The following is a 70,712-nucleotide window of genomic DNA, read 5'->3' on the forward strand; positions in this document are numbered from 1 at the left end:
TCCAGGGTGCGGACAAGTGCTGGCATGTTTCTTAGAAGAGGACAAGACGAAATCATCCGAACAATTGAGAAAAGAATAGCAAACTTTTCCTTCATACCGATGGGTGTGTATTTAGTATGTTATATGAACTGAAGAATTATGCCTGTTGGTTTATAGTATTTCAGGATGTGTTAGATTCTGGTTTATACAAAATTATTTTTCTGTGTTGCTATCTGCAAACGCTGACATATATCAGACCTTTGCTCCTCTTAATTTGTCAATATTATGTGAATTATAACTAGACTTCAAAAATAACTAGTTATCATGACTATTTATTGCAATTTGGTATCTTCTTACACCTTGACTCTGCATTCATCTGTGTATTTACTGGTTACATAGTATTTCTGAATTCACACTTTTTCCTGAACATACTCACAACTTTACTCTCTTAGCTTGATTTTAATTTTTTTTTAAAATGTATTTCAATTTTTGGGTCATTCATTCAATTTTCTTCTAGTAAATTTCTTGAAGAATGCTGGGTTTCCATCAGTTTCAATTTGCTGAACTTTGCACCCTCTATGTTGGTTATATGAATATCTTACTAATATAGTCAGTCATCATGCCACTATTCTCCCATCAAAGATGAATTACACATCTATTCTAGTGCCAGTTTTTCGTCAGTCTATTCTGTAGATGTTTTTACACAGCTAAGATTTGGTTTTGTTCCTTAATTCAGAGCATGGAGAGGGTCTTCAGGTTCTTCATTACGAAGTTGGTCAGAAATATGAACCTCACTTTGATTACTTCATGGATGACTTCAACACTAAGAATGGCGGTCAGCGAATAGCTACACTTCTCATGTACCTGTAAGAATCACCCTATATTGCTTTAGGAGGCTGGTCATTTTTTTTCAAAGAGTAACATCTTTTGTGACCTTAATGTTGCAATTTTTCTTGATCAGTTCTGATGTAGAGGAAGGTGGTGAAACTGTGTTTCCTTCTGCAAAATTCAACAGAAGTTCTTCACCGGAGTTATCGGAATGTGCAAAGAAAGGCCTTTCTGTTAAACCAAAGATGGGCAATGCTTTACTCTTCTGGAGTATGAAGCCGGATGCCTCCCTGGATCCATCTAGTTTACATGGTATATTTTCTATTTTTTTTTTTGTGATACACATACAGCCACTAAAATAATTATTTCCATTGTATCTGTTTGCACAAAAATCAACATCTTACCTACTGACTGAACTCATTGCAGGTGGATGCGCTGTTATTAAAGGAAATAAATGGTCTGCTACGAAATGGATGCGTGTTCATGAATATAGAACGTAGTTACTTTGCTGAGAAGGTACTTTAATTCCTTATCCTCCTTGGCTTGAGAAATGCTACTGTGGCCTTCTGAAAGCAACATAATCATCATCTTTTATTCTATTAGGAAGATAAAAAGGCTGAGCAGAAATGCAGTTTTATGACTTAACGCTGGCATAACTGTGACAGTTAATTACAGTTTGGCCAATTAGATGGATGGGTAAAATCAAGCAAGCTACATACTGCATATGCCTTATGCTGGCATTATTTTGAGGTCCTTGTGACATTTTGGCCACAGTTAATCACAATTCCACCAATTAGATGGATGCATAAATGATCAACTGAATATTTACGATAGAGACCTATCTATACATAAACTCTGTTCTCTAATCTGTATTCTTGTGAATGTTATGCTAGGTAACCTAATTAATATGGTAGAATCAGAACTTCATGCTGTAAAGTTGCTCGTTCTTCCAACTGCTGAACATATCTATATAACCTAGATGATGAATGTAGCATTTAATTTTAAATTAGAAGAGACGCCTTTTGTTGATAATAAAAGATCACGAGGTTGCATCTCTTCTTGAAAGATAAACGGAAAGTTATGAGGAAACCACTTACTCATTTTTATCAAAAAAGCTTGCAGTTACTCTGCTGATTTTTAACTTTGCTTACCTTTGTTGTAGAAAAATTTGCTTTCCAATCTTTTACTGAATGATGCCAAGCAGTTTCTACTTCATACTTCATGTTTAGCATCGAGAGAGATCAATTTAGCATCGAATAGAGATCGGCACGTATGTTGACAGTTGGAGTTCATGGAAACATAATTCAGTTCTTTTCTCCATTTCTCCCTCATTTTTGTAAGTCATGTCAAACTACACATTCAATACCGTGTAGATGTTATGAGTCGAACTTGATAGTGTTCAGTTTTCCAACAATATTTTGACAATATGATCTGCCGCTTCAAGCTTCTAAGTTGGATTGGTTGGGCATGGGATTGCTCAAATCCATAAAACTTGTCAACAATAGAATTCGTTGATTTGATTATTTCTTTAATAAATTTTTATCATAATTCGTTGCATTGGTGATAAGTTATTGTTTGCACAATAACCTAGCTTGGTCTGGTGGTGTTTAAACCCAATTTGATGGTCAGTGCATACATTTTCAAATTATATTCGGCTACCCTGTACTTTTTGACATTGAGAATTCAAATGAAACACCGACTCCATTTTATAAATTTTATTTGTCATATTTCGTGAGCCGAAACCACCGCAAAAGTCCAGTACCCATATCACCATGGGAAACAAGACTACCTCCCTCCCTTGAAAAGAGACCATGTGCTTGTGAAGAAAACATAAACTGCATGAGTCAGTCCCCTACTTTCCTCACATCTGCTGCAATGTGCCAGGAAAGTAGGCAAGAATATAACAGCATGCACGTGATCCCAATTTGCTTAGCCAATGGAGTCGCAGCTGCAATCTATATAGTCAACCAGTTTAACTATTGTCAGAATTTATTACACTTAGCATTCATTCTTGGACCCCATCCATTTCTTCATGTTGGGATCCTACAATTATAATGGGCACACAAAGGTAAATAAGGCGCTCACTCTTCCCTTTGGAGAGGGCTACAACATTTACACGCTCAGAACTTGCTCCAACAACTCATTACAGTAAAGAAACATCCATCAAAAGTTGAGACCAGAAGTGTAGGTGGCCTTGGGAGACCAGTTCCTTGGGATCACATCTCTTGCTGAGAGGGTGTTTTGAGAGGTCAGTGTGGTGAGCTTTACCGAGAAGGGGCCCTGCAGAGGCCCCCCAGTGATGCACCAAGTTGCTCCCCACACGTGCTGCATCTCTTGCCACTCCACAGAATTTGCCTGCGAGATTTGCTAGTTGTTGAAATCCATATTACAAACTGAGTTCTTTACTAAAAGTTTAACCTTTTGAATTAAATGACCAATCAATCACTACACTGATATGCCATATTCTTCGCATATATCAGGAGTTTCCTGCGAGATTTTAGGCATGATGAAGGGTTTAGGCATTTTAGTTTGGTCTTTGACAAAGACTTTGAAGTATCTACTTTAAGAACCCAAAAAGGGACTAATCTTCCATAAAGAGTTCTAGGATTAGGTAGCTAGTAAACAAGAGAACTTTAATTAATGTTAGGTAGCAACAAGAGCACACGTGACTAAAATCCATGAGTAAAATACCAAATGTTTGTTAAAGCAACATGAAGAGCTTTGATGTGGACAGAATAGGAAATGATTCTTTAATGAACAGTCATTGATGGATCGCTAAGAACAAAGATAGGTTTTTAAGGCAAATCAAAGCTGACAGTATCTATTCTATATTCATATGGAAGAAAAGAAGCCGAGTTGCACACAAAAAGAAACAGTAGGCAATGTGCAGCATTGAGAAGCGAGATTTTATTTGAGAAGGGAAAGTTTACTTGTTTGATTTGCATGGATCCAATATCTCCATCAGCATCCTCAAACTCCACAAGAAGAGATAGCCAATAGTTTGTGGAACCTTCATTTACATGGAAGGTAATGTTCTTCCCAGGATACTTGCATGGGGTCCTGTAAAAATCAACTCTTCCCAGTTAAATATTTGTTCTAATTGAGAATCAAACCAAAGGATTGTCTACTTTTCATGGCATAGAAGAGGATGTAATTTGTGAAATGTGCATAATGATTACCTTCGGAAGATGACAGAGATCTCGCCGCGGTTGCGTAGCTGGGCGGCCTCGCCGGAGACGGCCATGCGGCCGAAGGCGGCGCCGCTGAGGTCGAAGTGGATGTGACCGGAGGCGCAGTAACCGCCGGGACACTCGTCGGTGACGATGACGGTGACGGGGCGGAGGGAGCAGATGGCGGCGTCGAGGCAGCGTACCTTGTAACAGGCGCCGCACCCCTCGCCGCCCTTGAAAAGCACCGGGCTCACCGCTCCCACCCGCGCTCGCAGCGGCCGCACGTCGACCAGCGTCCCGTACCCACACGCCCCGCCTGCCGTTAATTTACAACCCTAATTTTAACACTTTAAATCATTATAACTAACGTTTGCGCATACGAGGAAAATTTCAATTTGCCCATTTAAAGTTTTTTAATAAACTTTAATTCATCTCTTTCTTTCAGGAATATTAAACTACTAGAGATGAAATGCAAATTTTACAAAATTGTCGGGCGGCAAACTGAGATTTTCCACTCCCGCACTCTTCCCTGTTCCAGGAACATGGCAACGGCCACAACTCTACAGAACTCGTATATAACGACCCACTCTAGCCGTCCGATCTCAATCCGACGGGCATCAGAGGGAATCACCCCCGCCGGCTGAGCTCGGTGGCGATCTAGCTATCCGGCGAGCTATCAGAGGGAAAGCACAACTCTTTCTGCAATTTATGTAACGCTAGCTGGTAGAGGGAACCGAGGGGAGGGGCTCACCGTCACTACCGTCGCCGTCCGGATTGCCGTACCAAGTCGCGGTTGCAGGGTGCCAATGCGGGTCGAACGCAGCGCCGCCGTCGAGACGGCGGAGCAAACCCAACCACGAGAGCACGAGGAAGGAATAGAAGAAGGAAGAAGAAGCCATCGATTGTTAACGTATTTTCTCCTTCCGCTCGCTGCTTCTCTTTCTCTCTCTTTCTCGTTAATTGTTATATAGACCAAATAAAGGGGCAAATGTGGAACTAAATTTTTCTCGTTAAATTAATCGTATTATTATCCTCTTTACTTACTCTTCTGATACGAAATTACCGGCTTGCCCTTTTATTTTAAATTTGTTAACTGTATGGAAAATCCTATAAAAACATAATAAAAAGGAAAATCGATCACTGAGGCCATTTCGGTCATTTAAATACGCCACCAGAAAGGACACCGAACACCAACGTTACTCATTTTAATAAACGCCCACGAGAATGCCCTCGGAGTCGCAGTAAATGAACTGTCACATGGGTAGAGTAACACTGTCGCGAGAGCCGCAACGGAACTAACGTCGGGCTTCCGCGATCCGACGGCATGGCACCGCCGCGGCGAAATTAGACGGCCAAGATGAGACGATCATGGTACCGTTGGAATCGAATCCAGCGGACAAAGGAGCCATCGCCTTCTCGTGATTCGGGCGATTCAATAATGAATAATAACGCTCTTGTTTTGTCTGCGCCATTAATAATGGACCAATGCTTGCAGTCAAAACCATAATTTTATTAAAATTCTTTTTAAAAAATAAAATAATAATAATTATTATTATTGTTGTTGTTGTGGAGTTTGACGCAGATGAAACGGAAAGAAGGAAGAATGGGCCTGGGAAGGAGAGATTGGCAGTCACTGCATTCAGACTTGCCTCTGGTCTTTTGTACCGTGAAGTCTTTGTTTGTTCTGTTTAATGATGAATAAATGAGTGATCGCCGTAAAAACTCCCTCCATTTCCACACTGAACTCGAGCCGTATCGAATAAGAGCTTGGAAAGGACAAAATCTGATTGGCAAGATCGAACAGATGGTGGAGATCATTCTGGTCAAAAGAACAGTCATAATATCTATTATATTTCAGGACCTTTTAATTTTCAGAAACTAAGTAAGATGTATCTGACTGCTGATTTAGTTTATAAAAAATGTTTGTTGATTCATTGCATTCTGCTTCCTTAAACTATAGCAACACTGTATTGAGATTCTAGTACTTGTTCAGTTATTTTATACCAACGGCATGTATGAGTTGTTTTATCTTTAGAACGATCAATCTGTGATCTAGGCTCTTGGCTTGTAGCAATGGGCTTGGTTACTTAGACTTAGGTACGAGTCATAGTTATAAAATTTATTGGAAAGCTAATTGATTGGCCAAACCGGATGTCCACCTGAACATTTGCTCGACTAGATCCACTAGTTTTATCGCAAATTTATTAATTTTGTTCATGAACAAGTCACTCAAGGTATTATAGGCCATTAAGGCCTATATATAGGGCTCCTATTTAATAGGTCCTACCAAATTATATATAATCAAATATGAATATTAATCTAAAAATATATAAAGTTGGATATTAAATATTTAAATTATGGCTAAAATAAGTTTTAGTCTAGATTTATTTTTATTGCTAATTTTATTTTTTTACTAGCTAAAATAAATTTTACCATTGTTTTTAAATTTTTTAGATTTGACCAATAATTTTTAATATTTTATAGATTAAAGTTAAATATGATTGTTTTTATTTTTTTACTCATCACAGTTAGATTTAACTAATAATTTTAATTTTTTACTATTATGATAATTTATTTTTATTTTTTATTAAAATTTGATTCATAATTTTTTATTGATAAAAATTTAATTTACTAATCAAAATTAAATTTGGTTAATAAATTAAAAATATTTATTAGTTATAGGTATTAGTAATTGATATTTTTTTATAAAAAAACTTTTAAAAGTTAAAAGCATATTTAATATTATACTATTATTTCTCTTTAAATTTTATTTTTTTTTTATTTTTTTTTCTCCTTTGTTATCATTTTTGCACCCTTATTATTGTGTCATTGCTGCTCCACACATTATTATGCGCTCTTTTTTTTTAATAATTAGTGTCATTATTTACTAGCTAAATATGTTTGGTTAAATAAATTTATTTGATAATTTATCTAAGTTAAAATTGATTAAAAAATAGCTTGGTTCACAAAGTTCCCGTCAACAAAGGATCCTGAGAAAGGGTTTATTGTACGTAGTGACAATATATATTTACTATTTGAATCTGTCACCTCTAGGTCACATAACAAAAATTTTACCGTTGCATCAAAACTTTTCTATAAATATCCCGTGATAGTTTTGATGTGATCAACCAAGTCAAGTTAGGTCCTGTTGTGTTTGATATCCTTATGTCTAAGTGTGTAGAAACTTAGGAGTACAAGAAGTCGAGTGAAAGACACAGTTAGCGAGAAGGACGGCACGGGAAAGAGCCGACAGGCTCGGTGCATCTGAAAGACGAGGCGCTACGAAATAGTACGTAGCGGACAAAAAAAGAGGCGCGCGGTATTTCCAAGCGATGAGAAGCTGAAGTGGAAGGTTGCTCGAGAAGGCTAGAAGATAGGTTCGGGTGAGCACTATTCCAGATGGCAAAAATCACTCAAACGAGCTGAACCGGAACAAGAATCTGGACCAAAAAGTCAATAGGATGTTGACTCGTGATCTGGGCACCTGAATCACCTGGGCGTCCCAGGGGCGCATGGATCACCTAGGTGCCCCCGGGGCGCCTTGTCCCGGGGGGTTGTATCGGCAATGTCCGAGCACCCAGAATAGATATTTTATTGAAACACGCACTGTCACGATCCAGTGCGACGTGGATAAAATTCTATTCACGTCCAGACACCTGAAAGGGTTCTAGGCACCCCGATCAGGACTGTAAATACAGTCCTGATCCTAGAAACTAAAAACAGCACTTGTAAACGATTCCATTTGAGTTTAGTTTTGTAATTGTGAGCTTTGACTGCTGTAAGAGGCTTATCCGCCTAAAAAAGACTTTAGTGGACTTTTCAACATCTTGAATTAGCAATCATCTTATTACAAACCAGGTAACTCCTTTTGTGCCTCTATCTTTAGGGTACTACTTATTACTTTTTATGCAAGTGTTTATCAAGCTATAAAGTTCGAGAAAGGTTTTGTTTCTTTTATATTTGTGCAGGATAATTCACCACCTCTTACCGACCGACAAGGAACCAACAATTAATATCAGAGTTTGGATACATCAGAAGGACTAACCGCCAACCAAAGCACAAAAGATGGTCGAACTGAGTATCTATCCACCGATGTTCGAGGGGGAATTCGCAAATTGGAAAGAAAAAGATGGAGGTATTCTTTAAGACAGATTTTGATTTATTACTAATTATGAAATTTAGTTTTATAGCACCATATGACAAAGAAGAATACCAATGGACAAAAAAAGGAGCAAGTTGACTTCATGACAAATGGCAAAGCAGAGTTTCATCTGCTTAGCGTTTTACCACCTCAAGAAATCAACTAGATCGGAACCTATGAGTTAGCCAAGGAGTTCTGGGAGAAATTTCTGGAATTATATGAAGAAACCTATGAGGCAAAACTAGCTAGACGAGATCTACTCCGAAACGAGATCAGCAAGAATTAAAGGTTAAATCTATGAAGTACCCCGTGATAGTTTTGATGTGATCAATCAAGTCAAGTTAGGTCCTATTGTGTTTTGATATATTTGTGTCTAAGTGTGTAGAAACTTAGGAGCACAGAAAATCGAGTGAAAGACACAACTAGCGAGAAGGACGGTACGGGAAATAGTTGGCGGACTCGGTGCGTCCTAGGGGCTAGGCACTGCAAAAGAGTATACTGGCGGACGAGAAGGGAGCGCCGGTGTTTCTGAGGGACGAGAAATCGAAACGAAAGGTTGCTCGAGAAGGCCGAAAGATGAGTTCAGGTGAGCCCTATTTCGGATGGCCAAAATCACCCAAATGAGTGGAACCAAAGTAAGAGCCTGTATTGAAAAGTCAATGGGATGTTGACTCATGGTCCGAGCGCCTAGACCAGGCCCAGCGCCTTGCCCCGGAGGACTGTATCGGCACCGTTCGGGCACCCGGAACCATTCCTAACGCTCGAAATAGAAAGTGTATCAAAAGACGCGTTGTCGCGATCCGGTGCAATGTAGATAAAATTCTATCCACGTCCAAGCGCTGGGAACCCTTCTAGGCGCCCCGATCAGCTAAAAACAACACTTGTAAACGATTCCATTTGAGTTTAGTTTTGTAATTGTGAGTTTTGACTACTGTAAGAGGCTTCTCCGTCTGAAGAAGATTTTAGTGGACTTTTCAACGTCTTTGATTAGCAATCATCTAATTACAAATTAAGTAACTCCTTTTGTGTTTTTATCTTTAGTGTACTACTTATTACTTTTTATGCAAGTGTTTATCAAGCGGTAAAGTTTGAGAAATATTTTGTTTCTTGTCACACCCCGGGAGAGTCACTGTCTGAAGAAATTTCGGCAGCATCTCCCCTGTACGGCGGACAATCTGAAACTTTCTACATCACCATATACCTCAGTCACATGCGGCTGGAATAACAACAATAATAAATAGACAACAACACAGACAACCACGCAGTTAAATAGATAACAAACTAGAACAGGAATAATATGACTCAAAAACAACCCTACTTCACTACACCCATAAAGCATAAATCCGACGATAAAATCAATTTACCTCTTCTGCCGTCTAGGTAGGGATGTAGTAAAACATATCGAATAAAAATCCATCGACAAGTACAATCCATACAGGCTCCAATGTATCCAAAACATAACAAGTCCAAACATAGTCTAGAAAAGAACATCAAAAGACGAATAACCATCCTCGTGGACTGCAGGGGACTAGCGACTGGAACTCCTCCTGACAGCATCAACCTGAAAATAATAACGGAGGCGGGGGTGAGTCCAACGCTCAGTAGGTACAACTGATATGCATAATAAAGAATATAACAACTAGCACTAATCATGCGTACAGTCTCCTGACACAAGAAAGGTAAATGCAACTGAGGAATACAGGAGAAAACTGTACTAACCAGGACCAAGGTATAATGATAGCAGGTCGTCAGACCGAAAGTGTCATAATCCTATATGCATGTCAATCATATGCATCCATATAAATGCAGCAAGTAAATGCAGCAAACACAAACAATAAATGCATCATGCATATGATGTCAATGACATAGTCACCCTTGACGCCAGTCAGCCATTTCACACACAATGGTGAGTCCGAGTGGGTAGGGCTGTGACAACCGTGCACTCTGACATAACTGCCCCTAATGAGTGACCGAGTGGACGAGATGCTGTCGAAGTACACACATACTCCTACCCCCAATCATAAATGGGGGAGCGCAATGCTCTCATCTCCCGGTACACGATGACGGGGAGGAATCTCTGCCGGCTACCACGTTGCGTCACACTACCCATGAGCGGACCAATGGAGCCAAATAGAGTCCAACTGCCTGCCGGCTACCACGCTGCTACACTAAACCAACGGAGTCAAACAGAGCGGAACTGTCTGCTGGCTACCACGCTGAGTCACTAGACCAACGGAGTCAAACAGCAGAACTGTCACACACCTGTCAGATATACCACTAACCCATGAGTGGTGGTGTGTACAGATACATGTAACTGGCGATGTGCTCAACAATAATGGAGCAGACAATCGCACAGCATGCAATCATGCAAGATGATGCATGACACTAAACATGGCAATATCATGAACAGCATAACAATAACCATATAAATAAATACAAAGTGTGTACCACAGGACAATGTATCAAATGGAAGGTACACCGATCAGATAAGAAATCAAATAAACCCTAGGTCCTGAACATAATGTATAATATGGTTGTGTCACTACCTCTAAAAGCAAGTATGATCAGGTAAGTACTAACATGCAGTGCATAATAAGTAAACAAGCAAGCATGAATCAGATCATGTAGTGACCAACCAAAACAAATGGAAAACACAATCATTGCTATATGTTAAAAACATTATTATGCATATCAAAAGACATAAGTCAAAGTACCCGCCTCCAAATCGAAAAGGTCCAATCCGATAATCGAGATACTCGTCGATATACCGTCTCAAATCAAAGTCCTGTAATAGCCACATTTAATTTAGCTACATATATATCACATAGCTAAAGAAATTCCTTATTTACCAAAACCCTAATTCATTCCACTATACAATTTGATTTAGGTCTAAACCTAAATCAACTTGAACTCTTCCAAATACGAACCTAATACCAAAACAAATTATACACCTTACCTCTACCTCTCCTTCAGCCGTCTGTGATGGCAACAAACCCGATCCACAATGGAAAGGTCGGAATCGAGGAAAGCCACAACTTATAATGTGATTAGATCCACCAGAAGAGCAAATAGATGGCCCAGCAGAACCTGCGAATCAACTAGCTCAATAAATTCCTTCGTCCACAGGGTTCACAGACCCAAGAAGATTACCTCCGACGATGACCGGTTGAAAGCAGTACCTGGTGAACAACAACCGGCGCTGGCTTGATCAGTGGTCGTGTAGAAATAGAAAACTCGCCGATGGAAATCTAGGGCACGGTTATACCTCAGACACTGGCAACGATCCAGGCAAAGGAAGGGTGGCGACTGCTCTAGGGCAGAGGAAACGATCAGCGCTAGGGTTCTTTGGATCGGCGGCGCTGGGTTGCCACTGTTTCGTGCGGTGCCGGCTGTGGTAGCGGCACGAAAAGAGAAGACTAGGGCACGGTGAGGAGTGGCTGGCGATCGACGGTGGCAGACCATCGTCGACGCTTGGGAAAGAGGAGGGGGTCTCGGCGAAGAGGAGGAGGCGGCCGGTGAAGAAAGGAAATCGCGGGTCACCCAGGGCTAGGGCTCAGTGTTGACTGTGATCGGAGGTCGGCGCGGCAGAGAAGAAATCCATTGAGAGGAGAAGAAGAAACCGCCCGGCGCCTGTTAGGGCAAGGGGAAGAGGGCTTCGGGCGCGCGAGGGGAGGAAGAAATGGCGAAGAGGGAATTAAAGAAGAAAGAAAAAGAAAAAGGAAATATAAAATAAACATTTCCTCGCTTATATAGGTAGCCTAAACAGGCTTTTCCCGGACCCCGTTCTTATCCCCGTTAACTCGTCCGTACGAGCTCCGAAAAATTCCCGAAAATTTTTCAAAAATTCCAAAAAATTCCCTTATTAATATTCACCTATTTTCGATATTTTACATTTTATATTTGTGCAAGACAATTCACCCGGCCCCCTCTTGTTAGCCAATAAGGGATCAATATTTTTTCCATCAAAGTTAAAATTGATCGATAATTTTTTTAATAGTAATTAAAATATATATTAATAGTATTATAGTAATTTAAAATTAGTTAATATTTTTAATATTTTATTGACAAAATTTAAATTTATTTAATTAATTAAAAATATTCATTTATACAAATATATTATTTTTTTAATAAATTATGTTTGAAAATTAACAGAGAATATTTTTTATTTTTAAAATTTTACAAACAAAGAAATGAGATTTGACAAAGATAAAATTATATATATTGCTACGGTGATGTTTTTAATTGCATAAATAATCTTTTGCACCCTTTTAAATTTTACTAATAAAATTAAATATCTCTAATAATATTTTTAATATTTATTTTTAAAAATATATTAAGGCCTTAAGTTTATTTTCTGCCTAGGGCCTCAAGATTATTGAGACGACCTGTTGAGAAGAAGATGAAATTCCTGCTTGGATATTGTTGATGAGACTATAATTTCTTAGCTGCCGCAGTGACGTTATTGTCGTAATACAAATGAACCATTCATGATGAAAGCCACGAAACTATCAAGAAATGATTGAAGCACAAGCAATGCACTCACTCCTCACTTCTCTTCTTCTGTACCATTTCAGAAGCATTCTATGCAAGAAACAAAAAACCTTCAGCCTTTTCCATCTACATCATATCATCATCATCTTATACAGAGTAAGAACTAAGAACAACAAGAAGAAAGAAAAAAAATATACACTTTTTAACTTGTTTCTGATCAGGAATTTTACTCCTTTCACTTGTTATCAGCTCACATGGATATGAATTAGACTCCGTATAATCACTAAGAACTCAACTGCATCTTTGAGGGTCTGTAATCTGTATCTGCTGCAACATGGATATGTAGAACAAGATCAATTGTGTAGTGGATTTGGACCCTGAGGCACCATTCTCTTGGAAGCTCCATAAATTGAGCTGAAATCATCAACAGGCTCTGGAGATGGAGAAATCCTTGGAAAATGATTCATGTATGTCTTCACAGTATGCTTGCTGCTCTTCCATCTCCCCACCTCTCTGCTCAAGCTTCTGGCATGGCTGAGGCCTGTAAGCGTCAGAGAAACTACAAGTAGCAAGAGAAAGAAAACCAGAGACTTTAGTAACTTCATGGTCGCAGAGGAAGGATGGAGAGGGAAGATTGAACTGAAAGTCAGGTAGTGCAGTGTATTAATAGCGACTACATGTACTTTCTCTAACACTGTATTATGGACGGCATCTTCACTGTTCTCCGTTTGGCATTTCTCGGGTATGGACAGGTGAAAATAGAAGTTATTGGTACAACTAGAAATAAATTGATTGACATATCCTCCCCCCTAATCCTGGATCACTTCTGTGATTAATATACCAGTCATGTCCAGACTGGCTTACGTCTGGGCCTTAGCTTGTATGACCTAGACATCTTTGAAACATGTAAAGAGGCATCCGATGTGCCACTTGAAGACAGAGCAGAACAGGAAGACTTGAGTGGCATTATGTCATTGCCATGTATTCATATGAAGGTGATTAGGTTATGATTTTGTGTGGTTTGTGCCATCCTTTAGTGTTCAGGGTGCATTGTGCTTAGGGTGGTAAATGAACTAAATATTTATGAGCAAGTTTGGTAAAAAATTATTTATATTTGTTCAATGCATATAAAGCCAATTAAATGAATAAAGTTTGAATAACTCATTAAACTAAATAAATAATTTTGAATACATACGCATTCAGTTCGTTAATATTCATGAATAAAGATTATAAATTATTTATGAACAATGTTAACAAATAATAGTATCTAACTTAATAACCTCTTTCAGTGCCCCATTAGCGTTGGTCCTTGAGATAAGGTGAAGACTTGGCTTCACCTACAACATGAGATGAGTACTTCTTCAAAATGAATACTGGAGGTCTTTCTGCAGAGATACCGTCGTAATAGCCACTTGACTAGAGTTAGATACCTAGGGCATGTTGTGCACGGTATTTTTGTTATGGTAGGTGCGTAATCACTGTCAATTTGAGAGATATATTCCTAATGTTGAGAGAATATTTCGTATGATTTAGGCGTACATCTATCACTCCGTCTATCACTTAGTATGCATATGATATGTAACTTCTCATTTGATATATAAACTATTTACCTTTCTAAAAAAACTTAATAACCAATCAAATAAGTTTAAAATTAAAAAAATTAAAATAATCAAATAAGCTTGGACTAAAAGTTCAATAACATAAGTTTAAATCAAACTCAAGATCATGAAAAAAAATCAAACCGAATTTAAACAACCATTTCTGCTCATTTTAGACTTAACTTAGTTCGAGTACCTTATCAAACGGGGCTTAAACACTACAAATTTAACTCAATCTAACTCCCTAAGTAAGCTAAGAAAGATGAAGCTTCCGCTGTGATTGGTTTGGTACCTACTTTTGCTAAACAGCTTGCGTTGTGTTATGAATTGAGAGAGATGGATATCTAATTACTAGAAAATTAAGACTATTAATGTCCTTAGAAAAAGGTTTAGGATTGCATTCAGTCCAAACAGTTTAAATTTGTCCAAATTTATAGTTGGAGCAAATGGAGCAGGCCTATGCTAGCCAATATACGAGTGGTGGATTGACAGGCTTTTAATCTATCGGTCCCCGTGTTTGGAATCCACCTTCCAGAGCCGTGTCGTATAAAGAAGTGCCTTAATGGATATGTACAGCACAACTATTTCACATTAATGTTGGCATTAATTTGATTTGAGGTTCCAGCTCTCAACATTTAAAACGACACTTCCAAACCCCTTCTTCAATGGGACTAATTTCCTTTTAGATTTCTCCTCTAAAAGACACTGAAAGTAGACATAAATCAACAATAAAACTGTAAAACATGCTGTTTATAGCATTCCTGCACAGACGAGCTTGGGCAACAGTGTATACAATGGCTTCACCCTGGTGGAACATCATCCCTAAGGTTGATCCTGAAATAAAACTCTACAAACATTTACATTGTCCGCAGGAGAAAAAATTTTATGCACTCGAACCAAAATAAGCTGGTTTGAGTTGCTAAAATGGGCAAGTCAGGAGTGCATGGATCTCAAAAGTTGAAGAGCTAGGGCTTCCTGTGCAGCTAAAGTGGCTGAGTCCTTGTTCAAGCATGCTGACTTTTCTGCCGTTATCTCATTATCAACAACATTGTCTTCGTCATCGTCATTAAAGTATATTTTGTTTCTTTTAGGAATTCTTTCTTCATTTTCATCTGATCCAGATTGGTCATCTCCTGTGCCTTCTTCCTCTTTCAGTCTCTTCAGCTTTTGCTTCTCTTTTATTCGTTTTTCACGTAGGCGCTTGTAGTGCAGAAGCTTGTCCTCTTTGTCTCGCATAGCCATCTCTTCTCGTAGCTTATTGTACCGTTCTTTAACTGTAAATGTGATTTGAAAAGTTAATAAGAAACATCATACCGTGCCAAGACGAAGGTTACACAATTAATGCCTTTGAGACCACAAAGCAATCCTAGCAAAACAAATATAGAGTTTGTAATAGATATCAGAGGAACTGACCAGCATCAAGGTGAACAGAGCTGTCAACTGTCTGCGTGTCAGCTAAGGCAGCTAATGGAGGCATAACATTCCCATCATCATCAAATTTAACTCTGGTTCCAGTAGGCCGGTGCAGATTAATCTTCAACTTCTTTTTATTCATCACCCAGGTTCCTAATCTGCAATGAGCCAGTTGGAAAATGACCTTAAGAGCAGGAAACTAAATGACAAACTGTCTTCAGTCTGGAAAAACATGGAGGGAAAATTCAACACGTACTCTGTTTTACCGCTTCCCATATCAAAAGAGGATGATTCCTTGGGTATGAGTACTTTGTCTTCTACATCATCTGACCAAGCATTTACTTGTAACTTTCTGTTATCAACTATAGATTTAGCATCGTGTGGACCCTTTTCGCCATGAGTAGCTTCAGTGGGTGCCAAATTTACACCCAATTTGCGTTTCAAGAATCTCATCTTAGGGGTTACTGAGAGACCAAGGGATGCTGCAAAATCTTCTATAGGAAGATTGGTTACATCAAATACCTCTTTATCTTTCTTATGATATATGGACCTCAAATATGTGACAAATGCTCTCTGTGCTAACTGCTGCATAGAAGGATATTTAACCTGTAGAGATGCCAATAATGCAGAAATGGATACTGGTTCTTTTGCCTGAAAAAGTGTTCACCATAAAAGAAAAATATGACTTGGAAGTAGTTATGCTTCACTTCAATTAACGGCAAAAAACAATAAAAGAGAAGAAACCAATAATGGTTCCTTTGCCTAACATAGTATTCACCATAACCAAAATAAAATAAAAGTAGTTAAACTACTTTTAACTAAATCACCATGAAAAGCGGACCCATATTAAACCATATGCCACAGGCACATCAAAGAATTTAGCCACAAACACATGCACAATAATTAGAACATTACCAAAGTGTTCTCATGAGCCTCAACAACAAGATTAACTATGAAAAAATAAAACTAATAGGTAAAGCATGAGACACAAAGGATGAAGAGAGGTGCCAAACGGGTTATCAAAGTTTGTATTTTCTATATCCTAATCAATTATTGACTGGTGCAGTAGTCTAGGAACCTAGGGCAACTAAGCAGTAAACAGATGATAATTGCTTACCTTCCTCAACTTAATTGGAATTTTAGGTTCAACTGCACGTAGTCTTGTGAGCATCTCCATCTCAGATGGCATTAGAAACAACAACGACTTCCCTGTATTTTTGAAGCGAGCAGTGCGGCCAACTCTATGAATGTAAGTTGCAATATCTTCTGGACAGTCAGCCTGAAAAGGTGGAACAAGTAAACATTAGATCTTTTGCAGCAAAACTAGCTAGTAAAATTGTTTAATCACCTGGACCACCCAGTCCACAGCAGAAAAATCGAGTCCGCGAGAGGCCACATCAGTTGAAAAGAGAACAGATGTTTCCTCACAAAATTGTAAATATGTAAGCATCCTAGCATTTTGCTTCATCCGACCATGCAAACATTTCAAAGGAATTCCCGGTCTAAGTTTCCTGAATGCCTCAAAAACAAACTTAACCTGCATGACGAGTTAAAGTTTGACAACAAAATCAGATATGAAATAAGCAACTCAATAAAGATTAGAAAGAAACAAAGTTTGAAAACCCGCTGATGCATATTTTATATTACTCGATCTAATTGAGATAAATGAAATCAAAATACTAGGATTAAAGAAAGCTTTGATGTAGGTGCTACATTTTCATTGTTGTGTGTGTTTATGGATAACTTAAGGAATTACAATATAACCATGCATGTGTACATCATGGTTGAAGAGTCTAACAAACCTTATTCTAGCCATATCTGTAATGCAAAATTGTCACAATGCTCATATTCATGGGTACAACGAATCATTCATAATGTGAAAATACCTTCCACTGTCATTTGCATGTATACAGTAATTCAAGTAATGAAAAGATTAGTCATAAGAGAAAACAAAAACAAAAGGATAAAATCATATTTCAGAACCTATACAATCATTGCATGTAAACAGTAATTCAAGTAATAAAAATAATAGTCGACGTCAGAAAACACAAAACAAGATAAAATCAGATTTCAGAATCCACAAACAGTATGTATGCAGGATGAGCTAGAAAAATTGGCCACAAACACTTAATTGTAAATTGAAACTATAGTGTAGTTCAGCAATTTTTTTGTTTTATGCCAATAAAAATCTTTCAGTATGACATGAGTTATTTCTATGGCAATAGAAGGTTTAGTGTGGGTTCACGTAGTTCTAGCTAACAGTGAGTTGGGCACAATATCTGACAGCCTATTTGAACTATGAAATAGAATGATTAAATCAACCAATTGGAAGACAGTTATATTTGTAAGTCTTCAGTTATTAGATATTGCAACTGTTATCCTTTGAATAAGGCTGCAAATTATAATTCTATATATGCACAGCAAGTTTAGCTCTCCACAGTTGAATCACCACGAAATTGTAAACACCGGCATAATACCTGCTTGCAACTCGTAAGAAAAACAAGAATCTTCGACTTAAGATTTGCTTTGATGAAGCTCCACAACATACTCAATTTCTGGTCAAGTGGAACAATAACGGTGAATTGAGTTAGCTGCTCAGGGGTGGCTGTTACTGATTTATCATGCACACTAATGTACTCAGGGTTCTTCAAGCTTAGCCTAGCCAGATCCTTAACTGACTTTGTTTGTGTTGCAGAGAATAGCAGGGTCTGCCTTTGCCTGGGAAGATAAGAGATGATGGCATCCAGCTCTTCCCTAAAACCAGCATCGAGAATCCGATCAGCCTCGTCAAGAACTAAGATCTGTCCCCATAAGAAAAATCAAACTTAGTTTATAGAAACATCACTAAAAATCTCACCAAAATTTTGAATTTATCACTCACTTGGAGCTGTGAACAATCAAAGTTTGGATTCTCTAACATGTGTTGGAGGAGTCGACCCGGCGTGCATATCAAAATATTGAGATTATTGACACGTTCCTTCTCTGCATTAACATCTTTACATCCTCCAATCAGAAGGCCGATAATCAGACTGTGGTGTTTACCTACTATTTTCAACTCATCAAACAATTGTCCAGCTAATTCCTTGGTAGGGGAGATTATAATGCCGCCAATACCATCTTCTGAAACCCATCTTGCTCTATACAATTTCTCTATGACCTGGAAAACAAAAGGTGCTCAGTTTCCTTAGATCGCTGAGAATGGCATGCCAAAAACTATCTAAAATTGATGAACAAAACAGACATTAGAAGACTAATGTGTGAGAATATATAGAAATTCTAACTCAAAAATGGTAAATTTTTCTAATGGATATCTGAAAACACGAGTGAGATAAGTTTTCCTATTCATATGTTATACAAGAATAATCCGAACACTTAACACCATTCAATAGATAATAGTGAACCACAAAAAAATATATATATATTTTGGAAGGCAGTTGTCTAACAAGAGTGGCATACGCACGGGAATGATGAAAGCAAGGGTTTTTCCCGACCCTGTCTTGGCAGCGCCGAGGATGTCGCGACCACAAAGGGAGTGGGGCAGCGTGGCACGCTGAATCTCGCTCATCTCCACGTACTTGGGCGCAAGTCCGTCCTTGGACTTCTTAGATATGGGAAGCTGCCGGAAGAACCGGACGCCGGCATAAGGTGAAAAGCCACCGTCTTTGGTGCGACCAGCAGGGGCGTCGGGCGGAGGAGGGGTTGCCGCAAGGGGATTGGTACCGGAATCCGGCTGACAGGCCTCGATCCACGAGTCAAGAAGTTTCATTTCCTGCTCCTCCGAGAACCGCCGCTGCTTGCGGAAAGCATGGCTCTTAGTATTGGGGCGGCGCATGGTGGTTCGCTTTGGGATAAGGATTCCAGCCAAGGTTTCGGCAGCTCGGAAAAAGAAGGCGACGGCGGCGCGAAGGGTTTTTCCAACAACTTTATCGATGTAGCCTACAACATTTGTGTATTTAACCTTGACGGCATCTCGTGTCAATCCAGGCCCAGGCCAAGGCCCATCATAGAAAAAGTATTTTTAAAAATCAGAAAAGATTTGTCGTTAAAAAAATATTAATAGATGACTGATTTAAAAAGGTAAACTATATATTTAATTTTAGAAATGAGATTGTAACGGCAAAATAAAATTTTTTACAGGTGCTTTAATATTAATAAATAGTCGGTGCATTTTGAAAGTTGTCTGGTTCTCGTAATTTTCTTTTTTTTTTCAGGGATCGTGAGCACCCTTTCCCTCGTCTTCTCCAGACTACACTCGCCCACGCGGTTCCCTAGACCGCGCGCGAGCGGAGCAGGCCGCTGCGCTTCTTGGAGATCATCCTTCTCGCCAGCAGCCCCTTTTTTGCCTTCGCGTTTGACGGACGGATACCATTTCAGTGAGGTGGAGAAAGTTCCTGGCGTTATATTGCCCCTGGGAAAACCCTTGTTTTTATAGAGATAACATAGGATAGTGGGTGAAAACATTCAGATGGTAGGATGGTAGTTATGGTTAGAAATGAAAACAAAATTTCTTCCGCAGCATGAATTTCCACTGATGTTCACATAAGAAAAATTATCGCCTTTTTTTCTGTCACATCTTTCTCCTTGTTTTTGTTGTTGCATTGGTCTGATTGCATTTGGGTTGGCAATTTTAGAATGGATGAGGTTGCACAAGCTGTTGCAAAACTAAAGGAGGAGTGGGATCAATCGGTTGTCCAGATTCAAGATCATATCAGGTTGATAGAAAGTTGCGCAACTTCTGGAAAAGGGACAGAGGAAGCAAATTCACTTCCCTCGGTTAAAAGGTGCTGCACAAGATGGACTTTGCAGTGCTTAGGACATTGCAGTTTAAACTTGATTTATTTGTTCAGCAGCTTTCAACTGAAGAGGAAACTCAATCTGCGCAGCTTACCTTAGAATTTTGGAAGGAACACTATTAAAGGTATGTTTCTGACTAAATGCTTATCGTGACGCTCTGAAGATAATGTTTCTGTAATTTTATGCGTTCAACTCCCAAGTATTTACTGTATTCACTGAAATTAAATATTGTCTCTTTCTTGACTTGTTTTGTATCCATTTATTTAGTCTGCATAATAAGAGTTTGAGGGATGCCAACTTGCAAGCCAAAAACAACAGTCGAAAAGCAGCTCAAGAAGAGGTGACCATTATTTACTTGAATTTCTTGTGATGGTTAAAGTTCTTCTTCAAGTTCCTAAGTAATATACCAAAACACTACCTATTATATATGTTTTGCAACTCATAAGGTGAATATATATTGCGCACAAAACTTACTACTTTATTTTGTTCTCTTTAACTTTCTCTTTATTGGGTTTTAGTTGTTTGTTGTCTCTAATATTGAATTTTTACCGTCCAGAGAGAGCTTCTTCTAGGAGGCGAAGAAGAGTCAACCATCCGTAGACGTAATCTGCAATATGTTATCCATCTTGCTACATTTATGCTGGAAACAATGATCCTGGGCTGTATACGCTGACTGGTTTTGTGGTCGATCAGTTATATACTGAAAATTATACTGTAGCAACGGGGAATGGTATCTTGTATGCTTGACACGTTAAGGCCGGTTGGATTTGCTTTGTGCATTTTGTCAATGAGTGAAGCTACAAATCCTTGTAATTTGACCAACTTTAGGGCTAACCAACCAAATGTCTAGAGTTGTGCTCTGAGAATAGGAAGATAGATCCCCCAAATCCGGCCTAATATAAGCACGATCGGCGTTATCGTAGACCGGCCTTATGTTAAATGCAATTAATTTATAATTGATCGGATATATATTAGATGTCTTAGTACAGAGTAAAAGAACTAAGTACCTCTAGTCCAACCGGCCCTTGGGCCGATTGTCAACTACGCTTTAAGGACTTGCTAGGGTCTCTGTAAATGTCTTTTGGTATAGTAGATGTTTAGGCATAAGGGAACTACCCCAGTTCTTGATTGATTTTCCCAAATATGTCACATGGTGTCGAAGGCTGTGGATTGAACCTTCAAGTTAAACTTGTGGGAAATTTTATATTTCGATCTATGATATAGATAAATTGGGTTTATACTGACTTAAACACAAATGGTTATTATCCTATCAAATCTTTAGCACTCATTATTCTGGTTTTTATTCTTGTGCTTGGTTATATATCATCAGTGGCAATGGATTGACAATGATTATCGATTTTCTTGTTGTTCTTGTTTATACTTATATGAAGACTGTTTTCGAGTTTTGCTGTTGTTTTTTTTTTAAAAAAAAAAAAAGTTTGGATGTGAATGTGGCCCTAATTCTCCTACCTCTGGAATGTACCATGCACCGGAATCAACTGGCGTTTTGAGACGAGCAGAAAGTGAATACAAGGGACACCGGCCTCTGCTAAGGCGCACACGTAACTTGCTATCCACAATGCGTCGGCGAGATGTTCTTGACAGGTATAGATGTTGGATCGACAGTCATGTGAGAGAGGTGAATCTGTAATTTTCAAAATTTTATTTTTTAGTTTTGTAATCAAAATAAATAAGTGGAAAACTAAGAGAGTGAAGTAGAAAAATAAGTAAAAGAATACGTATTCGATTTTATTTAGTTCGGAGTTTTCGTTGACTCCTATTTCAAAATCTAAATTCTGCGGACCTATTGATGGATAATTCACTAAATCTTCTTCTAGAATCGTCGGAAGAGTAATCGAATACAAAGAAAATCGGAGAAATGTAACACGCTACACTTCCTATTTATTGAAAGTAAGTATAGTAAATTAAATTAAGTTACCAAACACTTCCATTGACGATCTGTTTTGAGCTCAGAATTTAATCAAGATCTCAATTTAAGTTTTCGAAATTGATCTAAATTGGATCAATGCCTACCGTCCCTTCGAACGAAGATGCTTCCTCACTTAGTCATTCTCCTCTACTGACTTACCTCTACTTACTAGGTTAGTGTTACCTCCGGAATCACACATCCGAACTTCAGAAATCGCATATCTCGACTTACCGGAATCGCATATCCGGTCTTCTCCAATCAGGAATCACACATCCTGACCTATCGAAATTGCACATCTAATCTTCTCCAATCGGGAATCGCACATCCCATGTTGGAAATGGGGATAGTGGGGAACGTGGCTCATGTTCCCCACTACACATAATGGAAAAGTTCATTATGCCCCTAGTATATTTTCCTATATAAAGGGGGTCCGTCCAAGGCTCAGGTGTGTGAAATTGGGCGTTGGAGACGAGAGTAAGAGGAGAACATCCAAGGTGGCGGGATTTGGTTTGTGGAATTGCGGAGGGCTTTCCGATCTTGTGATCGCTCTTCCGATAGCAAGTTTCGTCATTGCCGATTGCGGATCTGCGGGAGATCGCTGTAAGTTTTTATCGCATTTAATTAATTCGTCTATCATGCATTTAGAACATATTTTCTACATTGGTATCAGAGCGCGTAGTTCGTTCTAAATGCATGATAAATCCTAAAACCTTACCTCTTCATTGAATTAAAATTATGGTTTGGTTCTGTTCGTTTTTGCTGGGTGAAATCATGACTGAATCGTGATCAGCGATTATTATCGCTGCCCTGAATGGAGTTTGTCTCCGTCTAGTTTTACCGTAGCAGAGTGAAATTGTGACGCCGTATGTCTCGAGGAACATCCACGGAGTTTGTCTCCGATGGTGGATGGCCGGCGGAGTGCTCATGGACACCTCTGTAATTCGTGTTCGTCGCGGATAAGGTGGCGTGCGTGCATGATGTGCGCAACGTGCGTGCAAAAGATCGAGGTGGCATCTTGCAGTTTCTGCCCAGCATTTGTCGCTGTGAGGCTGGCTACAACGGCGTGGTCGGCATGCAATCTGCAGCATGCAGCGTGAAACATGGAAAAAACGGAAAGTTTCTGTTTTTGACTTTTTCAAATAAAAAACGAACTGTGATATATTCACAGAATATCACACAATAAGGTGGAAGGAAATAGGATTAAATTGCATTAAATAATTTAAAATTTCACATTAATTCATGTATGATTTAAATGTGTACATGCATGTTTAGTTAATTTTATTTAATGCAATTAAATCTGTTTGCATGCGTCAATTAATTAAAATTGAGTTCAATTAATTCACTATTTATGATCAAGAGTAATTTTGGTTCACTTATATCTGGTTCAGATTTAAATCATTAGTTGGTTTAATTGAACCAATTTGATCCAAACCCGAAATTAATTTAGGTTAAATAATTGGACTTGGACCAAATATGATCAAATGACCAGATTTGTTCTAATTGGTCAGACTTAAACCAATGGGCATTGATTTGATCAAACGGACCTGAGTTTGATCAATAAGTCTGAAATTGGTAGAAATGGACCTAGAAAAAAAGTAACAGAACATAGGCATAAAAATCCTTATCCAATTAGATTAGTTCTAATTAAGGACAAAGGAGCAAGCTTAGGATCTGGATCCCTGATCAACCGATCCAATGGGTCTGACCAATTAGATTAGTTCTAATTGTCGACTTGAACTCCTGAAAATCGAGAAGATTTGTTTTTCTTGATTTATTATGTTGGTACTATGCCTGTATAAATTGAAATAAGCCGATTTTGTACTGGTTAGTCGGTTTTGTACTGACTTATTTATTTTCAATTTTTCAGATGGCACGGACGATTACCACATTGACTCGTTGCGAAGTGCGACGAAATCAGCTCAGGGAGGAGATTCAGGAGATAGAGTACAACTCTGCTTATGGAGTCGACGGACACATTGGACGGCTTGATGATCTGTTTTGGAAACTTGAGCGAGAAGAGTTTCCAGTCCTGGACAGTTATAGGATTTGGGCTTTGATGCAATCATTGCCAGAAAATCCTAGGATGATAGCAGACTATATTTGGGGGCGTCATCAAGGACGCGTCACATATTCTGTATTATGTGAGGAGTTGCTTCATCATATGACTGAAGAGGATCCGGAAGAGTTCGAAGAGGACCCGGAAATGATTGAGGAGGAACCAGAAGAGGATCCAATTATGGATCCAATAGAGAACCTTGAAGCTGTCCTGCTTGTGATTACCCCAAATGAGTCCAGGCTGAGAGGAATTATTTTGGCCACTGCACTAGTGTCTGTCCTAGTGGGAGTGGTAGTTGCCTATCTAGTTTATTAGAGTTCTGTTATTTTTATTGTCGTTTTGTATGAACAATAGTTAGTCCATTTCATTCATGTCAGTTAGTTATATGTTAACAATTTGCAGCATAATTTTATATTAATGATATGTTCATTTCGTTATGCTGTTTGCTTGACATGATGCATGATTAGTTCATGATGTATTAAATGATTAGTTCATTTAATTAAAAAAAAACATGATATATTAAATGATTAGTTCATTTAATTAATGAATTCATGATATTATAAATGATTAGTTCATTTGTTGGGATGTATGTAATAGAATTGATTAATATTAATTTGATTGGTCATACGGATGATAAGTGAAAACATAGTTGTCACTTGATTTTGTAAACCAACTCAAAGTAATATTAAGTCAATCATAAATTGCATACATATGATATACACTGAATACTAAATAATTTGTTTATTTATGATAGATTATGACAACCAAAAACATAATAGCTGAACTCAACAAAGGTGAAAAACTTAATGGGGATAACTATAAAATCTGGCACCTCAGGATACAATATGTACTTGAGGAACAAGAAGTTCTAGAGGCTGTAAATCAGGTTATGGAAGTACCTGTAGATGGTCTCACTGCACAACACAGACGAGATCTTGATGCCTATAAGGCATGGAAGAAAAAGGACTCCACGGCAAAGGGTATATTGATTAGTTCAATGGTAGACGACCTAGCTTTTGAGTATGAGTCATATCTTACGGCTCATGAAGTCTGGGTAGTCCTTAAAGAAAAATATAGTAGAGTAAGTCTGAGCAAGCTTCGACAGCTGACAATTAAATTTGACAGCTAAAAAAAGCGTCCGAACGTGTCAATGGTTCAACACCTCAGGGAGATGTCGAACATGATTCGGGAGCTTAAAACTGCTGGTCATGAGTTGGTGATGAACAAGAGTTCAAGCAGTTATACGTTCACTGATTCTTGGGAAACCATGAAGCAGACCTTAACTCACAGTGAGAGTATCAAGACTTTCACTGATGTCTCACGCCATGTAGAATTGGAGGCGGAGAGAGTTGAATCCGCAAGGATTTCTGGACAAGCCTATGTGGCTGTAGGTTCTGTAGGATCATATGGATCCAAGAAAAAGAAATGGTTCAAGAAAGGGAAGGGAAAGAAGAGGGAAGCTGTTGTTGTGGGACAAGGCCCAATCAAGAAGATAGTCAAGAAGATTGGAAAGAAACCTAAAAACAAGTTGACTTGTTTTAACTGTGGCAAAAAGGGCCACTTTGCTCGGGAGTGCACTGAGCCGAAAAAGGTAAATCCAAGTGTGTCTTCTTTTCAAGAACATTTTGTTGCTAGTTCAGTGTTGTTAGCTGATTCTTATCCTTTGTGGATTATAGATTTGGGAGCAACCAACCATGTAGCTCTGGAACGAGTTACATTTGTTGAGTACCGTCGGGTACCAGCTGGCAACAAGTGGATCTATGTGGGAAATAATGCAAGAGTTGAAGTCAAAGGAGTCGGCACTTGCAAACTCAACCTACGTGGTGGTAGAGTTTTATTTCTACATGATGTCCTGTATGCTCCTGAAATTCGATGGAATCTTGTTTCTGTTACGTGTCTTCTTGATTTAGGGTATTGTATTAATTTTTACAGTCGGTCTGTTGAACTTAAGATTGACTCAATCGGATATGGTTTTTTAACAAATGGTTTTATGGTTCTTGATGTAGAACCAGATGTCAATTATGTTATTGATAGTTATTTTTCAAACATTGCTTTAACTAGTGATGCAGATATAACTGATGAGGTTTGGCATGCTAGATTATGACACATAGGACAAGAACGTATGAATCGGTTAGCTAGAGAGGGTCTATTGGGCACTTGAGCTAAGATTCAATTGTCTATATGTGAGCATTGTCTTGCTGGAAAGGCAACTAGGAAACCATTTGGTAAGGCTATTAGATCTGAATCGACATTGCAGTTAATTCATTCGGACATTTGTGGTCCAATGAATGTGAAGGCTAGACATGGAGCTTCCTATTTCATTACATTTATAGATGATTTCTCTAGGTTCGGTCATGTGTATTTGATTTCTCACAAATCCGAAGCATTAGATTGCTTCATTCGTTATATGAACGAAGTTGAAAATCAAACGGAATGTAAAGTTAAGACTTTACGCACTGACCGTGGAGGGGAGTATTTGTCTGATATGTTCAAGACAATATGTAATGATAGAGGGATTATTAGACAGTTAACAATCCCTGGAACTCCACAGCAAAATGGGGTAGCTGAAAGAAGAAATAGGACTCTTCTTGAAATGGTTAGGTCTATGATGGCGCAAGCTAATTTGCCAATCTCCTATTGGGGAGATGCATTATTAACTGCAGCCTATATACTTAACAAAGTGCCTTCAAAGTCAGTTCCATCTACCCCATATGAACGTTGGACAGGCAGAAAACCAGATTTGAGTAATCTGAGACGCTGGGGGTCAGCTGCTTATGTTCATGATAGTTCTCACAAGTATGGAAAACTAGGGCCTAGAGGTAAGAAATGCATCTTTATAAGATATCATGAGACCTCCAAAGGTTATGTTTTCATAGGTGAGCAACTAGATGGAACCATCTCCAAAATAGACTCGAGAGATGCGACTTTTCTCGAAACAGAGTTCCCAATCAGAGGTGATGTTGATAAAAATGTTCCTCTATTTGAGGAGGATGAGATATTATCAACAAGAGAGGTGTCAAAAGGGATACCTGAGTCTAGTCAACCGAGTGGGAGTGATATGCCGAGTCATGAGTTGACTTCTCAACAGCCCAACTTACGGAGAAGTGTTCGTAAGATCAAACATAAGAAGAGGTTTGATATTGAGAATGAGGCATTGGTTACACTTCCAATTGACGACGACGAGCCTCAATCCATTGAGGATGCATTGGGATGTAGAGTTAGAGAAAAATGGAAAGCTGCAATGGTTGAAGAGATGGAGTCCATGATTCAAAATCATGTTTGGGACTTAGTTGATCTTCCTCCAGGCCGAAGGGCTATTGGGAATAAATGGATTCTCAAAATAAAGAGGAAAGCAGATGGATCGATTAACAGATACAAAGCTCGTTTAGTTGCAAAAGGATATACCCAAATGGAGGGTATTGACTTTGAAGAGACATTTTCTCCCGTAGTAAAATTTGTATCAATAAGAGTTATTTTGGCCTTTGTGGCACATTATGACTTAGAATTACATCAAATGGATGTAAAAATCGCTTTCCTTAACGGTGATATTGACGAAGAAATCTATATGGTTCAACCAGAAGGTTTCATTGCTGAAGGTCAAGAGCAAAAAGTATGTAGACTTAGAAAGTCTATATATGGGCTAAAGCAAGCGTCAAAACAATGGAACATAAGATTTAATGAAGTCGTTTTATCTTATGATTTTGAGATGATCAATGAGGATCATTGTATTTTCCTAAAAAGGGAAAAAGGAAAGTATGTCATTTTATCATTATATGTTGATGATATGCTGATAGCTGGAAATGACATAGGATATGTGAATGAAGTCAAGAAGTGGCTGTCATCACAATTTGATACAACAGATATGGGAGAAGCTGAATACATCTTAGGGGTGAAGATCATAAGAGATCGTTCTAAAAGACTTTTGGGTCTGTCACAAGAGTCTTATATAAATAAGATGTGGCATCATTTCAGTATGTCTAATTGCAATATAGAACATACACCTATTGTGAAAGGTACTGTGTTGAGCAAGAATATGTGCCCTAAAACTCCAGAGTAAATAGCTGAGATGAATAAAAAATCATATGCCAGTGCTATTGGTAGTTTGATGTACACTATGTTGTGTACACGTCCCGATATCAGCTATGTTGTGGGCTTGGTCAGTCGCTTCCAGTCAAACCCAGGACCGAGACACTGGAAGGCAGTAAAAAGGATATTCAGATATCTGAAGGCGACAACAGATTATTGTCTCTGTTTTCAAGGATCAGATATGAGTCTGAAAGGTTATTCAGATGCAGATTGGGCTGGAGACCTTGATGATAGAAAATCCACATCAGGCTATACATTCTTGCTGAATGGTGGCGCCATCTCCTGGAACAGCAAGAAACAAGCTTGTGTAGCTTTGTCGACTATGGAAGCTGAATATGTGGCATGTTCAGCAGCTGTGCAAGAAGCAGTCTGGTTGAGGAGGTTTCTGAAGCATCTGAAAATTGCAGAGGATAGTGGGAGTCCAGTAACTGTCTACTGTGACAGTCAAGCTGCAATAGCTTTTTCCAAGGATCCCAAATATCATAGCAAAGGCAAGCATATAGAAATTAAATATAATTTTGTAAGGGATATTGTGGCTAAAAGAAAAGTCATTCTTGAGTATGTCCCTATACGTGTTATGCTTGCAAATCCTTTTACTAAGCCAATGACTAAAGAGTCATTTAAAGAACATGTAAAGTCTTTGGGACTTCGTAGAATGTAACAATATTGAAATAACAATCAAACTTTGTGTTATGATTGTGTAATTTGTCATAATTTATTCAGTGTATATGTTGTATTTGTTACATTCATATAAGATCTCGGTGAGCATGTTGGCAGGTGAAGATTGGTCCACTCACATGGACAATCATCTCTGTTTGTTAAGTACAAATAGGGGTAAGACCGTTACTTATGAAACAGCTTACATAGCTGAAATTATGAAATTAGAGACAGATTCATAAGTTGAGGTCGCCTTGATAATTGTGTCAAGATGAGATCATTTATGTGTAAATAATGATCGAAGTAAATGAACCCACCATTTACTGAACCTGTTGAAAGCTAGATTAGAATTCAGGATTAGACGTTAGGTATGTCTAGATTGAAATCTGTACGATGTTAAATTTGAAGACAACATGCACTCTTTTTAGTAAAGAGAATAATATCGTAGCATGTGATTCATACCACATGTGTTATTGCGACAATAAAGGTAGTAGGAGAATAAATCCCTGTTTCTCTACTATGTGAGACCTTTGAGATTATATGTTAATCTTAATTTTTTGCCTTAGTGACTATTTAGCTGTCTACTTGAAGTTTTAATCAGTGTCTGCTACTTTAGCGTGTATCCTATGGCTATGGATGATTCGGTCTATAGAGCATAACTAGGAAAGCGACTGATTAAAATGAATTGATTCTAGCTAAAAAGGAAGATTAAATATATTTACATCTTTTGTTGTTATTCACTGCTCGACCCATTTCTGTTATGTACGGAAATGAATGTGAATATAGGATATGGAACATGCTCATGACATAGTGGTCATTATAAGGGATTAGAGATGTTCATATCGATGTAAATGAAAATTATTTAATCTGGGTAAATAGCAAGACATGGATATCTTCAAGATAATGGCTGTGTGTCATTTGAAGATTGGATGGATCCTGGATAAAGGCTATGTGCCACCAGGAAAGTGGCTAAGTGTCATAAAGAGTGTGTTTCTAATTTATTTGAGTAGCTAAATAAAGTGTAACAACTTTATTAGCATTGATTGCTCAAAGAGCGGCTAAGTCAAGGTGTAACAATCTTCTTAGCAACTATCGCTCAGTGTGCTTGCTGTCGCACGAACCATTTTCTCTAAGTATGAATTGGATGTTCTCATATGGTCTATGTGACCAAACTCTCTAATAGTCTATGTGACTTATTAAGTCTTTGTGACTTACCTGAATAAACTAGTCTTTGTGACTTACCTGAATGAACTAGTCTTAGTGACTTACCTTGGACGAGTGGGAGATGTTGGAAATGGGGATAGTGGGGAACGTGGCTCATGTTCCCCACTACACATAATGGAAAAGTCCATTATGCCCCTAGTATATTTCCCTATATAAAGGGGGTCCGTCCAAGGCTCAGGTGTGTGAAATTGGGCGTTGAAGACGAGAGTAAGAGGAGAACATCCAAGGCGGTGGGATTTGGTTTGTGGAATTGCGGAGGGCTTTCCGATCTTGTGATCGCTCTTCCGATAGCGAGTTTCGCCATTGCCGATTGCGGATCTGCGGGAGATCGCTGTAAGTTTTTATCGCATTTAATTAATTCGTCTATCATGCATTTAGAACATATTTTCTACATCCCACCCCTTGCCAGAATTTCACATCTAGACTTCAACTTGTTAAGAATCGAACATCCCAATTTACCGGATTCACACATCTAATTTTTAACCTATCAGGAATCGAAAATAGTAACTGGAATTAGTCAACTCGATATACTCGATAATAAGATTAATTACAATAACACTTAACTTAATTCATTTATTATTTATCAAAATTTAAATTAAATCGTCAGTATAAATTGCACACACCGGCCTCTGCTAATGCGCACACGTAACTTGCTATCCACAATGCATCGGCAAGATGTTCTTGACAGGTATAAAAGATAGAGCAATGATATACTCAAGAAAAAAAACTCAAGGAAAAATTCAAAGATAGATACATAAAATTACGGCACGAGCATATCATTTTTCTAAAAAATATTATCAATTGTTTGCTCATATGAATATGAAGACCAAACGCCGGTCATTGCTGACGCATGTTCCCATGATAAATCCTGATATTAAATGTCTCACAATTAGATCAAACAAGGAAAAAAAAGCTTAATTTTGGTTGTTATAACAAACAGTTCATATACTATTAAAATGTGCTGATGGTTCAATCTTAAAATATTGCTTAACCCTAGACCGTGTTACAGTTGTCAATGGAAATGGAAAAGCATCACATAGATTATATTTTAAAATAGAAAATATGTGTATCATAGACGATAGACGTATGATATCTCTGATATAATAGTTAGGGATCGATATTCAGGAATTGATGATCTATAATTTATCTCATTATGCGCATGACGTCTATGTACCTACATATACTTCTCTTTATATTCATGGAATCGACACTAAAAGAACTATTAATATAACGGATCTACATTTAAAATAGAAAAGACAAATGAACAACTTGTACCGAGAAATGAGTGGCTAATACAACAACTGTATTTAATTCTCAAGCATCAGTGAGCTCAATTGGGATGAGCAGCCACTGCTAACACCACAGTTGCTTCTTCCTCGAACATAATCTCGTTGCTCATATAGCTTCTTGTTTTCATTTATTTTGTTTTCACCAGGCAATCTTAAATTTTTATGGTCAGAAATGAAAATTTTAAAAGTTGTGTGATAGGATGATACACTGATAATACTGGCTAATTTTCTCATGTTTTATTAAGAGTACGTTTGATTTAAGTTTTCATATATAACATTAGTTATATAATTATATAAAACATAATCAAATATTATTTGATTCAATATAGATAATACAACCAAAACCTATTTGTTCGAAGAATTTAATAAATAACTTAATTTAATATTTTATAGTTATTAAATGAAACATACATATTTTTTTAATATTTTTTTATATTTTTTCTATTTTTTAAAAAAATTTACGTTATTTTATTTTTTTATTTTTTACATTTTTTTTACATTTATCTATTTTTTATTTTTTAAAAGTTTTTTATTATTATTTTTTACTTTTTTTTTCTATTTTTTTATTTTTTATGTTTTTACATTTTTTTTTATTATTTTTTGCATTTTTCCTAATTTTTTATATTTTTATATATTTTTATTTTTTTTACGTCTATTTTTCTATTTTTTTAGTTATTTTATTTTATTTTTTATATTTTCCATTTTTTTATTTACGTTTTTTTGATCACATTTTTCTCTTATCCGATGATATTATGGGTAAAAAAATTTATTAACTCCGGAATAAAGAAAAATCTCAATTTTCTGAAATTTTATTTTTTACGTTTCTCTTAATTTTTTTAATATTTCTATATTTTTTAATTTTTTACGTCTGTTTTTCTATTTTTTTAATTATTTTATTTTTCATTTTTTTCTTTACGTTTTTTTTCACATTTTTCTCTTATTCAATGATATTTTAGGTAAAAAAATTTATTAACTTTGGAATCAAGAAAAATCTCAATTTTTTGAGATCTTCCGATTCCAGATTGTATGTCTCTTTTACTGACGTGTCGGGCATAGAACATTATTCTTTTTTATGTTATTTTTTTATTTTTACATTTTTTAATTTTTTTTTTATATTTTTACTATTTTTTTCTATTTTTTATTTTTTAAAAGTTTTTTATTATTTTTTTACGTTTTTTTATTTTTTACATTTTTATTATTTTTTACTTTTTTCCTAATTTTTTATTTTTTTACGTTTGTTTTTCTATTTTATTTTATTTTTTATATTTTCTATTTTTTTCTTTATATTTTTTTTTATCACACTTTTCTCTTATATGATGATATTTTGGGTAAAAAAATTTATTAATTCTGGAATCAAGAAAAATCTTAATTTTTTGAGATTTTCCGATTCGTATGTCTTTTTTATTGACATGTCAGACATAAAATATTATTCAGAAATAATCAATTACTTAATCAAATAGGATTTTAATTGATAATCTTAATGAATAATTAAGAATATCAAAGATCATCCCTAAATAAACGCACCCTAACTGTGTTACAGGCTCATTGATTGTGATACTGGACTGTATCAAAACAGGGTGATACTAGTGATTGGATTTCTCAAATTTTTCAAGTGCTGTGCTCCACGTCGTCTGGAAGCGCATAGGGCTGCTGACGCTTCAGAGGAAGATAATCGCGACAGGATGCTGTGCAAGAGATGTTGGTTGTATGAATCCTCTGCGGCCAGCCACATCATATGCAGCATTCTACACTTAATATTTTCTAGGATTAAATATGACTCGATTAACTTCCAGTAATGATCACTTCTATTTAAGTACCAGACATCACCAACCCCCAAATAAGTTGGTGGATATCCAACGCAGTATGGGATCCACCTTAATTATTATCAAGTTTATCCAAATGTATAGTTTTTTTTTTCTTAGAATGATCGAATCACTAACACATGAGTTGTTAGTCACTATTCCAAAAACTAATAATTACTTATGATTTACCTCATCCATATAACTTGCGACGAATTGATGAAGACACTGGGATCGAACGTATTCATCTTTTACCTTCAAATTTATCCAAATGTGCAAGCAAAATATATAAAGAAGAATTTTACAGAGCCTCACTGTTTTTTTTAATCATACGAATTCGTTCCATTTTTAGAACATATGCATTTATTTACTGAATCAAACAGACGCTGAACTGTTCATGCAGGTTTTGCATCCTATAAAGATTTCAGTAACAGGTCATACGTTTTTTTTTGGCTAATTCTCTGATACAGCAGTGTAACCATGTGGTGCATCAACGTTCGCCGGAGCAATGGCAGACAGCACAACCGAGGCTCCAAGAAATATCACAACCAGTGCAGTAAAATTCACCAAGAATGCCTCTGGGCTATATTTGTACAGCCCTGAGCTCTCCAGAAACGTGAGCTTCTCTAAGAACCCTAGCTCTGCAGTGGCAATTGCCAGTACGTAGACGAACACACCAAATAGTACGTGCCATGGGAGAGACTTACGTCTCAGTGCCGGAGACAATCCAGGAAAGAAGAAGGTCACGAATCCGAAAATCCACTGCAAACAAGCAATTGGGAAGCTTCGGTGAGATACAAACAAGAAATAGAATGTAGCAAGTGAGGCCTTTCAGTGTAAGGTATCAAAGATTATGATGTTGACGCAAAATATAATTCTGGTTAACTGTAGAACAAGGTGTTGTTTTGGTCGATGATTTAATGGTGATTTTTTCTGTTCATTTACCTGAATGCCATATAAAGAGATTGTCCCAATCCCAATCCAGGAATGCAAGCTGTACAAATTATCGATTCCACTTTCGTTGTGGAACTTGAAGGCAGCGTAAACTCCCACAGCGCCAAGAACAAGAGCAATTGCATGGAGAACCAAATGGATAGTTTTGTTCACTTCATGACTCCATGGCAGAGTTTTATAGCTCATAATAGCTGCAGGAAAGTGACAGAGCAGGTGAACATGACTACTCGAACAAGAGAGATAACTGGTACTGCAATTGTGCTTACCTTCACTCCCAATTATAATAAATCCAATCAACATAAGTACCGGGTGAATCTGCAATAGAAAGATAAAAAAAAAATAGTTTTAGTTGATTTAGAGAGAGTATGCAGGGGAGAACAAAAATTGGAAGCCGACTTCTGCATTTACTTCCATTTTTGCATGATTTGAACAGAAATGAAATTGTGACTTAATTTCCTCAACTTTCTTCATCCCCTCGTTTCCTTTCAAGCAAAATAAAGCGCAAATTGATTGTGACATGGTTATCGCAAAACAAGAAACAGTGGACAAGGTTTTTAAATTATACACAGACGAACACTTCTTTTTAACCAAACAAAAACATCATTCGCTTAGGTTAGAGCAGCAAATCTTTCGATTAGAAGCATGAGCCATCCAAACAAGAAAAAACCAACATCGATAGCAAGATAGTAACCACAAAACGCCAAAAAGAAGCGACAAGCCCCTGACTAGGGGAAAAACCAGTGAATTCCAAGCTACATCGAAGGCGTTTCTTATGCTGAACTAAAAACAAGGGGATAAAACAAATAACAAAGGGGATTTTTTGAGAGAACAACTATCTAACCAGCCAATCAACCGATCGAAAATAAGGAAAACGTAGAAGAAGATTGAGTACGTTGAAGATGAGGGATTTGTTGGAGGCCTCGAAGGCGAGCCCGCCGCGGAAGTAGATGCACCAGACGAGGACCGCCCCCGCCGCCAGCACCGCCAGGACGTGCGCGGCGTAAGTCAAGAGAGCAGCCTTCACGCCGGGGAAAACGGCCATCTTCGCGATCCAACTACGCTTCCACGCACTCTGTCCTTTCTTGTGTTGTTCTTCTTCGCCGATCGGAAGGGAAGGTAGCGATATGAAGCGGAAGCGGATTCTAGTGCTGCTTGGCGTCGTCCGTCGATTAGGACGATCGAGAAGCGTGCAAACCACAAGCAGCCACGTGGCTCAATCATGCCCATTGAAACTTGTGGCGGCCGTCGCTGCTTCGTTGGTGGTGGTTCGGGACGAGAGCCAGAGCTTGGCCAACCAAAACGTGACTGACGCTGTTACAGGCATTAACAACTGGGGCCACAAATTAGTTAAAAAGAAAAAGGGGGGGAGGAAACTAATTTCTAGTTTGGTAATTTAAAATATTATATTTTAATATTCCAAATATAGTTTGCAGAATGATGACCTACCATTTGGGATTAGGATCCAATAATAGGATGTTATTAAAAATACTTAAAATTTTATAGTACATAATTAACAAAAAAAAATTAAAATATTATTTATATATAAATAAATTAATAATTTTATATTTATATGTAATTATCGATATTGGTCCTGTCTAAAAGTGAAAAAGATACTTAGTTGAACGTTTCACTCTAATATTCACTAGATGAAGATTTCTCGCTATCCTACATATCAAAAAAAAGTATTAATACCGGATCAGAGAAGAAGTTTTAGTGGTAGTCCTCCGACACTCAAGTCAGTGATCGAATTTTGAAGAGAAATAGTGAAAAAGTTGTAGCAATGTGCGCCTAGAAAATATGTAGCATCGCATAAAAGCGAATACCCCCTTTTATAATATCCCTGTTATGTCTATGCACATCCCCTCAAGATGGCCTAGTGGCTAGCACATGAGGTGCTGTCATCATGAGGTCTAGGGTTCTAATCTCGGCATAGCTGAGGTAAATGTCTAACTCATGCGTCAGTCACTATTCCAAAAGCTAGTAGTCACCCGTAATTTATTGGACAGGACAAGCTGAAAGCTTTCACTCGGCTTCTTTACTTAAACTATACATAACACTCATAGTCTGTCCAGCCTGGAGGTTAGGCTAAGCCTTCTCTTGTTCTAAATGATGTTGACCATCCATTGACTTTGACTTCCACGTCAGCCAGCCTCCTGGATTTTAACCCCTCTCAAAGGGGTCCACCTTAAACATCGTATCACAAGTCTCCCTTTCAAGTCTAGTTGAAGGAGGTTGGAAGTCCAACTGACTGGACTCAGATGTTTGTCTAAGCCTCTTATTCACCGATCGAGCATTTTTGTTCTATACCGTCGATCGGCTACTACGGCCGCTCGACGACCGCCCGTGCAGGTCTTTGGTTGTTCATTTGTTAGGGCAAATGTTGGGTCAAATCGGCTGGCGCATCATTTCGACTTGGGGTCCATTCGATTGGCGATAACTTTGGTAGTTGGGAGAGGGAGATCATTGGCAAATTCTTGATGAGCAGGTTGGCGAGGGGTCCGCGTTAATATGGTAATAATCCTTGGTGTCGTGAGTCCTCGAATGATGATAGGTACAAAACATTAGAGTCCACGGTCGAGACTTGGGGACTCACGGCCAATCGGCTTCCACATGTTAGACCGCGTATGACCTTGACTCGACCAATCAAAGCCCTATAGGAGGCACATTGTTGTTGACCGATTGACGCTCACGAGTGGCGCCCTGCTCAGGAACTACTTCTTTCTTTCGAGCAGATCGAGTTTCTTCAACATTGATGTATTTGGTAGCTCGTCCGAATAGATGATCGAAATTCTTCGGAGGTTTCCTGATGAGGGATCGAAAAAAGTCATTATCTATGAGTCTCAGGGAAAAGTTACTCACCAAAATTTCTATAGTGGTCGAGGGGGCATCCATGATAACTTGATTAAATCGTTTAATGTAGGCTCTCAGCATCTCCTTGGGCCTCTGCTTAAGTGAGAACAAATTCACCATCATCTTATGATAATGATGACTGCTGACAAAGTGATGAAATAAGGTTGTTCGGAAGTCCTTGAAACTATAGATAAACTCGGTAAGCAGTCGTTTAAACCATCTTTACACCGAACCCGCCAAAGTAGTGAGGAACACGTGGCATTTGATTCCATACGTGTACTGGTGGAGTATGGGCACATTTTTAAATTTTAGTAAATGGTCTTCAATGTCGGTACCTCCCGAGTACTCCCCAATCGACGAGATTTATAGTGCTTCAGAAGTTTGTCTTTCAATATCTCTTTATAGAATAGTGTGTTGGCATGCTCGGGGGAGTTAATTATCATGGGAGTCTTTCCCTTACGGATATCCCAAATGGGGGTATTCTCGGGAGACTATCCCTGTGTCCTCTTCGCTCGACCCATATCCTCTAAAGGCGTTCGGAACATCTCCTTATGATATGGGATTGGTAAATGTGGCATCGGTGGCAAGTTTATCGACAGAACGGGTATTCGGGGAAATGCAACCTGAGGAGGCTGGGTCTGCTGGAACTTGGTTGGACCCACCACTCAGGTTCTGTGTTCAATGTGTTGGCCGGTTGCATATATAGCAGGATCGTTCGGCAAATGGCAGTCAGCTACTGCTTGTCGTTGTTGCTACATTTTAGTCGCGTGGGCTTCTATCAACATCTTTTTCTCTTATTGCGTCAAGGTTACTGTGGTGAGTCATCCAGTCTCATTTATCTTCACGCCTCGGATGCAGGTGAAGTTCCCACGGATAGTGCTAAATATAATCCTGTCCGAAAGCTAGGAAGATGGTTAGTTGAACATTCTGCTATGATGTTGACTAGATGAAGACTTCTCACTATCCTGTGTGTCACAAAAAATGTTAGTTCCAGGCCAAGAAAGGGGTCTTCGGTGTTGGCCCTACGACACTCAAGCCAGTGATTAAATTTTGGAGAAGAATAGTGAAAAAATTATAGCAATGTGCCCGTAGAAAATGTAGCATCTCATACCTTCGCTTGTAACTGAAGACCCCCTTTTATAATGTCACTATTGTGTCTATGCACGAATTATGAAGCATTTCCAAAAAAGGATAAGTCATAAAGTGACCTTGACACTTTTCCTAAAATGAGCCCACAAATCCTTATGATTGGACAGGCTGAAAGCTTCTAAAAGGTGATTTGTCTGCAGAACATCTCCTATCCTCTGTGGCACAAAAGGACAAAAAGTGTAATAGTTTGTTGGGCTATGAGGTCCACTATAGACTACTTTGACCAACTGATTTAATTACTGATATACTCCAACCAACTACGACTCCCGAGGAATACCAGTCAATGTTTATGAGTGCGGTCGGCGACTCAGCTTTCACTCGGCTTCTTTGCTTGAACTATACGTAACCAGATGTCTAGTATGTTCGATTGAACCATACATCTAATCTACTGGAGCACTCGGTCGAGCTAATTGATACTTGACTTCACACTCATCATACTTCATCGTTGATTGTGAAATTAGCTTTTGGGTTCATCCCGACCGGAGGGCCTGATCGGGCTAACCTTTGGTTTAACACTCATGATTCATTTGGCTTGGAGGTTCGGTTGAACATTCTCTTGTTCTAAATGACGTTGACCATCTCTTGACTTTGCTTTCCACGTCAGCTGGTCTCTTGGATTTTAACCCCCCTCAAAGGGCCCACCTTAAACATCATTTCAGATATTATTATATGTCTAAATTTAAATTAACTAGTAATTTAATTATCATTTTAGTACAATAACATTCAACAATATTTATATTTTCATATCATAAAATGAAAAGAGTATAAATTTTCTACTAACATAGTAAAAATAATCTCATTCAACCTCAAGAATATTCTTTTGGTTCATAAGATACTCAGTTTAAAGACCAATAAAGTAGCTAACATATCGAAAGTTATTGAAACCTTTGATTCGAACACGAATACTGGAGATAATTTTCTAAAGGCATGTTGACTCTATAGAATACCGACCAATAGACTGTTGGTTGCTACTCGGAAAGCCTATAGGTTCCACTGTACAAAAATTTTGTACAAAGGTCTGAACCTTTTCCTAGCTACCATGTGTTCTTTTAAATTAAATTTTGGATCTCCTGCGGAACTTAACACGTTTAATCCAAAACTTAATCTATTTGTTCTTTTAGGTTTTGACTTGGATCTCCTGCGGAACTTAACACGTTCGACCCAAGTCTCCTTAAGTTATTAATTCCATTAAATATTAATTTCCATAAAAGGTTCCCAGTACTGACGTGGCGAGGCACATGGCCTTCTTGGATATGGGAGCAACCACCACCGACTAGACAAAACCTTTAATAGAAAGCTAATATTTAATTTCCTAAAATAACTTTAGGTTAACCAAAGAGAACAATCAAATCACAAGGAAAAGAAAGAAACAAAAGAACACAACTTCGAAAAAACATATTCGAAATACTAGAACGTAAGCCTCTTGTATTTGGTATTATTTCCATAAATAACTAGCATGATGCGGAAATAGAAATTACTAGTTATACCTTGTAGAAAACCTCTTGATCTTCTACCGTATTCCTCTTCTAACCTCGGACGTTGTGTGGGCAACGATCTTCCAAGATGAGAAACCACCAACCACCTTCTTCTTCTCCAAGCAAGGTTCGGCCACAAAAGAAAAGCTTCACCAAGGAGAAAAACCAAAATACTAACCAAGCTCCAAGAGATGCTAGCTTTCTCTCCTTTTTCTTCTTCTTCTCCAAGTAGTATCCGGCCACCACAAGAGCTCCAAGGAGGGGAGAGAGGTTCGGCCACCACAAGAGGAAGAGAGGGAGAGGATGGACCGGCCACCACAAGGAACAAGAGAGGGAGAGGAATAATAGATGTTGTGTCTTGAGAAGGCACCCTCACCCCTTCTTTTATATTCCTTGGCCTAGGTAAATTAGGAAATAAATTTTCCTTAATTTCCTTGACATGATTTAATTGAGAGAAATAAAATAAAATTTCCCTAATTAATTTGTGATGGCCGGCCACATCATTGGAAGGCAAATAGGACAAGTTTCAATCAACAATTAAAATTTCCTAATTTGTTTCCGGAAATTTAAAAAAATAAAATAAAATTTCTCTTTAAAATCTCTTCATGGTTAATAAAAGGAAATTTCTATAATTTTAATTTTATCAATCATGTGGATAATTTTAAAGAGAAAATAAAATATCTTACCAATCTACAAATTAGGAAAGAGATCTAATCTCTTTCTTAATCTTTTGTAGATCTTTTACAAGAGAGATATTTTAATTTTAATTCTCTTTAATAAATTATTTCTTCCACATAATAAAAACTAAAATTAAAATCGATTTTAATTTTATTTGGCCGGCCCTACTAGCTTGGGTTCAAGCTAGGGCCGGCCACCCCAAAATATACCTAGGCCGGCCCTAGCTTGTTCCCAAGCTAGCTTGGCCGGCCCCCATTGGGTGGGTATAGAAGGTGGGTATAGGTGGGTATAGAACTCTATAAATAAGAGGCTACGATAGGGACCGAGAGGAGGAATTGGTTTTGGTCTCCCGATAAAATTAAGCATCCCGTGTTCGCCCCGAACACACAACTTAACTTTATCAATGATAATTCATTCCACTAGAGAACTATCATTGAACTACCGCACCAATCCCAAATTACATTTTTGGGCTCCTTCTTATTATGAGTGTGTTAGTCTCCCTGTGTTTAAGATATCGAATGTCCACTAATTAAGTGAGTTACTGACAACTCATTTAATTAATATCTAAGTCCAAGAGTAGTACCACTCAACCTTATTATCATGTCGGACTAAGTCCACCTGCAGGGTTTAACATGACAATCTTTATGAGCTCCTCTTGAGGACATTATCAACCTAGTATCACTAGGACACAGTTTCCTTCTATAATCAACAACACACACTATGAGTGATACCATTTCCCAATTTATCGGGTTTATTGATTCATCGAACTAAATCTCACCCATTGATAAATTAAAGAAATAAATATCAAACATATGTGCTTGTTATTATATTAGGATTAAGAGCACACACTTCCATAATAACTGAGGTCTTTGTTCCTTTATAAAGTCAGTATAAAAGGAACGACCTCAAATGGTCCTACTCAATACACTCGAGTGTACTAGTGTAATTATATAGTCAAGATAAGCTAATACCTAATTACACTACGACCTTCTAATGGTTTGTTCCTTTCCATTCCGGTCGTGAGCTACTGTTTATAATTTATAAGGTACTGATAACATCATCTTCCGTATGTGACACCACATACTATGTTATCTACAATATAAATTAAATGAACAACTACAAACAAATGTAGATAATTAGACCAAATGTGATTCTTTATTCATAATGAATGTTTACAAAGCTTAGGCTTTCAGATACACTCCAACAATCTCCCACTTATACTAATGACTAAGTCGCCATATCTTCTACCATACATCCGATTCCCATTCCTCCACATGCCGATCGAAAGCTTTAGGAAGGGCCTTAGTGAAAGGATCCGCCAGGTTATCCGCCGATGCAATCTTGGCGATGACAACTTCTCCTCGCTTCACGATATCTCGTGTCGTGGTACTTGCGCTCTATATGTTTACTCGCCTTATGAGCTCGTGGTTCCTTCGAGTTTGCAATCGCTATTATCACAATAAATTGTGATGATCTTGGGCAAACCAGAATCACTTCTAAGTCCATTAGAAAGTTCCCGAGCCATACCGCTTCTTTAGCCTCGGAGGTGCTACATACTCGACTTCCATGGTTGAGTCCGAATTCCGCTTAACACTCCTCCATGAAATGGCTCCACCTCCTAAAGTAAACACATAGCCGATGTAGACTTACTATTGTCCCTATCGATTGAAAATCAAAATCCCAGGGAGCAAATCATCGCTTGGTAAACTAGCATATAATCCCTAGTCCTTCTCGGTACTTTAATATATGCTTTACCGCAGTCCAATGTCCTTGTCAGGTTACTCGATATTCACGACCATGCCTACGGCAAAATGATATCGGTCTCGTACATAGCATTGCATACATTAGGCTTCCTACACCGAAGCATAAGGACTGCTTTCACGCCCTCTATCTCTTTTGATGTCTTTGGAGACATTTCTTTAGATAGAGCTACTCCATGTCTAAAAGGTAAGAAACCTTTCTTGGAGTCTTGCATGCTAAAACGAGCAAGGATTGTATCTATATATGAAGCTTGGGATAGACACAACATTCTTTTCTTGCGATCCCTTATAACTTTGAGCCCAAGAATGTGTGCACATTCTCCTAAGTCCTTCATATCAAATTGTTTGGACAACCATACCCTTACGTCGATAATACCTTGACATTGTTGCCAATTAACAAAATATCATCTACGTATAGTAAAAGAAATACCACCACGTTTCCGTTACACTTCTTATATACACAAGACTCATCCGGACTTTGAATAAATCCATATGACTGGATTACTTCATTAAACCGGATGTTCCAAGACCTTGAAGCTTGCTTCAGTCCATAAATGGACCGATTGAGCTTGCACACTAGATGCTCTTTGCCTTTTTCAATGAACCCTTCTGGTTGCTTCATATGGATGTTCTCTTCAAAACTTCCATTAAGGAAAGCTATCTTGACATCCATTTTCCAAATCTCATAATCCATATGAGAAGCAATGGATAAGAGTATCCGGATAGACTTAAGCATGGCTACCGGTGAAAAGGTCTCCTCATAATCGATTCCCTCCTTTTGAGTGTACCCTTTTGCAACAAGCCTAGCTTTGAAGGTTTCTACCTTCCCGTCTGTCCCTCTTTTCCTTTTGTAGATCCACTTGCATCCAACGACTTTTACACCATCAGGTGGTTCTACAAGCTCCCAAACCTTGTTAGAGTACATGGACTCTAATTCAGAATTTATTGCCTTTTGCCAAGATGCTGGATCTATATCTTGGAGTGCTTCGTCATATGACCTGGGATCAGGTTCATGTTTACCCGGGATCAAGTCCGAAGACTCTCCCAAAAACATGAATCTTTCAGTGCACTCATAACCCTCCCACTACGACGAGGCACCGTGCGTGGTTGTGTATCATGTGTGACACGTGTTGCGTCTCTTGTGGTACTTCATCTTGTCCTGTAGACATGTCCTCTCTAAGTTCTTCTAAAACAACTTTACTCTGGGCTTGTGATCCATTATATAGTCTTCTTCTAAAAGCGGGCATTGGTGCTAACAATGACCTTCGGTCTTTAGGACTATAAAATAAACCACCTTTCGTTCCTTTGGGATATCCTACAAACACGCGAACTTCAGTACGAGACTTATCAAGATCTGGTTTCAGCACATGTGTGGACTACCCCATATCCGAATATGTCTTAGACGGGTTTTCGCCCATTCCACAATTCTATGGGAGTAGAAGAAACTGATTTAGAAGGTACTAAGTTCGTAACGATATACTGCTGTTTCGAGCATATCCCCAAAACGAATTTGGTAATTCTGAATAACTCATCATTGATCTAACCATCTCCATAAGAGTCCTATTCCTTTGTTCTGCCACACCATTCTGTTGGGGTGTTCCAGGTGCGGACAATTGAGATTGAATCCCGACCTCGATAAGTAATTCCTAAACTCTCCTAAGAGGTATTCGCCACCACGATCAGATAGTGTCTTGATACTTTTACCTAGTCGTTTCTCCACATCAGCCTTGTATTCTTTGAACTTATCAAAGCACTCGGACTTGCGCATTAGGTAAATGTATCCATATCTTGAATAATCGCCCATGAAAGAGACAAAATATTCAAAACCTCCTCTTGCCAGGACGGACATAGGACCACACAAATCGAGTGAACCAACTCTAACACTTCTTTGGCTCTATACCCTTGGCCTTGAGCGGCCTCTTGGTCATTTTACCTTCTAAGCAAGATTCACAAGTTGGAAAATTTTCCAACTCTAATGAACTTAAAAGTCCATCGGCTATAAGCCTCCGAATCCTACTTAAGTTAATATGACCAAGCCTTAGATGCCAAAGATATGCTTGGTTCATTTCAAGGTTCTTTTCTCTTATTAGAATTAGAAGATGAATTATAAATTTCCATGTTTTGCTTTGTGGAAGAATTTGGATTTAAAATATACAAATTGCCAACTAATGCACCGGAACAGATAATCACTTTATTTCTTTTAATAACTACATCGTTCCTGAAAGAAACGAATATCCATCTAAAACAGTTTAGAAACTGAAATTAAATTCTTTCTAAAACCGGGTACATAAAGACAATTTCTTAAAACCAAATTTCTATTTCTACTAAAAGATAAGTAGACGTCTCCCATTGCAACAGCTGCCACCTTAGTAGCATTGCCCATGTAGACGGTAATCTCCCTTCGGATAGTCGTCGGGTTTCTGGAACCCCTGCAAGGAATTGCAGACATGATCGATGGCTCCGTATCTACACACCAGGTGTTGGTAGATAACACCGCTAAACATGTTTCAACAACTAGAGTATGAGATATACCTTTGTTTTGGTTCTTACGAGGATAGTCCAATGCCTGCATGCAGATGAAGCACTTGCCCTTGGCTTCTTCATTCCAGCTTTAACCCGTACTCCGAGATTTATTCACTTTCTTTCTGAACCAGTTTGTTTCTTCTTCTTCTTACCTTTTGGTTTAGAAGTAGAACCATTTTAGCATAGTGAATTTGAGCATTGTGACGAAATAACCCTTCTGAAGTTCTGTCAGTAGTTTCCCTAATGAATAAATCCTTTTATTCATATTATAGTTCAGTGACCTGCTCAAAACTTCTAGGTAGGGTTTGGAGGATCATATCGATCTGGGTTTCCCATCAATTTCTCCTCCAAGGATCAGTATTTCGTTCAGATAAGCCATCATGTTTAGGATATGATCCTTACAGAGTACCCTCTTGCATGGTGGTCATTATCTTTCTCATAGCTTCTTGTCTAGAAGCCCTATCCCGATGACCAAAGAGTTCTTTGAGATTGTTCATAATATCATAAGTTGTTGATATCTTTATGCCGATGTTGCAATACATTTGACATTGAAGCCAAAATGTAACACCGTCATCTCATCCGCTTTTACCCATTTCCTATGATATTCAATCTCCTCTTGGGTAGATTCACCAACAGCTTATGATATTATGAACAAGTTTAAAGAAGCAGTAAGAACAATATCCGGGTTTCTTTTCCAATCTATGTAATTTGGTCCAGTAAGTCTATTTTGTTGAAGTATGATGGACAGTGAGTTGAAAGTCATCCTAAGAATCATAAATAACTTTTGGTCAGAACTCTAAATTTAGAATAATATTGATTCCTCAAACAATACTATTTTAAATTAACCAACACCTTAAAACACCGTGAATTTTGTATGCCACGTTAGTGTGGACGTATACAAATTCAACATTTGTAAAAGGAGGGTTTTAACCCATTAATTTTATTATCTTGTCAACCTAACTTTTTGACAAATAAAATTAATAGTTGGTATTATTTGGTCACACAAATAATAGCAGTGACTCCGTTGGGGAGGATACTATTAGATGTGTCTAAGTGTACACCATTACTTGACACTAAGTCCATCCGGTCGCTTGGAAATGTGAGGCCTTCCATCCGGTCGACGTGCGCCACCAGCAGTACTTTTTCAATTGGCTGCTGAATGGCGACCGACGTTATTGAGCTCGCGAGCTTGGCTAACTCATCGGCCGCTTGATTTTCTGCTCTGGGTATCTTCTGAACAATAACTTCTTGAAAATCAGCTTTGAGCTTCTCGAAGGCTTCAGCGTAGAGCTTGAGCCGAGCGCTATTGATTTCGAAGGTACCAGAGAGCTGCTGAGCGGTCAACTGCGAGTCCGAGTGGAGTGTTACCCGACCGACTCCCACATGCCGGGCAGCCTGCAAGCCAGCTATGAGGGCCTCATACTCCACCTCATTGTTGGTAGCTTTATAATCCAGCCGGACGGATAGGTGCATCTTTTCTTCTTGTGGGGAGAGCAGCAATATTCCAATCTCGCTTCCGAGCCGAGTGGACGACCCATCCACATATATTCTCCACATAGCTTGCGTCTCTGGCCTTTGCACTTCGGTGATAAAATCTGCCAAGGATTGTGCCTTGATTGCCGAGCGGGGTTGGTATTGAATATCGAATTCGCTTAACTCCGTCGTCCATTTGATGAGCCGCCCGGATGCTTCTGGATTCAGTAACACACGTCCGAGCGGACTATTGGTCTTGACGATGATGGTGTGCGCCAGGAAGTATGGGCAAAGGCGCCGAGCGGCTAGAACCAGAGCAAAGTCCAACTTCTCGAGCCCGGTATAACGGGATTCAGCATCTTTTAAAATGTGGCTCAGGAAATACACCGGCTGCTCTTCGCCGCTCGACCTCACAAGTGCTGAGCCTACAGCGTGCTCGGTCGAGGATAGATAAATACAAAGTGGCTCACCAATAGTCGACTTGGCTAATACCGGGAGCGAATTCAGATATGCCTTAAAATTTTCGAACGCCCGGTCGCATTCTTCGTCCCAGTAAAATTTTGTAGCTTTGCGTAAGATCTTGAAAAAAGGAAGGCTCCGGTCGGCGGTTTTGGAGATGAATCTGGATAGAGCGGTTATCCGACTGGTCAAACGCTGCACTTCCCTTGTATTTCTTGGGGGCGGCATGTCTTGTAGGGCTTTCACCTTGCTGGGATTTGCTTCGATTCCCCGCTCGGTCACTATGTACCCCAGAAAACGCCCCCCTTTTGCTCCGAACAGGCATTTCTGGGGATTTAGCTTGACTCTATATTTACGCAGCGTTCGGAAGGTTTCCTCCATGTCTTTGAAGAGATCTGCCGCTCGGACTGATTTGATGAGAATGTCGTTCACATAAACTTCTAGGTTCCGCCCGATCTGCTCTCTGAATACTTTATTCATTAAACGCTGATATGTGGCTCCTGCATTCTTCAATCCGAACGGCATCACATTATAGCAATAAGTGCCGTCGGCCGTCACGAAGCTGACCTTTTCTTGATCTTCACGGGCGAGCGACACTTGGTGATAGCCCTGGAAGCAGATTAATTCGCAGCCGGCCGTAGAGTCCACCAGCTGGTCTATCCGGGGCAGAGGATAAAAATCTTTCGGGCAAGCTTTGTTGAGATCCCGAAAATCTATGCACACTCTCCATTTGTTGCCCGGTTTGGAGACTAATACTACGTTCGCCAGCCAGCTCGGGAACTGAACCTTGCGAATATGGCCGGCTTCCAGAAGCTTCTCCACCTCCGCCCGGATGATGACGTTCTGCTCGGCGTTGAAATCTCTTTTTCTCTGCTTTACCGGCCGAGCGCCCGGTCGGACATGTAACTCGTGCTGCGCTATGCTCAGCGAAATTCCGGGCAGCTCATGTGTCGACCAGGCGAAGACATCATGATTTCTTCGGAGGCATTGGATCAGCTCTTCTTTCTGCTTCTCCTCCAGATCGGACGCAATAAAGGTTGTGGCCTCCGATCGGGATGGGTGAATCTGCGCTTCCTCTTTTTCTTCATAAATTAAAGAGGGTGGTTTTTCGGTGATGGCGTTTACCTCGATCCGGGGCGCCTTCCGAGCGGAATTGGCTTCTGCTCGGACCATCTCGATGTAGCATCGCCGAGCTGCTAGCTGATCTCCTCGTACTTCTCCCACTTTGTCCTCCACGGGGAACTTGATCTTCTGATGGAAGGTTGAGACGACCGCTCGGAATTCGCTGAGCGCCGGTCGTCCCAGAATGACGTTGTAGGACGAAGGAGAGTCGACCACCACAAAGTTTGTAGTCCTTGTCCTCCTGAGCGGCTCTTCTCCCAACGAGGTAGGCAGCCGGATCTGTCCGACCGGCTGAACTGCGTTACCCGTAAACCCGTAGAGCGGAGTTGTCATGGGTAACAACTCGGCTCGATCAATTTGCAGCTGATCGAACGCCTTCTTGAATAAGATGTTGACTGAGCTCCCTGTGTCAACAAATACGCGGTGAATTGTGTAATTGGCTATTACCACTTTGATGAGCAGAGCATCGTCGTGGGGTACTTCAACTCCTTCCAAGTCCCCTGGTCCGAAACTGATTTCTGGTCCGCTCGCCCGTTCTTGGCTACAGCTAACGGCATGGATTTGGAGCTGCCGGGCGTTCGCCTTTCTTGCTCTGTTAGAGTCTCCTCCGGTCGGCCCGCAAGCAATAACGTTGATCTCGCCTCGAGAGATATTGCTTTTATTTTCCTCTTCCCGAGCGGACGGTCGAGACCGTTCCCTGGACGCTCGGCGATTCTCACGCTCGTTTTCTGGTAGCGTCGACTGCTAGCAAAATGGTGGAGGAAGGCCGTTCGGAAATCTTTGAGGCTTGTGATGGATCCGTCCGGTAATCTCCGAAACCACCGTTGAGCCGACCCGGAGAGGGTGGTGAGGAAAACTCGGCACTTTACTCCATCTGTGTATTGATGGAAAGTAGCTGTGTTGTCAAACTTACCCAGATGATCATCCGGGTCGGTTGTCCCATTGTACTCGCCGATCGCCGGGGGTACATAGTGCTTGTGCAGAGGATCTCGTAGAATAGCCTCTGAAAATTGGCGATTGATCCGCTCGGGCGATGCGTCCGCTCGGGGGGCTTTTCCTTTTCTCTCGTCTCGTCTGGGCATTTCATCCGAAGAGGATCCCCGATCTCTATGAGTTGCTGTGGCTTCGGGGGTGCGAAATAGGGCTCGATGAAATGCAACGGTGGTCTGCGGTGCTTCCGCTCGGCAACCAGACATCGACGTTGCTTGCTGTTCTGGACGCTCGGCTGTTGTTTTCTGTTTTTGCTCCACAAGCTTGGCGGCCCTTATCTCGATCAGAGCGTCGAGTTCCTCATTCGAGAGCGTCACCATATGTTGTCGTCCAGCTTCGTCCATTGTTTCCGGTCGGAAGCAGGAGCGTTCCCACAGACGGCGCCAAATTGATCCTGTCCGAATTGCCAAACCAAAGGACGTTGGGCACGTGTCGCTCTCCTAGTCGATGGCGTAGGCCTCCAAAGCTCCGGCGAACCTGCACAGAAGTCGGGCCGGGAAGGGGTTCCCGGCGGCGACCCTCCGACGCTCAAGTCAGGCGAAGCTCAATAGAGAGAAAGGGGCTCCTAAACTAGTAGCGTGCGTACCTCCGGCGAAGCAAGAGGGCCTTTATATAGGGCAGCGAAGAAGTGGGTGTACACCTACCGAGGTGTACACGTGTCCATGGCCCATACCCCCGTAAGGGCTTGTCAGTGAGCTTCCCTGATCCATACTGCTACAGTCCAAGCATGTCCTCGATGGGACAGCGAAATCTCCTGTCATAAGATTTGGAGCATGGCCTGTGCGTGAAACATACCTGCTGTCAGAAAAAGACGTCCCTTGACTGTTTCCCCTTTGCTCCAGATCTGTCGTCCGGTCGACCAGCTCCTTCAACATCCGGCCGGACGTATGCGGTGATTTACTTGGGGAGATTCTCCATCACGTGCTTTGTGGAGACCATTAGCAGTATGTTACCTTATGGCCTTGGCCGAGCGTGCAGTCCGCTCGTCCCTGCGATCTTTCCCCCTGAGCGCCAGAACCCTGACTTCCTACAGGGCGCCTTTAACCATCAGCCCCCCGACACTGGCCGGACAGCCGTCCGGTCGGACCCAGCCCTCTACGGACGTTGACTCCACCGAACGGCCGGTCGGCCGTTCGGACCTCCCATCTCCAGACGGGCATCCTTCCACTTTGACTCCCACGTGGCGTTGACCTCACCGAACGGGGTCCCCTGTTCTTACCACCGGATCATTATTGATAAAAACTTACTCAAAATTAATTGAATAGATGTTTAAATAGTCATCCTAGCCATAACTCTTAAAAGATGAAAATAACATAAATTATAAATATTGTAAAAGATAATTAAAAAAGATTAAAAATCTTTTGGAATAATATTTTTTAGGTCTGAAACTTATGGTTACTGGTTTCATCCAATAATTAACTGTAGATCTTTGAACATGTTCGATTTGATATTGATGTGGTGATAAGGGAGAGCCCACCTGTCACGGGTCAGATGACACAGTGTCAGTTAAAGTCAAGGCGGTCAACGTCGGACTTACAGAAAGAGCCTCGGCCAAAGGTGGTTGTCTAGTTATCCCGGTCGGCAAAGGAGTGGCCGAGCGGATTACCCCGGCCGGTCAGATGAATGGATATCATGGGTCGGTCGGACTAATGAACAAACCCGTAGTCGGTTGTTTCGGTCGGCGGGAAAACGAGCCACTCGGACCGCCCGTCCGGCGCAAGGAATAACATTACATAAGAGGAGACGAGAAAGCAAAAAAGAACACTTTGTCTATAATTAAATATGAAGAAGCCAAGACAAAGAAGAACACTCCATCAATCATTTAATGCACAGAAATCAAGACAAAGAAACTTTCCTCTGGCAATTAATATCATTAAATAAGGGCAGATGAACGATCACAAATAAAGGTATAAAAAGGTACGTCAAGTATAAGGAAAGGCAAGATTTATCTATTCTTGATTACTCATTCTCTATTCCTGATTCTAACTTGAGCGTCGGAGGGCCAACGACAGGAACCCCTTCCCTAGTTTGGTTTTGTTTTACAAGATTGGTATCTTCATCCTATCAGTAGTCATCTCATCCCCAGCTTTATAGCTTCCCTCATTTAGACAGGATCAGATATATTATAAGTCTTATAGTTTAACCTAAATTAAAAGTTATGCTCTACTAAAAACTTCAACTAATCCCAATTATATTATGATCCTTCTCTGATCCTACTGATCCTATTATAATCCCACTGATCTCATCGATCATATTCCGATTCTATTGGGAAAAAATGATTTTTACACAATCCAAGATCAATTCGGTGTTTGGAATTGTAAGATTATATGATCTTATGATTCAAGAGGGTGTTATACTACAATCCAAGTCCAGGATCGTGCGATCCTACAATCCAAGATCACATAATTCTACAATTTAGGATCATGATTTTGTAAATATGGATTCCAATTTTTTTTAATATCTTTATTAATATAGTAAAAAAGATTACTTATTCATATGAAGCATCTTTCATTGTTGGTCCCCCAAATAAACCAATAAAATAAAGAATGTAAATCATGATAATTTTTATTATTATTATTATAAGAGTATCCACATGGAGCTCCCACTATGACGTGGCTTTAGCGAAGGAGCTCCCTCCCATAGTGGAGGGATCTCCTTCGTGTAATTATGAGGAAGCGGCTTCGTGAACACAGAGTTGCTTCTTCATTGTTTTTTTTTTTAAAAAAATTTGTATTAAATATTTTTATTTTTTATTTAAAAAATAAAATTATTAAAATATTAAAAAAAATCATTTATGATTAATAATTTATGAATTTAAATTTTATTTCTGATTAATAATTTATGAATATGAATTTAAATTTTATTTCATTAATAATTGATGAATTTAAAATTTATTATTTAAATTTAATTATATATAATTGTATTCGTTATTCGTTATTCGTTCGATGCTATACGACAGGCCAGCGATCTGATAGGAGCAATTCCACATTACGTTAGGCTTGGTCTAGTCAGTCGGACTTGCGCCTATTTTGACTAGACTTGAAAAAGAGGCTTGTGATGTGAATATGATTTAGGGGCAGAGAAGGAATTAGGGAAAAGAGGAGGGGTAATTTGGTAAAATCAATGTGTAGGATTTTAAGAGAGAGAGGGCACTGTTGAGAAAGGAGGTCCTTCTTTGTGGAATTTTTTTCTCCGCCGCCACAGTGAAGAGGAGATCACTTCTGTTGGCACTGTCTCCCTAGTCGCCGGCGAGCCACCACCCTTCTCTTCTACTCTCCCCCTCCTACGACCGGCAGACGCTTATGGTCAGCATCTCCTCTCCTCCTTCAACACCGACGTCGCCTTCCCTTCTCCCTCTTCACGCCACAACCGTCGTGCCACTGCCCCTCCTCGCCGTCGCCTCCTTCTCCCCTCTCAGCCCCAACGTTGGAACCGTCACCTCCTTTCTTCTCCACGACGACGCTGTCGAAGAGCATTATCACCGCCCCAGGAGGCCTTCGGTGTCACATGTAGCGGCCTTTGCTTGACCGCGCCAGCACGGCGACAGCCCACTGTCCTCTTCTTCCTCTCTTTCCACTGCCACCGTAGCTGTCAGAGCCGCTGCCGGCACTATAGTCCATCACCACAACCACTTTTCCCTCTTTTTCGCATGCCACCTCCATTCTTTCTCAGTCGCCGCCACCCCTTATCACCGGTTAGGCACGCCATCGACCATCCCTTCTTTTCCGGCATCGTCACCCGCTCCATAGCCCACGACGAGTAGTTCTTAATCATCGGCGCCGCTGCCGACACCTCAGATTTGTCGGTCCTCGGCGCTCGATCCGCAATGTCATATGCCTCCGATGTCAATCGGGCCCTCGAGCCCTCACTGTCATTATGTTCTGACCGGACTTTGTGATGTTTTTATGTTCCGACCTTCGTGCCACCATGGTATCTCAGCCTACGTGCTGATCTCATATCTCGGCCTACGTGCTGATATCATATCCTGACCTGCGTGCAGATCCCATATCCCGGCATACGTGCCACTAGTACCTCCTGGCCTACGTGCCGATGTCATACCAGGCCTGCGTGCCGAGGTCACATTTGGTTTCGTGCCACCACGTCCGGCTTTGCTTCGTTAGATCCAGTTCTTCATCCGGCTCGGCGTCATCTGCTCTTTCGGGTCATGACAACTCGACCAGCATCTCATCCGAGGGCGCCCCCTGGGCCAGGGTACGTTCTTTGTTCATATTCTATACGTATTTCATTATTTTATATCTTAGTCTGTTACTTATATATTCGTTGGATCTGCCTCAAGCATCGAGATACCAAGGATCGGGGTAACTCGATCGCTGGCTGCAGGTAACATTGACCAGAAGATTTCTGACGACTTGGTCAACATAAAAGTCATCTCAGCACACTCCCATTCGGGACATCGTAATTTAATTAACATTCTATCCACCTAATTTGGTGGTCCATCTGATTCAGAATTTGAATAGGATCATATATATATATATATATCTTATGCTGCGGTGCCTTATGTGCGGTTTTACTGTGGTACTTGCCACGTCAGCGAGAAAACACAAAAAAAAATCAATGCTGCTCTCCTCCTGATCGGCCTGGACCGATCAGGCTCCAACCTGATCGGTATGGGAGTCTCCTAATCGGTCACCAGACCGATCAGGCCCTAGGCTGATCGATCCCCAGACCGATCAACCAATTCTCTGTGAGAGTTGGCTTCGAAGCCTGATCGGTCTGTGGACCGATCAGGCTATAGGTGGATCGGTCCACAGACCGATCCCCCTATCTTTTTCTGCCTCCTGATCGTTTCCTAATCGGTCTGGTGACCGATCAGGAGACTCTCAGACCGATCAGGTTGGAGCCTGATCGGTCCAAGCCGATCAGGAGGAGAGCAGCGTTGATTTTTTTTTGTATTTTCTCGCTGACGTGATAAGTACCGTAAGAAAATCGCACATAAGACACCGCAGCATAATATTTCTCTCTCTCTCTCTCTCTCTCTCTCTCTCTCTCTCTCTCTCGAGTGTGTGTGAGTAGAAAGACGTGTAAAATTTTTTATGTTTAATGGAGAGTTTAACTATGAATTATTATTTCTCGGGATTTAATTCCAACCCGTAATTGGGATTTTAGTGTCTTCGTTAGCGCTAGTTGTTACGAAAGGTGTCTGGATTCAACGTACCAGAACTAGATAGGGGTGAAGTTGGTCGATAAACACGCTAAAAAAAATTAATTTTTATATAATATCTAATTTACGAAATTGGAATAGAGATGGATCGACCTCACGTAGTACAAACCCCTTTGAGGCGCCACGTAGTTGTCATATTAACATTTAACAGTCCAAATACCCAAGCATCATCCACGTGTCTCCACATGTGGCAGCACCGGCAACTCGCATGCAGTCCAACTCACTTCGATGAATATAATTCAAATAATTTCCTAATTATAAATATGCTCCATTTTATCGATTTGTTTCCATCCAAGTTAATCCTGATGGACGCTCAGGTTGCTCCAATGCTCGGCCACGCTTACGACCTCGAGCCAGAGAGACCCGCCGGCTTACGTGCCGGTAAGCCGTTTAATTCTACTATTTGCAGATTTATTTTTTGATTTTAATTGACATGTTGATTGATTTGTGCGTGAAGCAATCGATGGAGAAGAGGAAGCGATGCGCCAGGAGAAGAAGCCGGTGCTGAAGAAGGTGAAGGAAAAGGTGAAGAAGATTAAGGACACCGTCAAGAAGAAAACCCACGGCCATGGAAACAGCCATGAAGAAGAAGATGATGACGATGAAGACGATGAGGAAGAAGACCCTGAAGTCCACGGCGGTTTGAAGGACACATTGGAGACATGCGCCGGTGAGTTTCAGGAAGATCCCGCCGCTCCGACGTCCTCTGAAGCTTCCCGGGAGCGTACACGAGACGGCGAGGAGATAGGGATGTCGCCGGTGATCCAGTCATTTATGGCCATGTCAGTTGAGAATCCTGCTCCGGTGAAGAACTCCGAGGAAGAGAAGTGTGCCAGTGCCAGGGTCTCTGCCAGAACCAAGACGGCGTACGAGAAGGTGGAAGGAAGATTAAGAGGAGGAGTGGGAGTGATGCTGGTGGAGAAATTGAAGCCGGGCGAGGAGGACAAGGCGCTGTCCGAGGTGATATCGGGTGTGATCCAGAGGAGGAAGACGGCGGCGGGAGAGACGGTGGCGGCGGCAAGCTCCGGCGTGAAGGACGGCGGCGTTGGGGTGGTGGGGAGACTCAGAGAGGCTGTGGCTTCTTGGGCCGGCGGACGACGCAGCTCAATGAGCGAGCACGCCGAGCAGCAGAGCAAAGGTAATCGATTTATAGTAAAAAACAAGTCACTTGATAATTTGTCTTTTAAATATGAGAAATATATTTCGTGGCAGAGTTAGAGGATGAGAATGGACGTGATCGACAGAGTTAAAGAACAATGAGCAAGTAGCTAGCTAGTTGTTTGGTTGTGTTGTGAGACCTGTGTTCTGTTCTGTTCTGTTCTGTTTAAAACCTCGCGAAGTGGATCATGGAATACATTGTGTATATAAATAACTTCTGTGCGTGCTAATTAATAAATTGCAACTATCTCGATGAGTGTTGTAAAGTTGTTTACGCTACTCAGATTGCATCACATCTATTAAACCCAATGCTATGAATTTACTGGCATCAAATCAAATCTGTTATTACATTGTGAAATATATTGTTTACAATTAAACTGTGTATCTACATGAATCACAAATTGATGAGCTAGTGAACCGCACTGCAATCCCTCTTGTTGTCTCTACCGATGGTAGCAATCAGGCAGCGGGAACCGCCCCTGTAAGGTTGCTGGTCAAGTCACGGTCGAACACATTCATCCTCAGCCCATTCTTCATGAACAATGTGAGCGACATCTTTTGCTCCACGCGGTGGCCGGCGGCGACCTTGAGGCGGTGGCGCAGCAGCACCGACGCAGCCACCAACTTCATCTGCAGGTAGGCGAGGTCCTTGCCGAGGCAGATGCGCGGCCCCGCGTTGAAGGCTACGAATTTGAACGGGTCGTGCGGCTGGAATTGCTTCCCGTCTGGCGACAGCCACCGCTCCGGTCGGTACTCGAGGCAGTCGTCCCCCCACACCGATTTCATTCTTCCGGCGGAGTAGATGGAGTAAGTGATGGAGGAACCCGCTGGCACGAATGTGCCGTCTGGGAGCATATCGTCGGAGATGACGTACTTGGAGTCTTCGGGAACAGACGGGTAGAGACGGAGCGTCTCTGAGAGGGCGGCTTTGAGATAGACGAGGCGGTCGATCTCCTCGAAGGCGAGAGGCGTGGAGAGCCACTCAGCAGGATCGCCGCCGCGGGACTCCGTCAGTACGGCGACGAGCTCAGCCATGATGCGGCGTTCGACGGCGGGGTGGACAGATACGAGCCAGAAGAACCAGCAGAGCGCGACAGAGGAGGTGTCTCGGCCGGCGAGTATGAAGTTGAGCACAACGTGCTGGAGAATCGAGTCGGAGCACTCGCCCTTCTTCATGAACCGAGAGAGGAGATCGTCGTAGCTCCGGCCGCCGTCGCCGAGCTCCAGCTTGCGCTCCTTGATGATGGCGGAAATGTATCGATCGACGCGCGCGACGCTGCTGGCGAGCGTGGCCTCCATGCCGATACGGAGCCACTTCTTGAACCGCCACACCACCTCCGGGAAGATGAACCTTTGGAGGCTGGCCTCAGTGGCGCGGTCGAACGCGGCGGCGAAGGCGTTCTCCGGCAGATCAGGAGCCAGCGTCTCAGGGTCCTTGCCGAAGGCCAGCCCGCAGATGTTGTCGAAGGTGAGCCGGAGAAGGAGGTCCTGTAGGTCGACCGAGGTCGACGTAACAGAGGCCTGCTTCAGAATGGGGACGAGACGGCGGTGGATAGACCGCGCAACCCACCTCGACATGGCGGCGCGGAGCGTGCGGGTGGTGAACTCGAGCGCGGCGGTCTTGCGCTGGGCGAGCCACGTATCGCCGTCGGAGTTGAAGATGCCGTCGCCGAGGAGGTCGAGGAAGACGGCGTGCCACGTAGGGCCCTTGGGGTAGTTGTCGAATCGTGCCTTGAGCACGTGCTCCAGGTTCCGCGGGTCGCAAGTGACGGTGACGAGCCCCTGGCGGCGTGCGAGTCCGGGGACGGCGCAAATGCAGGTCTGATAGGTGCCGCCGGCGCCACGGAGGTTGTCAGCAATCCACTCATGCATGCGCTCCGAGTGCTGGATAAGGCCGGGGAGGCTGCCCACCACCGGCCACACTCGCGGCCCGCTAAGCCCAGACGCCAGCCGCGAGAACCACACCACGCACGCAGCCACGCACGCCATCAAAACCAAAACCAAAACCGCCGCCAATTCCATTGCCTCACACACAAAATGAAGCTGAAACTGAAGCGTATTTAATGGCCAGACTGTTCTTTTTATTCTCACCAACAACTGCATCACTTTATTTCTTGTTCTAATTAATTAAATAAGATGAGTTCTGAGATGGATCAATCATCCAATTCGTCATCAGAATTCTACTGCACCGGTAAATATTTGATGGCATTTAAGCATAGAACAAGAAGGTTAATGGAAGGGGAGGTGAGAGCAGGTGAGGGAGAGATTAGACTACTGGAGGAAGATGAAACTGGCCACCTGGTTTTGAAAGTTTTTGCCCTGCATTTGTTTGCGTATAAAATTGATGTTTAGATTTTGGTGACATCAAATGAAGTTGGGTGACCAAATTCAGTACGCTGATTGGGGTGCTGGAATGAGTGCAGTATGAAACTTCAAAGTAGGTGAGAAGCAGTATTAAGATCGCTCCAGTTTCAAACCAGAAACCTGAATTTGCTTGGTAGGGTTTGATATCAAACACGTGTACAAGGTTAGATAGGTGAGGGTTTGGGATAATTTTGTATATAAGCCTTTTTGTTGGTTGCACTTGCAAATTCAAGAAGATGGCATTCGGTAATGACCCAAGAGATTTTTCTTGCGGTAATCACTTCTTTAAACTACCATATGTGCTGAACTCAGTAAGGAAAAATAAAAAGATTCAGAATGTATAAAATAAAGAGAAGAAAACATAATAATAGCTACCAAATCAAAGCCATTACCAACTCACATGAAGGGCTGTTTACTCAGACAGAAATGCAAGGAAATAATCATGAAATAATAGAGTGGGAAAGCTGTTGTTCGGCCACAGTAGACAAGGAGAAATCTTCCAGAAATTTGTTTCAAGAATAAGTATCAATGTGTGCTACACGACAAACTTAATTATCAAGAATTAGTAACTAGGAAGCTTACAGTATGATGTACAGACTACAGAAATAATTATTGTGAATAAAAAGTAAGTCATGTGAGGAGGATAGTTTTCTTGCTGCTCATTTGAACTCAATTTATTGCTGTAAGGCCTCATGATTGGAGACAATAATGAAATTTATGCATTTTTCCTAATTTGAAGAAAATTCAAGGTAACATAATTCTAGTGAACAAATCTCCAATGCAAACATTAAATTGATTGGCTTCAGGAAGGATAATATCACTATATAGCAAAGCACAACAGTACTTGTGAAGTTAAGGGGAAAAAATAACATAACAATGAAATTGATTAGATAATGAGATACAACCTAAAAAAACTCAAAGTCCAAATACTTGCCTCCAGGCTTCACATCTGCTCCTACAATCCTCTTGCCACTGGTTCCAAATCCATCAGTTGCTCCAAATTTCAGCAATAACTCCGGCTCCACTGGCCTTGGCACCTCTGGAGGGGTGCTGCAGCGTATCAGGGCCCAATTGACACCTTCAAAAAAGGGGTGTTGCTTTATCTCGGCAGCCCCTCTCTTTACCCCTAGTCGCTGCTGGGGTTCTTTAACTAGCAGTCCTCTTATCAAATCTCGGCTTGCATAGCTGGTCGATGGCATTTCAGGAAATCTAAGCTGCTGGCCTACCACATTGAACAATGTTGCTCTGTTGCCTGAGCCCTTGAAGGGTGTCTTCCCATAAAGGAGTTCATGGAGGAAGATACCAAAGGTCCACCAGTCCACAGCACTTCCATGGCCTTCGCCTTTGATGATTTCAGGGGCTAAATACTCGTGAGTCCCAACAAAGGACATCGATCGGGCAGTGGTTGGCTCGACCACAAGTTCAGGCAGTGTGGCAACCTGCTGTCTCGGTGTCTCAGCCCATGGTTTTCTTGTTTTTTTCTTGTTCTTATGGGGAAAGAGTCTTGGTATAAAGCATGCAGGTTGAACACAAACTGAAGTAGGCTCAATGCATGCTGGTTGGACACAAAATGCACCAGCTGTACGTTTGGAAGGATCTGAGTCGAGTGATGATTTTATCAAAGTGGGTGAAACAGCACATCTCAAGGAGAGATCAAAATCAGAAAGCATTATGTGGCCATCGTCACGAACAAGTACATTTTCTGGCTTCAGGTCTCTGTACACAACTCCAAGCATGTGTAAATACTCGAGGGCAAGTAGTACTTCAGCAGCATAAAATCTGTTCATGAATACAAAGAAGAAGAAAAAAGTAAACACATGCTACTTTAATAAGAAAATACATTTGTTGTGATTATATTCATTTTAAAAACTTAAATATAAAGGATCTAAAATGAATGTTTTCACAAGAATAACAAATATACTAATATAGTAAAGCATCATAAGTAGAATAACCATAAATTATACAAAATATAAATAATTAAATATACATAAAATGTATTTATAGTTCACGTCGAATGACCTAAGTGAAAATAGCTATAAGAGTATGCTGTTAGATCAGTTAAGTTTATTATAGAATCAGTGAGACTGTCTATGATACTATCAACTGGAGATGCAATTGGGCTAGTTAAGATCTTTCAGTTCATTTTTAATTACCTTATTTAGATCCCGTTTCCTATACAATTTTCAGTTACCCACATAATGCTAATGTGTCTGACTAATTCACTCTGTAAATTACTGTTTTGTTTCTTTTCGATAAACTGACTGTAGTTTAACTATTGTTGTCTACAATGATATTGAATCAAAATTTTTGTTCCTATGGATTGGATTGTGGGTTAGATATCAACTCTATCCTCTTTGACAACACAATTCAAATTCTCACATGTCCATCTTTTCTTTATTGCCTCATGTTTTATTCGTTATTCACTTTACACCTATAAAGGCTGTTGATGTGTGATTGTATGTATTTACAATTATTCTTTATATTATGTAGGCACATTTATTGAACTTTTTTTTTAATATCATGCACATTAATTTTTAAAATTTTATATTTTGTGCATTTTTTTGGTTAAATGGAATTGTCTTTATATATATATATATATATATATATATTAATCAATGCTTGTATTGAATTTTAAACAAGATCCAACATTTGGTAGAATTTTTATCCCATTGATGAAGTGTAAATAAATGAAGGGGAGCCTTGGCGCAAGGGTAAAATTATTGTCATGTGACCAAAAGGTCATGGGTTCGAATCCTAGAAACATCCTCTTGCAAAAGGCAGGGTAAGGCTGCGTACAATGGATCCTTCCCCGGGACCCCGCATGGTGAGAGCTTCGTGCACCGAGCTGCCCTTTATGATGAAGTGTAAATAAACCAAAATCTAATTCTTGAACATGGGAAGAAATCATACCCACTAAACAAGAACCACCATTATCAAACTAAAGAAAATCTATTCAAAGGATGATCTACTTTTCTTTGTTATTTTTGACCATAAAAGTGAGTTTTCATCTGTCTATGGGGTGCTAGACAAGTCAAATTTAGCCCATAAGAAACTAATGATTTCAGATTTATAATAGTTTTCTAATGTAAATTTTATGACCACTTGACATGAGAGAGAAGAATATAATTGAAATGGAATTTAAGTGGATGAACAAAGCTGGTATATTTGTGTGCTCATTAGCATCAAGATATACAATGTATATCTTTAACACAAAAAGATATTACTACGAGTCAAAAAATTGTGATTCAATATCACTGTAGTATTACTAATAATTTAAGTAAGAATCCAGTGCTATGAAACTTAGCATCCACAAATCAATGTCTGTGGAACTCAAAGCTCCGACTTTTATCAAAGAGCATTTCAGAGTGATAATCCTTGCAACTATTCCAGTGATACATTTTCTTGGAAGAAATGATTAGAGAAGCATTAGATCATGCTCTATGAAAAAGCTAAATTATAACTGTAAATCTGTGACAAGATCTCATATTTAGTGAGGATAGAAATTAGTTAATATGTCAATAAATTGTCATACTAAAAAATATCAAATCTCAGGAACCAAACTCAAACAATGTTCAGGAATGAGTATCACAATTTCATGGGAAAATGACATGTAAAAAATATAAAAGAACAAAAAACAACTAAAGACCAACATTTTGTCACTGGTGCTAAGAAGACATTAAGAAGGTAATAATAACAAACCAAAGCCCAAAGATTGGACAGAACTTGTCATATTCAATTCAGGAAAACGGTCATAGTATAGACAAATAAGTAAACTAATGAACTGAAAATTAATATGGTAACTACCTTGCTGCATACTCAGAAAAGTGTTTCCCTGGCTGTCGTTGCCTCAATGTATGCAAATCACCACCAGGGCAGAATTCCATCACCAAACATGAAAATCTGTCAGTCTCAAAATGAGTGTACAAAGTTGGCAAGAAAGGGTGATCCAGAAGTTGGAGAATCTCCCTTTCCGTTTGAGCCCTTGTTAGCTTCTTCCTACTTGCAAGAGATGCCTTGTCCATCACTTTCATTGCAAAGTAACACCTTGTGCCACTCAACTCTGAGAGATAAACACTACCAATATCACCACATCCAAGGCGTTTGAGTAATCGAAACTGACTCATACCCAAAATACCATCTCGAGATCGAATTGCTAGAATAGCCTTCCATCTAGGATCATTCCCTTTGTGTGGCTTATTTGCGCTTCCGGTGATATTGCTCCAGCTGCTATCATCACTGACGCCACTGCTATCACTTGCTCTGCTAATACTAGTTTTAGTACTTTCAAGTGAGTCCCCTATCACACTGCCCTTTGCACTCTCACATGCCCTTTCTGAGCTAAGCATACCATCACTAGTAATCCCACTTCTATAGGTACTTGTACAAGTGTTAACTATACTCATTGCAGTTACCACTCCAGTGCTATCGATACTACTGTGAGGACTGACATTACCACTTGGGGGAAGGGAAGCATCCCAGATGCATTCCTTTTCATCAGAATCTGGTGGCAAAAGAGTTGTATCCATTGGCAGCAATATCTTTGGAACAGAAAATGGAGAAGATAAAGAATCTGATTCATTCAGTTCACTAGGAAAGCTCTTATCTGGTGATAAAACAACTGCACTTGTTTTTGCAGGAGGACCTCGAATTGAAAGATCTTCTATAAATGGACCTTTTGTAGAGATTCCTTTCATTAAACATCCTGCATCAGATTTCTCTTGGTCAATTGCCACATAGACTGATTTCACCAGATCAGTATCCATTGGCTCCAGGGGATGACTTGCTCCATTGAAAGAACTTCTTCCTCCTTCGAAGGAGTCAACACTCCTGAAGCTATCAACCTCAGGGGTTGATTCATTTTGATCAACCAATGTGCCTTGTATTTCAGATTCCTTTAGAACAAGTGCATCAGCATTTTGAGATCCCCAAACAACATCCGCACCTTGTTCATTCCTTGAGCTACTTGCGTGCACGCTTGAAACCTTATGAAGAGAAGAACTATGAGTGGATAGCATCTTCAACTCAGGAATCCTATCCATTTGGAGTAAAGTTATATCATCATTTACGTTTGTCTAATCACGTGATTACAAGAACTCCGAATTCTGCTATAGCAGAAGCAGTAGATTACACAGCAAAGTCTCATTTCTTATCTTCCCCCAAACTATAAATCAAGAGTGACTATTAGCTTATTAACTTTGACACTGCAGACATGATGAATTCAAGAAGCCGAGCAGTAAATCCTCTACTTTTCTCTCCAGTAACCTAAAATACCAAAAAAAGAAACACTTATTAGAACAAATCTGATTAACTGATCTCCATACCCAAATCAAAGCGCTATATCATCCTTTGCAGCTTGTAGAAAAGATCAATAGCTGAAAACAAAAACTCCAGAATAAAACCTTCCGACTGTCCATCTTGCATTCCACAAAAAATGGGGGAAAATAAACACAAACGAAACAAAATTTAAAAAAAAAATGCAAAGAAACAACTATCCATCCCGCACATTCCCACCTATAGGGAGGGACAAATTTCCTAATAGGTTAAACAGTGGCCCTAAACAAGAATGCAAGGAATGAAATCCTGAGATCTGCAGAACAAACCGGAGATTTCTCGTACAGCAACTGTAAAATTGGATGGCGCACGCCACGTGACAAGCAAAGCCCGAGTCCTCCTGGATATGATCCGCAATAGATCTCTTGCTCACGATCTTTAGGGTTACGGTTCCTCCTCTGCCTCCTCCCTCTCTCTCTACTCTCTACTCTCTATTCTGTTCAAAGAGAAAAAGAGTGTGGCAGCAGCACAGCAGAAGGAAAGAAAAGCAAAGCCCGTCTAACTTTAGCCTCCATTTTGTTATTGTTGTAATTCTCTTTTTCAGTATTTTTATTTATTTTGGAAATTTTCATTCCACCCCTAGCTGATCCTTTCTTTGCAAAATGTCCTTTATAAGTTCAAAACATTAAAATGACCCATAATTTTCGAATTATTGTCACTTGACCCGCATTATTAATACCATAGTATTACTTAATAAAAGACCCCACAGGTCATCCGAGTTGGTATGTGGTGGGATGCTTGCCACATGAGGTCGCGGGGTTGAAACTCAGGATAGTCGAGGCGTAAATCCCCGGTCCCTGTGCAACTCATCCCACCTGTCACATGCTCGCTCAGGATGCTGTGATTTACTTCTCTCGTGATGACCTTAGGTCGGGTGCGACGGAGGCGCTGGGGACGAACGATTTCACCTTTTTACCATATAGTATTACTTAATAGAATGTCGATGCAAAGAAAGGATAAATTATCACTTAATAAAGATAGATAATATTTACGGCCATTTGTTTTTCTCCCACAGATTGACGCATTTAATCTCTACATGGATGATTAATTTAATAAATTTTTGAATCAAGGTATAAAATATTCCATTGGATGCTTAATCTTTTCATACAAAGAGTCACTATACTAAGATAAAATAACTCTTATAATTTATGTGTTTATATTTTATCTTAGGATCGACCATATTAAACTACTTAAGGAAGCAGTATCATATTTTACTTTAATTTATTATTAAAAATAAATAAAATATAGAAATGTAAAAACCGAGTCTAACTTAACTTGTTGATATCCCTAACTAAAGATAGTAAAGATAGAAGCAATTTTATATGCCTAATTGGCAACTTAGTCAAACCACATAAGCTGGCTAACTATGGAAAATTACCACCAAAATCTAAAGGTGAGTTGCAATAATTGATGGTCAAACTGACCAAGGGACTAGATCCAGTCAAGTCCACATTCACTATCCACTTTTTCACTTTTTGGGTAAGAAAAACAAAAGATGTTGCTTTGCTTGTTAGGGTTTTGTCTTAACTTTGATGTGAACGGCTCGAGACCTATTGTGTGCCATTTGGGTCCAATTAAGCAGCCACAATAATGCTCATCCATTTTGGCATAATCAAACTGATAATAGAGGAGTCAAGGATTAATCCCCATGATAAGTAAGGCATAAACGTAAGTAGCATGAAGGAGGAAAGGCATATGGCATGCCTAAAAAAATGGTTCAATTTGATTAGAAAACAGGCTTTGGATATTGGTCAAGATTGCATGATGATATAAATGGTGGGAAGATGCTTTGGGATCCTCCCATTGAATTCAACAACCTAATACTTTTTCTTTTGTTTATTTTTTTTTTAATTTATTTTTTTAAGGAGGAAGGGACTGCTTTTGGTGTAGAGTGTTGGAATTAGGGCAGTGGGGTGGTCCTCTGCCATGATTCCTTGTCACTTTAGACAAAGTAGTGCAAGTGGTGGGACACAACCTTGTCTCTTGCTTTTCAATCCACGGAGCAAGACTGCATCTTCCCTACCGATGTGCAATCACTCTCTTCTCTAACAACTATAAAAGAAGGAATAATACTCCCACGGACTGGATCAGTTGGTTAGATATCTACAACTTATCAATAAAATTATGGGGTCGAAGATCGTCAGTTGTACTCAGGGATAAAATCCTGATTTGCTACGCCAAAAATTCCTTCAACCCCCAGTCACCTATCCTGTCCAGTATTAATCGTGATTTACTTTCTCTGGAATCTTATGGGATCGAGACCAGGGGACCGCTAGGGTGACGGTTTCACCTTTTACCTATAAAAGAAGGAATAACTTTGAAAGAATTAGTGTTGTTCATTGATTAATCCAGGTTTTTTTTTCACTTTACTCCATAGTTTACATTATTTTATATGGTGAACCTTATATCCTTATGGTTTAAGGGATTTAGAAAAAAATAATTTGCAATTCAATTGATAAAATAATTAATATAACAAAACAAATGTTCTCATTATACCTTTGAAGTCCATGTATAAATACATTGATACAGACATAGCAAATAGAGAAAAATTGTTCTGTAAATCATTTTTAAGTCTCCATAAGCAATATATAAGAAATGGTTATACAAAAAGGCTGTACATCACACTTGTTAGTTGTTACAAGAGATAATAGTGCCACTGCTCCTTTGATAAATTACTTGATTGGCTTCATAGTATGGTTTACATCACATATTTGTGAAATTTGTAACGCTGGCCACTCATTATGCTGTAATTTGGTTTTACTAGATGAAAATACGGCTCCCCTGGCATTGTTATAGGTCTTGTTGCTCTACCGAGTGCAATTCACAAAAAATAAATATAATTAATTGTTGTGTAGAAACTAGAAAATGTTATGAATTGATTTTTTTTTAGAATAAAATCAAGCAAATAGGATGTAGCTCAGACTTGAAATCTCATTTGATGTAACCTTTAAAGAACGAATGGCTTGTCAAATATGGACATTGAGTTGTGCTAGTGTTTATCATCTCTCAAGGACAAACCTCTAACTTTTTTGGTTATTTTCATATTGGATTATACTGACCTTTAGAAACTTTTCTTCAAACCTCCTGAGGATTTGCATGGAACTAATCTCGCTTGCAATCTGCAGAAAATTCAACTTTCTTCAACTCACAGCTGTTCTTGCTCCCAAGGGTTTGTTTTTAATAGATAGATTTACTACCAGATGGTTATATCCTGCACGCCGAGACTGCTCTTTGCTCTGTGTGAAGCCTAATTTGTTCCTTGGCTTGGTCAGATCTTTTAGTGCTGGTTTTGGAATATTCTGTGGACAAACAGAATAATGCTCACTATTTGGGGTCAAAGACAGTAGTATTAACAGACAAATGCCACAACCATGCAATAATCATAGCGATCACTGTGCTTAGCTTAGACCAAAGCACAACATGTAAAACAATATAATTTGATCTAACTAAAGTTAATGAGTTCTTCAATGTTGTCTTGATTTTTAAGATGATGTACAAGATCTATATTGGGGGGTGTAATACATGGAGGATTAGAAACAAATTTTCTGTCAAATATTCTCCTCGTCCTTTTATCCTCAATTACCAAAAACTTCCTGACAAGTTGTAATCGCCCCTCCAACACTAATTTTATGCGCCTGTCATTGCATATATTTTCAACTAAGTATTTATATTTAAGTGTATTATGACTATTAGAGTAGTCAAATGCAAACTCTCTTCATCTCACAAGATTTATTGGAGATTTCTGAAAACATATATTCAGAGCCATCAAAAGATAAAGGGGACTAGTTGAAGGATTAGTGAAAGCATTACACTGAGAATATGCAAAAGTGCACTTTTGTATTTCTAATAAGGGGGAAGTGTAACATGTTGGGACCGATTATGTAACTAGGGGGGGAATAACTCGGTGCGCTCGTCGTGCTCTTCGTTACTTGTTTCTTCGAAATATATGCAGCGGAAATACAAGAAACAAAACAAACAACGCTAACAAAAAGGATTTACTTAGTATCCACCTCACAAGAGGTGACTAATCCAAGGATCCACGCACTCACACACCCTCCACTATGAATAACACTCCTTTATGGTAACTACCAAGGATAGAGAAGCCTTACAAGCTCACTGTACAAGAAGAAAGGGAAGAGAAATAAAATACAAGCAAAAACTTACACGATGATGCACAAAAACTCTAATCCTAGCTTTTTCCTCGCCTCTTGACTTGGACGTGCACCAGCATAAGCCTCCAAGAACCTTCAAGATCTGGCGTGAGAGCTTGTGGAGTTACTGTGAAGATCTGTCGCTCGCTGGAGAAGAAAGCCGCGTGTTCTCGAAGTACTACAGAGAGAAACGCTCGCCAACAGCTATATCCTGTGCCAACGGTCGGATCCCGATCGATTGGATTGCTCTCAATCGATCGGGGAGGCTTTGGATCGATCGGCTGATCGATCCAGAGCGCATCTGTGCTCTCGGGAATTGCCTGGATCGATCGGCTGATCAATCCAGAGCTTATCGCGCAGAATCTCGACTCCCAATCGATCGCCCGATCGATCGGAGGCTCCCAATCGATCGCCCGATCGATCGGAGGCTCCCAATCGATCGGCTGATCGATTGGGAGGCTTTATGTTTGCGCGACACTTCTCCCCAATCGATCCACTGATCGATTGGGAGAAGGCTTGTCACGGGGACTCTCCCAATCGATCGGCCGATCGATTGTGTATGAGTCAATCGATCGGCTGATCAATCCAACCTTTGTTTTTGTCCAAAAATAAGTCCAAAGTCCCATAAACCAACATCCGGTCAACCATGACCTGTTGGTACATCATGCCTAGCATTCGGTCACCCTTGACCTGCTAGAACTCGCTCACCAAGTGTCCAGTCAATATCTTTGACCCACTTGAACTTTTTTCCTCGTGCCAAGTATCCGGTCAATCCCTTTGACCTACTTGGACTTTCCTCCTCGTTCCAAGTATCCGGTCAATTTCTTTGATCTACTTGGACTTTCCAACACCAGATGTTCGATCAGCCTTGATCCATCTGGATTTCCTCATGCCTGACTTCACTCACCAGGACTTCCTTCTGCCTAGCTTCACTCACTAGGTCTTTCACCTGATTTCACTCACCAGGACTTCCTTCTGCCTAGCTTCACTCACTAGGTCTTTCACCTGATTTCACTCACCAGGACTTCCTTCTGCCTAGCTTCACTCACTAGGTCTTTCACCTGACTTCACTCACCAGGACTTCCTTCTGTCTAGCTTCACTCACTAGGTCTTTCCATCTGCCTGGCTTCACTCACCAGGACTTTCCATCTGCCTGGCTTCACTCGCAAGGATTTTCACCTACCTTCACTCACTAGGATTTTCCGATTGCCTAACTTCCCAGTTAGGACTTTCACCTGGCTTCACTCACCAGGATTTTCCCGTTAAGTATCCAGTCAACCTTGACTTACTTGACTCTCCTTCACACATGAACAATTGCATCTGCAATCTTCATGTATTGTCAAACATCGAAACCACAACACCAAGACTTGAGCTTGACCCAATTCAAGCTCAGTCAACCAGGTCAATCTTGACCTAGGGAATATTGCACCAACATAACAATCTTCCCATATATTTGTGGTCCTAACAAGGCTAAAGATATTTGGTTTTTGAAAAAACTTAGAATTAATATATTGAATCCTCTAAATAAGGCTAAACTATGCTAGCAGTTGCTTGAGAGAATCTTGTAATGTCAGTCATGGGCATCTGAGGAGATAGGATTGAATAAGAATTTTAAATGGAATCTAGATTATGTGGACTTCAACAAAATCTACAGAAGATTTCTATTTCTTATATTGGTACAGAAGCTCATAAAGGCCAATTTATTACTTCATTTGGATGTTACAAATTATTTTCTAATTTCCTTTAAATCTACTTTGGGCCCTTATTATTTGGTCCGGCAAAAGAAGTTACTCCCATAGAATGAGTTCATGCATCTATAGGGCAAATGACTATTAATACACGTAGATTTCATAGTTAGGTCTTCCAGACTTATTTTCAAGTCATCTAGTATAAATTTGAATGTGTAAAGATTGAATAAAAATTCATAAAGATTTAATTAGAGAAATGTAGGCATGGTAACTGTCATAGATAAGTCAATATTTTTAAGCAATAAAAAGTGCTAAAATGCCTAATCTAATGTCGAGTGATTGTCTTGAATTTCATTTGTCTTGAATTTCCATATTCAACAATTTAGAAAAAAGATCCATCAAGTGATGCACATTTTCTGATCTTTATCCAATGACACCACGTATGAAAGGCACAAGCCACAACAAAATTGAAGGATGGATCCAAACAGCATGAGTGGCCAAATAACTAAATAAAAGAAATCAGAATGGAAATTCCAAATTTATCTCCGTTGTGCCAACTATAGCTTGATTGTCCACAATCAACATGGATACTTAACCATTTTGGCTAACCACAGGTCAATTCAGGGTGCACGGGCTCTTAAGCTGTTGCTAAGGAGATTTATTTGACCATACAAGGAATAAACAAGCATTGGTCCTTTTATGCTCCTCAATTTACCATTAAGTTGCCAAATGATGATTTTGCTCATCCTTTTCAGGCTTTAAAGTAAAAAAAGCCAGTCTCCAAATGTATTCTTCGTCTTTCTGGAATAAACCATTTCATACACTGTCAAGAACATGCATCACTGCTCTATTTGATTACTGACACTCCATGAAGTCCTTGATTCAGAATTTTTCTCCTTATTTCACCTTTGTTCACCCAGAATGCTAGGTTGGTTACCAAATGTTGTCAGAGTAGGATAACCAACTACACCATTGCATTGTTCAGTAGAAACATTCTAAACAATTTGTGAGCTATCTACTTCCTCCCTGGTCTTGCAAAGGCTTTACTGATTAAAGATAGTGTGCTTTTCGAAGGAGTGAAACCTTTTTCGGCCATCTCTTTGAGCAGCCGTTTTAGCTCATAGCCATTTGACAGCTTTGACCAGCCACCAATTAATATATCATATGTTGAGGAATTGGGAGAAACGCCTCTTTTATGCATTTCATTTAACATTTCTCCAGCCTGATTCATCATTCCAACCCTGGAAAAGTCATTAATAAGCATGTTATAAGTGCTAAGTTTAGGAATAAATCCTTTAGTGACCATTTCACAGTATAACCTTACTGAATCTTTACTGTGGCTTTGCTTAGCATGGGCAGTAACCAGTATATCATAGGTAAAATTATTTGGAGCCAGCTTTCTTGACTTCATCTCATTAATCACCTTTTCTGCTTCTTCTATCCTTCCGGAAGCCGATAGGCCCCCCAATAGTGTGTTGAAAGTTGCAACATTTGGTGATATGCCTTCAAGAACCATCCGGGAATACATATCAAATGCTTTATCTAGATGACCATTCTTGCAATATCCCAGTATAAGCGCATTGAAAGTAATGGTATCGGCTTTCAACCCTCTTCCCAACATCTCATTCAGAACAGAATTAGCTTTCTTTGTCATTCCAAGAGTACATAAAGCATGGATTATCATATTATACAGTGTGGCATCAAGAAGAAATCTATTTCCTATCTTCTCATGCATTTGCACTATCAAATCTGCCCTATTGCCCTTTGAACATGCTTGTAACACATTTTTGAAGGAAGATCTTTGGCAAAACCCAGTAACAGTCATTTCAATCAATAAATCCACAGCACTGGTAATATCACCCACATTGCTGAAACCCTTAATTAAGGCATTGTATGTAATGATATTTGGCACCAGACCCATAGTTCTCATTTCTTGAACAAGTTTGAGAG

At 39.9% G+C, this 70,712-nt stretch overlaps 8 protein-coding genes and 1 pseudogene across 9 annotated transcripts in view; 3 read left to right on the top strand and 6 right to left on the bottom strand.

The window, feature by feature from the left end:
- Nucleotides 1-1,324, top strand: part of LOC121989059 (probable prolyl 4-hydroxylase 3) — a 2,850-nt gene extending 1,526 nt beyond the window's left edge. Inside the window, exons 4-7 of the mRNA XM_042542874.1 lie at nt 6-103; nt 716-845; nt 941-1,119; nt 1,234-1,324. Of these exons, the coding sequence (XP_042398808.1) occupies nt 6-103; nt 716-845; nt 941-1,119; nt 1,234-1,307 (481 nt within the window). The 3' untranslated portion in view covers nt 1,308-1,324. The remainder of the gene's footprint in view (nt 1-5; nt 104-715; nt 846-940; nt 1,120-1,233) is intronic.
- A 1,439-nt stretch (nt 1,325-2,763) lies between these two features.
- Nucleotides 2,764-4,911, bottom strand: LOC121989062 (expansin-B16-like). The gene is made up of 4 exons (XM_042542878.1): nt 4,729-4,911; nt 3,987-4,293; nt 3,738-3,867; nt 2,764-3,162 (listed from the first exon to the last, which is right to left on the bottom strand). Exons 1-4 carry the CDS (start codon nt 4,874-4,876, stop codon nt 2,971-2,973), a joined length of 777 nt encoding a protein of 258 aa, XP_042398812.1. The 5' UTR covers nt 4,877-4,911; the 3' UTR covers nt 2,764-2,970.
- A 10,008-nt stretch (nt 4,912-14,919) lies between these two features.
- On the bottom strand, nt 14,920-19,545 carry LOC121989034 (DEAD-box ATP-dependent RNA helicase 32-like). The gene is made up of 8 exons (XM_042542837.1): nt 19,081-19,545; nt 18,502-18,777; nt 18,098-18,421; nt 16,969-17,157; nt 16,738-16,899; nt 15,877-16,271; nt 15,621-15,778; nt 14,920-15,481 (listed from the first exon to the last, which is right to left on the bottom strand). The coding sequence occupies exons 1-8, from the start codon at nt 19,450-19,452 to the stop codon at nt 15,141-15,143; spliced, it is 2,217 nt and encodes a 738-aa protein (XP_042398771.1). The 5' UTR covers nt 19,453-19,545; the 3' UTR covers nt 14,920-15,140.
- A 707-nt stretch (nt 19,546-20,252) lies between these two features.
- Nucleotides 20,253-21,087, top strand: LOC121991411 (annotated as a pseudogene).
- A 12,630-nt stretch (nt 21,088-33,717) lies between these two features.
- LOC121989064 (probable ascorbate-specific transmembrane electron transporter 1) lies at nt 33,718-35,540 on the bottom strand. Its single transcript, XM_042542880.1, has 4 exons — nt 35,302-35,540; nt 34,676-34,724; nt 34,401-34,600; nt 33,718-34,217 (listed from the first exon to the last, which is right to left on the bottom strand). The coding sequence occupies exons 1-4, from the start codon at nt 35,449-35,451 to the stop codon at nt 33,909-33,911; spliced, it is 708 nt and encodes a 235-aa protein (XP_042398814.1). The 5' UTR covers nt 35,452-35,540; the 3' UTR covers nt 33,718-33,908.
- An 18,835-nt stretch (nt 35,541-54,375) lies between these two features.
- LOC121991412 (low-temperature-induced 65 kDa protein-like) lies at nt 54,376-55,320 on the top strand. The gene is made up of 3 exons (XM_042545419.1): nt 54,376-54,451; nt 54,528-55,208; nt 55,283-55,320. Exons 1-3 carry the CDS (start codon nt 54,376-54,378, stop codon nt 55,318-55,320), a joined length of 795 nt encoding a protein of 264 aa, XP_042401353.1.
- Nucleotides 55,321-55,555: 235 nt separating this feature from the next.
- LOC121989042 (cytochrome P450 86A8-like) lies at nt 55,556-57,346 on the bottom strand. Its single transcript, XM_042542847.1, has one exon. The coding sequence runs from the start codon at nt 57,329-57,331 to the stop codon at nt 55,688-55,690; it is 1,644 nt and encodes a 547-aa protein (XP_042398781.1). The 5' UTR covers nt 57,332-57,346; the 3' UTR covers nt 55,556-55,687.
- A 1,038-nt stretch (nt 57,347-58,384) lies between these two features.
- LOC121989035 (serine/threonine-protein kinase D6PK-like) lies at nt 58,385-63,444 on the bottom strand. Its single transcript, XM_042542838.1, has 3 exons — nt 63,193-63,444; nt 61,397-62,854; nt 58,385-59,371 (listed from the first exon to the last, which is right to left on the bottom strand). Exons 2-3 carry the CDS (start codon nt 62,629-62,631, stop codon nt 58,498-58,500), a joined length of 2,109 nt encoding a protein of 702 aa, XP_042398772.1. The 5' UTR covers nt 62,632-62,854; nt 63,193-63,444; the 3' UTR covers nt 58,385-58,497.
- A 5,657-nt stretch (nt 63,445-69,101) lies between these two features.
- Nucleotides 69,102-70,712, bottom strand: part of LOC121989033 (pentatricopeptide repeat-containing protein At5g14770, mitochondrial-like) — a 3,531-nt gene continuing 1,920 nt past the window's right edge. The window contains exons 1-2 of one of the 2 annotated variants that reach the window (XM_042542835.1): nt 70,082-70,712; nt 69,102-70,003 (exon numbers count right to left, since the gene is read on the bottom strand). The exon at nt 70,082-70,712 is cut by the window's right edge and continues 1,920 nt beyond it. In XM_042542835.1, coding sequence (XP_042398769.1) covers nt 69,778-70,003; nt 70,082-70,712 — 857 coding nt within the window. In that variant the 3' untranslated portion in view covers nt 69,102-69,777. The remainder of the gene's footprint in view (nt 70,004-70,081) is intronic. The other variant, XM_042542836.1, reaches the window with a different exon arrangement.

The sequence above is a fragment of the Zingiber officinale genome, chromosome 6B (genome assembly GCF_018446385.1).
Source record: "Zingiber officinale cultivar Zhangliang chromosome 6B, Zo_v1.1, whole genome shotgun sequence".
Taxonomy (NCBI): domain Eukaryota; kingdom Viridiplantae; phylum Streptophyta; class Magnoliopsida; order Zingiberales; family Zingiberaceae; genus Zingiber; species Zingiber officinale.

Bases quoted from the DNA above. Each gene is read 5' to 3' on its own strand.
- LOC121989062 (XM_042542878.1), bottom strand. From the start codon at position 4,876: ATGGCTTCTTCTTCCTTCTTCTATTCCTTCCTCGTGCTCTCGTGGTTG. The intron at 3,868-3,986 runs GTAATCATTATG...TGATTTTTACAG, and splicing joins ATCTCTGTCATCTTCCGAAG to GACCCCATGCAAGTATCCTG. The intron at 3,163-3,737 runs GTAAACTTTCCC...CAAATCTCGCAG, and splicing joins GATCCATGCAAATCAAACAA to GCAAATTCTGTGGAGTGGCA.
- LOC121989034 (XM_042542837.1), bottom strand. From the start codon at position 19,452: ATGCGCCGCCCCAATACTAAGAGCCATGCTTTCCGCAAGCAGCGGCGG. The intron at 18,422-18,501 runs GTGAGTGATAAA...TTATGGGGACAG, and splicing joins TTGATTGTTCACAGCTCCAA to ATCTTAGTTCTTGACGAGGC. The intron at 16,900-16,968 runs GTGATTAAACAA...CCACCTTTTCAG, and splicing joins CTGTGGACTGGGTGGTCCAG to GCTGACTGTCCAGAAGATAT.
- LOC121989064 (XM_042542880.1), bottom strand. From the start codon at position 35,451: ATGGCCGTTTTCCCCGGCGTGAAGGCTGCTCTCTTGACTTACGCCGCG. The intron at 34,601-34,675 runs GTAAGCACAATT...ACTTTCCTGCAG, and splicing joins TATTATAATTGGGAGTGAAG to CTATTATGAGCTATAAAACT. The intron at 34,218-34,400 runs GTAAATGAACAG...GCTTGTTTGCAG, and splicing joins TCTCTTTATATGGCATTCAG to TGGATTTTCGGATTCGTGAC.
- LOC121991412 (XM_042545419.1), top strand. From the start codon at position 54,376: ATGGACGCTCAGGTTGCTCCAATGCTCGGCCACGCTTACGACCTCGAG. The intron at 54,452-54,527 runs GTAAGCCGTTTA...TTGTGCGTGAAG, and splicing joins ACCCGCCGGCTTACGTGCCG to CAATCGATGGAGAAGAGGAA. The intron at 55,209-55,282 runs GTAATCGATTTA...ATTTCGTGGCAG, and splicing joins CGCCGAGCAGCAGAGCAAAG to AGTTAGAGGATGAGAATGGA.
- LOC121989042 (XM_042542847.1), bottom strand. From the start codon at position 57,331: ATGCAGTTGTTGGTGAGAATAAAAAGAACAGTCTGGCCATTAAATACG.
- LOC121989035 (XM_042542838.1), bottom strand. From the start codon at position 62,631: ATGGATAGGATTCCTGAGTTGAAGATGCTATCCACTCATAGTTCTTCT. The intron at 59,372-61,396 runs GTAGTTACCATA...ATTCATGAACAG, and splicing joins TTTTCTGAGTATGCAGCAAG to ATTTTATGCTGCTGAAGTAC.